At 54.9% G+C, this 70,779-nt stretch overlaps 1 long non-coding RNA gene across 1 annotated transcript; it reads left to right on the forward strand.

Annotated features, from left to right (window-relative positions):
- The first annotated feature begins 39,788 nt into the window (after nt 1-39,788).
- LOC132672942 (uncharacterized) lies at nt 39,789-51,519 on the forward strand. The gene is made up of 4 exons (XR_013557732.2): nt 39,789-40,297; nt 42,633-46,886; nt 47,713-48,067; nt 48,252-51,519. It is a non-coding gene; the product is annotated as an uncharacterized LOC132672942 (long non-coding RNA).
- Nucleotides 51,520-70,779: the final 19,260 nt, after the last annotated feature.

Here is a 70,779-nt window from a genome sequence, read left to right on the forward strand (position 1 = left end):
CGTGATGTGGAAGGGTGATTCGTTCGCGTGATTCGCATGGTTATTAACCTAAACAGAAAGCAGATGACAAACAGCGCATTCTTCCTTTGGCTCTGCACGTGCTCACGTGTGTGCCGGTGCGTCTGTGAGTGCGTGGCATTGGGGAGATTTCACGGTCGCGGCAATTGTCTCCGGGTCGTGGGCACAGCAGGATTTCGTTCTGTGTATCTGTACTTTTACACGCACGTCTTGCCTGTGCCACTGGTAATAGACGGGTATTAATATTGTTGTCATAGACGTATTACCTCCAAGCCCCTTGGAGGCGCCTCATTGGCCAGACCACCAGCAGCCCAGGGGTGAACGCTCCAGAGCCCCACGGCCTGGCTCGAATCCCTGCTCAGCCACTGGCCCGTTGCAGACTGGGGCAAGTCACTTAGCCAATCCGGAACATCACGTCCATACCTGTGACGAGGGGCTGATGACCCCTGCCCGTGTCTGCAGGCTGGGGAGCATTAAACGCTGTAACCTGTAATGCGCTTAGGATGGAGCCAGGCACAGGGTGGGTACGAACGAATGAGTTGATTAAATAAACAACACTATTTCTGAGTATGATACTTCAGCAGCTACGCTTCTATGTCTTGTAGTCTTGCCAAGCCTCTGCTGCAGAAAGAAGTCAGACAGGCAAACGGAAGAGGAGAGAAGCCTGATAAGAATGCTAAGAAAGGGGGCGCCCCGGTGGCTCGGTGGGTTGAGCCTCCAACTCTTGGTTTCCGCTCAGGTCGCCATCTCATGGTTCGTGGGTTGGAGCCCCGCGTCAGGCTCAGCACTGACAGCGCAGAGCCTGCTTCGAATTCTCTCTTTCCCTCTCTCTCTGCCCCTCCCCTGCTCATGTTCTCTGTCTCAAAATGAACTTTAGGAACAAAAAAGGATGCTAAGAAGGGTTCAGCATATACATGGGGAGTAGACACCTGAACTGTGGATGGAGTTCAGGTTCGGTGTGCTCTGGCCATGCTCGTAGAGGACAGATTGGTAAGAGGTCTTGGAGCAGATCATCTTCTGAGGATGTAAGCTATCATGCATGAGTCCTGCGCCATTCGGTGACTCAGAGTCCTGTCCAGAGCAGCCAGGGAAGCGCAGGTGACTGAGGGCTCCTGACAGCCGGGTGGGCAAGCCTGGGGAGCAGGGGAGGGCTTCCAAGCCTAGGAGGGCTGCTGAAGCTTCTGGAGAAGCACGGTGGCCTCTCTGGAGGACCAGGACGTTCCAGCTCAGGGCTGTGGCGTATTGCACACCACAGGCTAGCCACAGCTGCCCAAACAACGGCCCAGGTCACGGTGAAGGGGGTGGGATTCAAGCAGGTCCTTGCTGAGAAGAGCGGCCCTGGCCCCAGCCACCACTGCTCCCCGACTCTCTAGTCCTGATCCCCTTTCCTCTAAGGGCCTCAGTCAGACAGAATGACTTTGGGCTGAAAGTCAGCGAAAATCGCGCTGAGCCGTGGATTAAACAGAATAGAGATTTCTTTCTTTCTCCCACAATATAAAATTACTGTCTGATTTAGGCTAGAAGAAGGGAGAAGGACAAAGAGCGAAAGGTATTGTCACCTGAGTCGGCCCCCTTTGAAGAACTGTAGTTGGTGAATCAAGGCCCCCAGTTATGGCCCCTAAGGTGTCAGGTCCTCACTCCTGGAACCCGTAAATGTTACCTCATGTGGACATAGGACCTTCGCAGATGTTAGGGATCCTGGGATGGCTGATTGACTGGCCTGTCAGGTGGGTCCTGAGTCCACCACAAGTGTTTGCATGAGAGCAGGGGAGGGGGGACTCGACTCATACAGAGGGGAAGGGGCTGTGACCACAGAGGCAGAGATGAGAGCATCACAGCCCCCCGCCCAGGGATGCAGGTGACCACCAGCCGCAGGGAGAGGCAGGGAGCCGATTCCTCCCTGGAGCCTTGAGTGGATCGTGACTGGGAGGGAGAGCGCCAGGCTGCCGATTCCTGGTCGGGTCGTCATTCCCCCAGCAGGGAGGGGAAGCGAGACGAGGGTCCAGGTGAGGATCTTTGAGCTGTGTGGACCTATCGTGCTAAAATCCCACTGGCCTGAGCTTAAGCACGCGGCCACCCTCACCTCCGAGATGGGGCCAGCTCGGGCTGCTAAAACAAAATACCACCGTCCGGGCAGTGTATACAGCAGGCATCTATCTGTCACAGTTCTGGAGGCTGGAGGTCCAAGATCAAGGTGCCGACAGCTTGGGTGTCTGGGGAGGGAACTGCTTCCTTCACGTGGGGCACAGTCAGCGGGTGAATGAGCAGTGGTTTCTTCCTCTTCTTACGAGTGAACGGATCCCACTGCAGATCGCTTGGTGTAGTGTTGAAAGGCGTCTGTGGTCTGTGCACTCAGTACCAGCTCCCGCACGTGGTCTCCACGGGCACGTGCCTCCCGTCTTGGCACACGTTTGCTCCCCCCGCCCCCCACCGGGGACACCCACCATCCCTGCCTCCTGAGGGACTAGGGTAAGGCTTCCACGTGAACTTCTGGGCGGACGCGATGCAGCCCACGTCAGGTTCCTTCTTTGCAGCTCCTGTGACCTCGTGCCCGGCACAGAGCCCCCCCTCGTGGGCACGCGCCGACCCACTGCCGGGGAAGTGAGTGAGTGTTTAGAACAAAAAGGGATGACCTCACAATCTGCCAGCTCTGGTGCTAACTTATTGCACAGTCTTGGGAGCTCAGCGTGGGAGCGCCCTTCCTGGACAGAAGCGCTTCGGAGGTGGGGGCAGACAGCCGGGATCGGGGGGCAGGCCCAGCTCTGGAGGCACTGCGGACTCCACGTCTGACCACACTCGTGTTCACAGGGAATGACTGGAACCAGCCTGGTCCACCCGAGAGCTGCGGAGAACCCCCCCAGGGTGGGCTTTTCCAGAAGCAGCCACCGGTAGGTGGGTGCCCGGCCGACGATGTGAGTCTCTCCCCAGGAAAGTCACACCAGGCACCCAGTCTGGACGACGCAGGGACACAGATTGCCCGAATTCAATTCCTCGGCATCCTCAGGACACTGGAAGGGACAGCACAGCCCTTCTCGCTGCTGCCTTTGCTGGGAAGCAGGGAGAGGCCTCGCAGTACATGTGAGAGCATCACTCACCATGGCTCCCTTCTTCCTCTCTTGGTGATGAGCCAGGAGCGGGCACATGCCGGCAGCCCGGGCTTCTGCCTGAAATATTTAAACCCCGAACTCCACTGGCCCAAAATGTAATCCCGTGTTAAATTATGGAAGGTCTCTGGGTTTGGCTCAGCCGCTGTAGAAAACGAATGGGCTGCCGTAATTCATGAAGCAGGCTCATCACTAACTGCCCATCCAGAGAGCGATTTTGCATAACAGGTGAATGGCTTCACCGTCAGAGGGGGGACCAAAACTCCGTCTAGGCACTCGGGGAGAAGTCAAGCCTCCAGAGCCAGGCCTTGTCCGTCAGTCAGTCCAGGACGGTGATCTTAGCTGGAGGCACAGCCGTGAGCACCGAGGGGTTGGTGTCCATGATGACCAGAACTGGGCCGGTCGGTGTGGACGGACCACGCACACCTCTCGCCTTGGTCAGTGGGGTGGGGTCGACACCAGCGCTGTGGTGAGCCCTCTTGTCTGGGGCCTACCTACTTCCAATGATGTCGAGGGGTGCCTGGGTGGCTCAGTGGGTTGAGCGTCTGACCTTGGCTCAGGTCACCATCTCACGGTTTGTGGGTTTCAGCCCCACGTCGGGCTCTGTGTTGACAACTCAGAGCCTGGAGCCTGTTTCCGATTTTGTGTCTCCCCCCCTCTCTGCCCCTCCCCTGCTCACGCGCGCTCTCTCTCTCTCTGTCTCTCAAAAATGAGTAAACATTAAAAAAGTTTAAAAAAATGATGTCGACATTGGACACAACCCCTGCCTTACACATTGCTAACTCCTTATTTTAGTCGGCTCAGCCTCCTAACAAAACACTGAGGATGCTTAAACCACAGACGCTAATTTCTCCCAGTTCTGGGGGCTGGACCTCCAAGACCAAGGTGCTGGCTGGGTGCATCTTCCTGGTGAAAACCGTCTTCCTGGCGTATAGATGATGCCTCTTGCTGTGTCCTTGCGTGGTGGGAAGGGAGTGGTGGTCTCTGTTCCTCATCTTACAAGGGCACCGATGCCATCAGGGGCCCCACCCATGACCTCATCCAACACTAACCACCTCCCCAAGGCCCCACCTCCCGACACCATCACACTGGGGGTCAGGTTTCTGCCTATGGGTTTCGAGGGGGCGCAAACATGTAGACACAGGCCTCCTTCTTCCTGGGCATCCCCTGTGAGAGGTCATTCCTCTGAGCCTGCTGGCGGGCACTCATCCTGTAACGCCCCACCCCTCCCCACCTCAGCTGGGAACCAGATGCAGGTGACGGGAAGGTGGGACTAAACATGTCTCCTACTAAGGAAGCTGGGGGCCCAGGGGATGGTCTGTTCCCTGGTTCCTTCCAGAGGCTGTCTGCACCACTACCAGCCCCGCCGACCCCTCTTTTCCCTTAAGCGCCCCTGTGATGACATGTGATGGCATGGGCCCCCCGGACCATCCAAGACGCTCAAAATCCCTGATGTAACCATGTCTGCAGTGGCCATTTTGCCAGGGAACATCGCACGTCCATAGGCCCCTTGATACGGACGTGCACGTCTCTGGGGCCCTCATTCTGCCCCTGGGGCAGGTCCTGTCCTGAGACTGGGGTGCACAGTCGTGGATGGGCGCACACAACTCCGGCCCCCGTGGGCTCACATTTCTCTCCACACCATGTTCTCTGCAGCGGTGGGTGTGGAGGGACGGAGCCCAGAGCAGCGCTTTCCCGTGAGAACTTCCGTGAGGGTAGAAACGTTCTCTACCCACGTCCTGCACAGTGAGCAGCGGAACCTGGAATGTGGCCGGGGAGACAGAGGACTGGAGGCAAGGTGTCCTTTGTCTTAATGAATGAGAAGGGCCGTGGCCGCAGCAGGCCGGTGGCCCCCGCACTGGGGGGCATCCCTGCAGTCGTCCTCCCCCGGGGAGGCCCGGGAGTGCCTCCGGTCACATCCGCCCGCTGCCTGGTGCGGTCTGCGTCCCCTTGGACACGCACGCGGCAGGCTGTGCTCGCTGGCTCGCGGCCCCTCTCCTTTTATTTTCCTTTTGTTTGCTGAACCAGGCGTTCGTGTTCTGACATTTTCCTCTGGATTCTTTCCTGTGGTTAGGAATATGAAATCAATAAGTCCTAAGTCTGCCAAAACCGCTGTTTAAACAAATCTTTTCCTCATTACCTTCCTGATTCAGAAAATCCCACTCTGGTGTCTGATCCTGCCAGAAAAATCTTCCCAGACCTGGCCTCTGTACACGGCCACCTTGCTCACCCCCCTCCCCCAGATACAAGACTGTTTAGTAGCCCTTTTGCATCACGGCACTGACTGTGTGCCAGGCACTTCCTGCACGCTTTGAAGATTCTAGTTCTTAGTTATTTGTTCTAAAACACACTTACTTATTTATTTATTTAGAGAGAGAAAGAGAGAGGGCAGAGAGAGAAGGAGACAGAGAATCCCAGGCAGGCTGTCAGCACACAGCCCTGTGCGGGGCTCGAACTCACGAGCTGTGAGGTCATGACCTGAGCCAAAACCAAGAGTCGGATGCCTAACTGACTGAGCCACGCAGGCGCCCCACTAATTAATTCTTTATCAGTGTTGCAACGTAGGTCACTCGCCCCGTTTTTGCGGGTGAAGAAACTGAGTTACAGGGCGGTTGAGGGACGTCCTGAGGCCCACGGCACTGGGGACAGAGCCAGGACTCAACCCGAGGCCGTGACAGAGGTGTGCTTGGGCCCGCCCTGCCACACTGCTTGCATTGCTGGCTTCTCCACGAGTCCTGACCCCCTAAATTTCTCTGTCAGCACCTATGGCGAGGACGCCCCTGGAAGTTTATGTCCCCGTTTCTGCCTGTGAGCTGTCCAGCGTTCCTGTCCTGTTTCCTGCGGCTGTCATTGCCCTCAAAAGAGGAGACACCTGTGACTCTGGCCTTACCCTTCATCTGCTCCTTCCGGGGACCCCCATCCCGCACCCTCTGGCTTAGAAGCTGAGACATTGTACCCCCCTCCCCCGCCTTAGGAGCCGTTCACCTGGAAACAGCTTCTTTCCTCTTCTGTGCTGGTCTAACCTGCTGGAAGTTTCTCTTTCCTCGCTCCTGTGCAAACAGCGAGCCCAGGAAGCCCCCGCTCCCCCTTTGCATCTGCCCAGCACGGTTCCTAAGGTCTCTGTCTTCCTCCGGAGGAGATCTCGCTGTTTGGACACTGAATCTGCGTGTCTGACCTCTTTTAGTCTCCCTGCCGCACGGCTGTGTTTTGAGAGACACGGGAGGTCTGTTCTCCAGCTCCCTGCCTCCCCTGAGCCAGTCTGGTTCCCAGAGGCACAAAGGGCCAGGTCTGAGCTTTAGCTCCCCGTCTTCTCAGCCTCGGGTCTGCAGCGACCTGCACCCCATGCTCGTACAGGAAGGGGGCCCTCTGCTTCCCAGCCGCCCTCAGCACCTTCTGCTTCTGCAGAACAGAATGTAAGTGACCGACAACAAAGGTCCACTTGAGACCATCTGTGACAGTTACTTGAAGGACCCAGGGTTCCAGGTTACTGTCTTTACAGCCCCTTCTCTTTCTAATTGCCTTGAAATTAGAAAACCAAGAAAGGAAGGGAAAAGCGCCTCTCTCTGCGTGCTGGGGGGGGGGGGGGGGGCTGGCGGTCAGAACCTGGCACCCTGGCCTGGCTCTGTGCAGGCTGATCGCAGCTGCCCGTGTGGTGTTCGGTCCCGCCTCCCTGGCCCGCCAGCCCGGTGGAGAAGCAGTTCAAAACAGCAAAGATAAATGGTCCTATCCCCTGATGCCTTAAAGTCTATGTACCCAAAGACTATCATCAAAGCCGTGCTCTCCCCGTGCTGCTAAAATGCACGGGCTACAGAGTAGCCACTGGCCTGTGGTTAAAGCCTCCATAAGCCACAGTGACCTGCCAAGGTCAAGTTCTGGTAGAGTTCCAGTGTAATCCGGCCCGAGCCCCAGCGTGGCCCACCCAGGCTGCACGGTGAACACGGGCCGTACCCCCGTCCTGGCCGCACCGACCTTGCCATGTCCACAACGTCAGAAACCCATGGGGGCTGCCGGGCAGGTGCCAAAGCCTTGCTTCACCTGCTCAGGTCCGTCCCCATCATCTCTGTGCTCCTGGATTCTGTTCTCAGTCTGGTTCATCCACACCTGGAAATGCAACAGGGATGGAACTTGAGTGAGTTGTCGCAGAGCACGGCCTGCGAGTAGAGCGGGATGCAGGGACCAAGGTAAAGAGTTAAAGGAAATCATGTTCATTTCTGGCAAGGCTGTCGGAGAAGGGGTGACCAAGGTTCCATTGGTGGGCTTGCTCATATCCCTGGACAGCTGGCCGTGCACAGGTCGGAGCCCCCGATGGAGCTTATGACACGGTGCAGGAGAGGGGACCAGGGTCTGTCCGCTCCGCAGGCAGTGCTGGGGCAATCGTGCCCACTCCTTCCCTGGTGCTCGGCTAACTAACGTCCGCCCCCGTCGATGCCCACGTCCTGACCCTGAAATCTGTGAATACGTGACCTCATAAGGCAAAGGAGACTTTGCAGTTGGGATGAAGTCGTGGGCTTGGATGGGGAGACTTCCCCGTGAGCCCTGGGTCATCGACAGGGTCCTCACAGAGGAGGGGCGGGACAGTCAGTGTTTGCAGAAGGTGCTGCTTTGAAGGCGGATGCCAGGGTCAGAATGATGAGGCCGTGGGCCGAGGGGTGTGGGCACTACCAGGAGCCGGAGAAAGCAGGGAAATTCTCACCCCGGAGCTTGCAGCCCCGCCCACCCACCTGGGGACTTCTGCCCTCCAGAACTGTAAGTTAAAAAATCTGTGTTGTTTCAAGCCACAACATTGGTAGGAATTTGTTACAGCGGCAATGAGAAGCTAGAAGAAAAACCGAAAGTCACTGACGAGCCAGTCTCCCTTGTCTGGGGATGAGGGGATGTGTGGGAGGCAGAGCAAGGCTGGGGACATCCGTCCACGTGCAGAGAGCGCCTCCCGTCCTCCCCATCCTGGAGGATGGTCGTAGCTGTCTAAACAGAGGGAAGCCCGGGCCCTGGAGCGTGTGCTTCCTGACTCCCGGCCCCGTCAGGACACAGCGAACAGAGGAGGACCCGTGTCTGCCCCTCGTCGTGGTCACGCACACGGCATCGCCTCGCGGCCGGCCGGCCTCTCAGGGAAGCGGGCTCAGGGCTTGGGGAAGAGAGACAGGGTGATCCTTGCCACAAGGTCGCACAGATGCGACAGCGCGCTCTGAGCCTTGCACACAGGGATTGGCTGCTCGTTACTCATCCCGACCGATTTATGCCTCTCGGTGGCTCGACTCAATTCACACCACAACTTCTGCTTCCAAGTACACGCGCATCTCATTTCCCCATTTGGCAAGGAGAGCAGGACACGGAAGCCGAGTGGAACCCGCTGGCCCCGTGTGACCCTGCTGGGCACCCTCCCCCCTGTCTTCCCCCCGGACACTTGAGGCAGCACCTGGTCTGCCCGTAGATGCGGCTCCTGCTTGGCTCGGGGGGTGACATCACCCCCGGCCAAGTGCTATTTTAATCTGCTTATTTATTCACAGATATTTGACGAGAACCTGCTAGGTGGTGAGGACAGAGAGGTCACCCAGACCTGGCCCTGCCCTCACAGAGCTGGTGGTCACAGTCAAGTGCGTGTGTTCTGTTCCTCGGCTGCGGTGTGGGTGGGGGGGTACGGTTTTGGGAACCCCAAGACCCTGGCTCAAGTTTCCCTCCAGCCCTTAGGAGCTGCTGACTTTGAGTGTGTGATGATGACCCTCTTCGGCAGCAGTGGCCGTTCTAGCACCTTCCCCCGGGTGCATGACAGTGGCCCCTGGCCTGGGAGCCCGGCAGGAATGCCAGTGGGGACTGGGGGAGTCCCGCTCCCTGCCTCCCCTCCAGGACCTGCCTCCACCGACCCCTCCTGGTCCCCCCACTGCCCATCCAGACACCTGACCACCCACTGTCTTCAGCAGCCCTTTCTGGGGTGTGGGCCTGGGAGGACCGGGTTCGCCCTTTGGTTATTAGAGAAGATTAAACGTAAAGAGTAGTTCACAGAGCATCAAAGACCCTCTACGTGTGGTCGTTTCCCCTCCTGCTTCCCTCCCAAGAGCAGGGCTTTTCAAACTGTGCCGTGCTTGGGGGTCACTTCGGAGGTTGTTAAAATGCGGATTGTGACTCAGTAGGTCTGGGGCAGGGTGTGGGAATCTGCACGGTTTAACAGACGCTGGGCTGGTGCCTGTGCTGGGCCAGGGACTCCACTCTGAGTAGCAAAGTCTTAGGGAATTGGGGGCTGGAATTGTGCTGGTCGGTGACCCTGGGACCTGAAATGGAGCCCGTGCATAGTCGGGACTCAGTTTCTGTAGGCAGGTGGCTGTTTGACATTTGGGGGCTGGCAGCTTGAGTATTTCCAAAGATGGAGTGGACTCTGCCTCGGTATATGAGGACAGAGGGGACCCCAGCCCTGTAGGGTGGAAATGCTGCCCCCGCCCCCCCTAGAGAATTCAGAGGCTTGCCAGTGTTGGTCATCTTGACCCTTGTCTCCAACTGTTTCACCTGTTCCTCTGTTACCTGAAGGTGAGTGTGGCCCAGGTGTCTGTCCTGATCCTGCTCTCCCCTGGTGAGTAGGTCTGGAAAAATTACTTGACTCTTCTAAGCCAGTTTCTTGACCCTTAAAATGATAGAGCTCGTCATCTCTAAGAGGTGCCCTGGGAATCACAGGGGCAGTGTGCTAAGCAAGGGGCTGGGGGTCTTTATGGATAGGCAACTGACCTGGAATGTCCTGCCCACCACCCACCCTCACCCAGGCAATTCCAGATTCAGGGATCACCTGGGAGTCACCTCTACCTGGAAGACTGCCCTGATTTCCCCGGGATAGATCCGGTGTCCTTCCTCCACGCTCAGTGGCGCATTTGTTACCACCCCTGCCCACGACTGGGCTCCCACAGGTGCCTCGTGAGGGTCTGCATCCTTAACGCCTGGCTCAGCCCCTGGCACTTAGGGAATGCTCCTTAGTGAAGAGTGAGTGGAGAAATGAATTTCCCTGTTGAACTGAGTCTAGGGGAGTAGAGAAGCAGGGAAGAAACTGAGGTGACAGGCAGAACTGGGGCCCCTGATACTTTTGGGGTTCATTAAGCAGCCCCAGAAGAGAAGAGGCAGATACCGTCTCTGTTTCATCTCTAGGTTTAAGGGAGAGGCATTAAAGAGATAGTGTGTCTTTCTAGTTTGACCTACTTGCTTCCCTAGGGCCAGGCCACACCAGGACTTATCTGGAAATAGGGACCGAATTTTATCCACAGTATCTTCTGTGCTGGCTGAGGGGAATCCAAACTTTTCAGGCATCAGAAAACGAACGTGGCATCCTTTAATCCTTCCCGACACTATGAGGAAGGACACTTTCCCTGGCAACCTCCTGTTCATCCTTCAAGACCCAACTCAAATTGCCCCTTCCCTCCACCCTATATATAAGACCCTTGGCATTTCCCAGTCCACTCAGGCTAAGTACAGGCCCACGATCCCCACTATATTGGAAGCCCCTGGAGAACAGACACTACTGGATCATTTGTCTTGAATCTCTAGGTCTTTCCTAGGGCTTGGCATACAATAATTGCTCAAGAAAAAAATGTCGGAATACATGGATGTTACTTTGTGCCTTTCACATTGTACCTGACGGGCACCAAACAAATCCCCTTCTGTTTATGTGGCTTCTGCTGATTAGATTGTCAAAAGCCCCCAGCCCGTCCCCACACTTTCGGCTCCTGGGGGTGCAGGGCTGGGCCCTTCCAGAACCAGCCCCTGGCGTCGCTCCGATGTGCTCAGGCAGAGAGAGGTTTGGAACTCGTAGTTGGGATTGATTTTCGTCTTTATGATTTAGGCTGCGATTGATTTTCTCAGGTAGAGGCTTTGCACTTAATGAAGTATGTGCCACCCAGCTCCATCCAGACAGGATTACGTGCATGGACAATTACCCTTCTGGTGACAGCTCCTCTCTTTTTAAAATGTATATAACACAATGAAAATAACTCAGCCGATGAGGCGCGGTGTGATATGAAGCAGGGGGGGGGGGGTGACATTAGAGTGGCCCGCGTGCCATTTTCCCACCGCCGGGGGAAGACATTGTTAGGAGGATTGTATTACTACAGTGTGTGGGTTTTGTAAACTTGGGAGAAGCGCACGGTGTTGATTTAGAATAAAGCGATGAACTATTTAGGTTAGCAGGAGGATGTTTTAGATTTGCTTTCCTTTGGCAGAGACGGAGATCCCTCCACAGGGTCTGAGCGAGGCTCCTCGGAAAGTAACTACGAATTCTAAAGGACTCGGCTTCTGCAGGGCTGTGTGCTTCAGAGACAAGAGAGCCAGGGAGTCGGCAGAGGCTCGTCCAAAGCTGTGGTCTGAGCAGCAGCAGGTGCCCTGAGGAGCTCCCGCCAGGTGTGATCACAGGAGCTGCTGAATCCAGGTCCCGGGGCCCCTGCACGGCTGTCATCCGCGTCCTCCGGAGACGGGAGGCCGTCCCCAGGGCTGCGATGACTGACCCTGGGCCGTGTGCGACCAGCTGTCTCCCCACCCCCACTGTCTTTGTTGTCCTGAAGCGTTAAGCAGACCTACCTGCATGCTAAGTGAGCGGCTTCAAAGATGATCCCAAGTCACAGCGCGAACCCCGCACCAGGAAGCGAGCGGGGGAGGTGACCCTTCTGTCCAGTTCTTCCCAGTGTTACACAAGCAGCCCTGGTGTGCCGGGGACCCCGGACATGCAGGGGTCGTTCCTGCCCTGAGCCTCCGTGTGGGAGGAGAGTGGGGGGGGGAGGGTGCTGGGAAGGAGGGGCCAGGCGCCCCGTGTTAGGCGCTGGGGGTGGGGGAGAGCAGATAGGAGCATCCTGGGCGAGGAACCCCGGGGGTTTCGGGGGTCAGCTAGCAGACCAGTTTGGAGGAAGGTGAGTTGGAGGGGTGGGTGGGAGAAAGCCCAGCCTCGTTGCCTTACATGGTGTGATGTGCACCCCGATACTTACAGGGTAGATACGGAAATCAGGGTGACCTGCGGCTGGAGAATTCCCAGAAAGTGAACACGGTATCGGGGCCAAAGCCATGGTTTCAGGCAAGTGGGGCCAAGCTGGTTCACTCCTTGTGTTCATCCTGATCGTTCTTCAGAAAAAGAAACAGATGGTCAGAGAAGTCCTCAGGCACCTGACATCCAAACTTGTGTTCCTTCCAGTGTCTCTCCGTGAAGGCACCGTGCAGTGGTTATGGGGACACAGACGGGGTTCCCAGGCGGGGTGTGGGCAAGGCCCTGGGCGTGTTGCTGACTGTGCAGGGTGGTCACCGGCCCCGGTGGGTTTGCCATTCTCCACCACCCCTCCTGGCTCCATTTCACAGAAGACATTGGGCGGGGGCGAACATTCACCTTCTGTGTTTGAGATGTTGGCTCTGGCTGTCACCAACTTTCTTAGAATGAGAGTCCCGAGGGTAGGACGGCCGGTGGTATGGTTGAGGGCTTTTAAGGAGATTGCACCACTTGGAGCCCTAATTAATGTTTGTTTTATGACGTTCCGGGGAATGATCGCTCGATAAGATAATGCAAATGGAATTTAAAAACAGCGTATGTTCAATTTAAACAGTGGGTATAAACAGACGCATTGCAAAGTAGCCTGTTGGAAGATGTTGTTATAAGAAGGGACATTGCTCTTTCTGCAATCTGTGCTTGGTAATCATTTCATTAACTGTCAACAGACGCGACTGGGTGCCCGGTCCCCTGCCCACCGCAAGAACAGGGGTCAGAGAGGAGAAAGCCCTTCAGGCACCGATGCTCTGCCGAGCTGACTTCCTGGCATCGGGCAGCCGGAGCGCGGGGTGCGGCGGGGAGGGAGGCTCTGGGCTCGGTTCTGGGAAGTCAGGGTCTCTGGCTTGGCGGGGATCAGGGCATCCCAGGGGGAGCAGCCCAGGGACCCCCTATTGTGGAGACAGACGTGTTCAAGTCTCCACAGCTGCAGTCACCAATGCCACAGAGCCAGTTCTCAGATTAACACACGCTGAGTTGCTGCCTTACTGTTTCCGAGGTCCGAAGTCCCAAACGGGTCTCACTGGGTGGCAGTCAAGGGGCGGGGCGGGGCTGCGTCCCTTCTCAAAGCTCTAGGGGAGAACTATTTCCTTGCCTTCCCAGCTTCTGGAGGCCGCCCACATCCTTGGCTCTGGGACCTTCCCCCCGACTGAAAGACAGCAGTGGTTGGTGGGAACCCTCTCAAGCTGCCATCTCTCTGTTCGGACCCCTCAGCACCCGTCTTCTCAGTGAAGGGCCCTCGTGATGACACTGGGCCCTCCCAGGTCTCCCCATCTCACGGTGATCTGACTAGCATCTGCCTCAGCTCCCCCTTTGCTGACTGGCATCTTCACAGGTTCTGGGGGACAGGATGTGGACTGATCCATCGCTGTGCCTCCCGTGGGCGGCAGACACATTTTGCTTCAGGTCACATCGAGCGTGCTTTCATTTATTTAGTTTTTTCTTATTAGGAAAAGAGGCACGGAGGGTTCTGGAACGGGGGCCGTGAGGTTCTGTCTCAGCGATGTCACTAACTCGGTGTTCAGCCCTGGGCTGCAGGTGTCTGTCCTTCTGAGGAGCATGAAGCTACGTGTCCTAACCGTGTCCCCCGGGGACACACAGAAAAGGAGGTGGACTCAGAAATGCTCCAGAAAAGGTATAAATGCTATAAAATGAACCGTGATTGTACCGCCAGTGTTTCTGGCATTTTCTCCAAAGCCCAGGCTCCAACTGGTCCTCCACAGGAACACCCCCATGGGTCTCCAGAATATTCTATCTACCAGGTCCAGTCCCACCCCAGGGCGGACACAGGAGAGCTTAGAATGATGACCCTTTTAGGGAGAGCTCACCCCTGCTTGTGCCTTGGGGTGGATGGTGAGACTTTCATTCATGTTCTCAGCCCTTTGGCCATGGGCTGCTGCCTGAGTGTGGCACCAAAATGTTTATTTATTATTTGTGAGAGAGAGAGAGAGACAGAGTGCAAGCAGGGAAGGGGCAGAGAGAGAGGGGAGCAGAAGATCTGAAGCAGACTCTGTGCTGAGAGCAGAGAGCCAGATTTGGGGCTCGAACCCATGGAGTGTGAGATCATGACCTGAGCCCAAGTCCAGTCTTAACAGACTGAGCTCCCCAGGTGCCCTCCGAGCGGGGCGGCTTCTAGGAGCAAGGCCACCGCAGTCTCTGTCCCGTCGGCCTGGTGGCTATGGGAGTCCCCATTTGAGTTTTGTCAAACACACAACATGTGTCACTCTAACCCTACCAAGATACAGAACCACACAACGTCCCTCCCGCCTCTGCCTCGTCTGTCCAATGGGCCCCGGCGGCCAGAACTTTTAAGGTCACGCGTGAGGTTCGCTTGTTCCGGAACATCACCGGACTGGAACCGGCCAGTCTGTGTTCCCGTGCCGGGCGCGGTTGACCAGCGTGACGTGTGGTCTCGTGGATCAGCACGTCCTTCCTGTTTGCGGCCAACTAGCATCCCATTGGGATTAGGTCACTGTTTCCACCCGCTCTCCCCCTGATGGGCCCCTCGCCTGTTGCCAGTCTTTTAATTATTTTATTTATTTTTTTGAGAGAGAGAGAGAGAGAGAGTGCCAGCAAGCCCGCACAGGGGAGGGTCAGAGAGAGAGGGAGAGAGAGAGGATCCCAAGCAGGCTCTACTGCTTCAGCACAGAGCCCGACGCAGGGCTCAAACTCACAAGCTGTCAGATCACGACCTGAGCCGAGACCAAGAGTCGGACGCTTAACCGACTGAGCCACCCAGGCGCCCCAAGTCTTCCGTCCTTCCGAGTACACCCGCCAGGCGCCCGCTGGTGGAAAACAGAGCCATGAGCTTGCCACGTTCCCCGTGTTTCAGCCACGTGCTCCCTGGCTTGTGAACTGAGCCCCAGCAGGACCCGTCAGAGTGACAGAGCCTCACGGCCACAGGGTCTGAAGGGAGGTGGCTGGTGCTGGGATGGGAAGGGGGTACAAGGCCTCATCCACGGGGCCCACGGGTGAGTCCTCTGACTGTCATGTTCCCACACGGGGACTGTGACCACCTGTGCCCCTCCTGTCCTGCCTCCTTCGCTCAGCTCCTGGGCCTCGCTCTGTGTTTGCCCCAATATTTATGAGCCCTGGGATTGTGTCTTCCGGCACACTATTTACTTAACAATATAACAGTAATTGTAGGATAATTGGGCTGCAGTGAAGGAACAGCCAGGGTCCGAACAGTAAGTGGGTGATAAAAACCAGGGTTTATGGGTTCCATTCCGGGGAAGATTTATGGCCTTGGTATTACATTATATAACCAATCGTTTCCAGTTCGGCCGGGGCTGGGATTGCAGTGAGACCCTCGGCCAGCCGAGGGGTAATCAGGGGGCAGGAAAAAGCAAAAGCCACGTGGCCTTTCCCTTCGCGGCTAAGGTCCGTGGACTCACATCTCCTTCATCGAGGCCAGGATGAGGCAGGACCTCGCTGCACCGTCCCTGCCTTCTGGCCTCTGCCGCTCCCGACAGCAGGGCATCGAGGGCCCTTTCTGGTGACAGCGTGCAGGGGCCCTGGCTCTCCCGGCCCCCACACCACGCCCTGGGCATCTGTGAGGAGGCCAGGCTGCTAAGGCTGAGGAGCTGACTCCACCTCCGGCTGGTTTCCAGGTGCAAAGTGTCAGAGCCGGAACGCCTGGGAGGCCACCGAGCGCCCCCCGCCCGCCCCCAGCCACGTTAAGCCAGCACTCAGCTCCAGAGGTGGACGGGGCTGCCGCTCCTTTTCCAGGAGCCTCCCGAGGGGCCACACGGGGCCCGCTGAGGGCATCCGTCCTCTCTGCTCCCAACCCACCTGGAGGGGAAGGCCAGAGACAGAGGGCGGGCACGGGGGCTGGAGCGCCCTCACCAAGAAAGGACATTGCGGGTGGTGCATGGATGAAGGCCCAGGGGAAGACAAGCCTGCCGGTTCTGAAGGAGAAAGTGCTCCTTTGGCTCCTGGTCAGTGACTCGGGCGCGTGCTCTTTTCGAGCATTATGAGCGCGCACGTCTATTTGAACACGTTCTTAACGGCACATTAGACCGCATTAGCATAGTTTCGAGGCCGGCCACACTTTTTTGTTACGTGACCACACTGAGTCCTGGTAAAAGTCGGGGTGACGGGCAATCCTGACTGACGCACTCCTAGCGGGAGCGTAAGTTGGCAATTGAAGGTGATTTCTGAAAGTTCGTAATTTTTGAGCAATTCACGTTACTTCTGGGGGGTCCGCCCTGAGGAGATAGTAAACTCTCAGGCAAAATGTGTGTGCTGGGATGTCCGTCGTGGCGATTTCGAATGAAGTTTTTCAAAGCCTCAACGATGTGTTCTGCATCTTGGAAGGGGGTGCTGCACGGCCACTTGCATTTGCCCAAACGCGTGAATTGGCACAGGTGAGATCTGTGTGACTCATGCTTGTTACAGTGGTGCGGGTTAGCAGCTGTACGAGTATTCTCTCCTTATCCTAATCGTGAGCAAATGAGTAAGCGTCTCAGGGAGAATGAGAGCTCCGGCTCTCGCTGGTGGGAAAGGGAGTCACAAATGCAGACAGGAGGAGGATTAAAAAGTGCCTTGTGGATTGGGATTGGAGAAACCAGTGGGCGTCCACTTCTGTGGGTATGTGTGTGCGCGTGTGTTAATAGAAACAAACATATATACATATAATATATGTACATATGTATATACGCACATGCATAAACATACATGTATCTCTACGTACTAATATCATATAGTTTTTATGAGTATATTTACATTCATTCCATTATCTATCTATCTATCTATCTATCTATCATCATCATCTGTCTGTAATCTTTCAGCTCTGTCCCTCACGGGGGCTTTGAGGTAATGACACCCCAATTTCAGTGATCACACCATCCCCAGCACCCAGATCTCGTTTCTAGTACTATTCTCCATCTAAAGGAACCAGGACTCTTTAGAGAAAAGCCTGATCTGAGCCTGGTCTGAGGCAGAGAAAGCACAAGGTGAATCGTTGCTCAGAGAGGGGGTGAGCTGTGGAAAGGACCCCGGGGCTGGCTCGTGGGGGCTGCCACTGGACCGATCTGGGGCAACGTGCACATCAGAATAATGATAGGGATGGATTATAGTCCACTGAATGAAGCAAAACCAAAGAGTCCTTATTGATACAGTAAAAAAAAACCCAGGGAGAAGGGAAAGCTCTCTGACATCAGAATCCTCCTTGGGAAAGAATTCAGAAAGCCAGTGGTTGGTGTTGAAACTGGGGTTTGAAAATCTGGCAGCAAACAGGGTAGTTATGGAACCAAAGTATCTCCACACAAATTACTTATTAATTGTGGAAAGTAAAGGTAATTTGACAGTGGAGAGACCGGCTGGACACGTCTCACCTGGGAGGTCAAGGATTCATCCCAACGTGGGACGTCACCAGCCTCCGGCCTCAGGGCGCCTGTGCATCGCTGACGTAAAGGGACTTGATCGTGAGAAGGCACCGACGCAGAGAAGCTTCCAGAAGTAACCAGCCTTCCCTCTCCAGAAACGTCAAGGTCAAGGAGAAGGAAGTGGAAGGAGCCGTGGAGTCTGAAGAAGGCTGAGAGGCTTGGTTCCAGGAAAGGCGGAGGGGGAGGGGAGGTGGCAAAGCAAATCGGGCAAAATGTAGGCATTGGTGAATCCGGTGAAAGTTCCTGACACCCTCTTTGTGACTTTTCCGCAGGGTTGAAATCACAACCACATCAAAGCCTTGGACGGACGAAGCTGGCTGAGTGCACTTCTCCATGTGTCAACCTCGGCACCAGACGAGTGTGCCCGGGGACCACTGGTATCAGAAGGACAGAAGCATGTGGGGTGCAGCCAAACCAAATGCAGGGGGGATGTGGCTGCGGTGAGCCGAAGAAACCTGTCCAGATGCTCCCGGGTCCCTGCGGGCTGACGGCAGGTGTGGGTCCTGCCTCTGGCACATCAGAGCCATGGAGAAGGCTTTGTGGAGCAGGTGACCTTGTGAACTGTCAAAGAACAGGATGCCAGGAGGGGCTGGCCGAGTACCAAGGGGCCGGCAGGCTCCTCGAGGGACTGAGCTGTCCTCCCGAGCCCACATTGTCCCTCCTACGTGGAAAAGGAAGCAGGAGAACTGCAGGTCTGTGGGCGCCCCTGGGAAGGCGGCAGCCGGCTGTGCTCTGTGCCATTTCCCTAGTTGTGTTAATGCACATTTGTGGGACGTGTGTTAATGCACATTTGTGGGACATCCCCCTCCCCACGGGCCAAGGGGGCAACTGCAAATGCTCCTCCTTTTCTTGTTGTTTTTTTTTTCCTTCCTTTTAAGGACACCCTAGGTTACTGTCCTGGCAGAGATTCGAGAGGCTCCTGGGAGGACGGGAAAGAAAATTTCTGGAAGGGAGGTGGCAGATGGGCATAGGCGTGTGAGCAGTGGTGCTGTCCAGCCTGGATGCCATCACGGGTCAGTCGGGGCAGGGAAATACTGGGACAAAACTTAGATGACCTCGTTCAGCAGAGAGAGAGCCCGCAAGGCTGAAGGGGGACATTGATGTGAGCCCATGTGGGGGGCGTTCGGCATCCCACCCTGCTCAGGCATCCAGAGCACGGCACCACTCGCTGGTGCTGTGACTGAGTCCTGAAAGTTCCCAAGCTTGTGGCTGCCACACATGACGTCACAGGGGCCCATGTCCCGTGGTCGTGTGGGGTCCCAGAGCCCCTCAGAGACCGCCCTCTTGCTGCAAAGTCTTTTCTTCTGCATCAGTTACTCCCGAAAAGTCTTGGAAGGCCTGGGTCTTGCTGGCCCACCATGCAACCCTGGGGACAGAAGGCTCACCTGTCTCCTGGGTAGAGGGGGTCCCCTTGGATAGGACGCTCAGGCCGGGACCTGCAGAGTTGAGGGGCCTCCTGCTCATAACACTCCCGGCTGCAGCAAGCAAGTGCCCCGTGGGGGCAGAGAAATTCGGGACAGTTTGGTGAGCTGATCACTGGGGGGCTTGAACCCAGGCCGTGCTCCTCTCCTCCAGGCCACTTCTAGCCCCGTCCACCAGAAAAAGCTCCCTCCCTATCCCCAGGGAATAGGAAAGCTAACAGTGGCGCCAGCTTCCAAGCCTCTGGACTAAAGGAATTACCACAGGGAGGATAAAGCGTTCTCCCGGAGGGACCCCGCAGAGCTAGGGTGTGTGGCTGGCCTCGCAGTGGGGCAGCCTTGCCAAGCAGGTGGGTCTCTGACCTCCCAGTGAATCAGCTGGGGGATGTGGGTCTGCAGGGTGGCCTGCCTGTCTCGAACCCCTCTCTGCCTGATGCCCCAGACGGCCCTGTCCCCTCACGCAAAGTGCTGCCAATTCATGGAGGCAAACCTGCCCGGAGAGGCAGGTGTCGGGATCCAGCTGGGGGCACCTCATCACCGGCACGTTAGCAGAACTGGGAGCAGAGACAGGACATCAGCAGACCCGCTGTTCCCCAGGGGACACCGCTGCCACAGCATAAAGAGCAGCCATCGGTGTGTGTGAGTGTTCTGGGGCCACCCTAACACACGACCGCAGATTGGAGGCTTAAAGTACAGAAATTTGTTCTTTCACAGTCTCGGGGCCAGAAGTCCAGAATCACGGTGTCAGGACCACACTCCCTCTGGAGGCTCTAGGGGAGAACTTCCCGCCTCTTCCAGCTTCTGGGGGCCCCTGGCGTCCCTTGGCTTGAAGACACATCATTCCAACCTCTGCTCTGTCTTCATACGAACTCTCCCTTGTGTCTCTGTCTCCTCTGTCTCTTATACGGCACTTTCCAGTGAATTTAGAAATTGGAATTCAGAATTTAGAAAATTGAGGGTGATCGCACATGAAGATACTTAATCACATTTGCAAAGACTCTTTTTCCAAATAAGGTCACGGTAACAGGTTCTGGGGATTAGGACAGGAACATATCTTGGGAACCACTGTTTAATGCATTAGAAAGTAGATGTGGTCCTTCAAGGGTGGAACTGGGGTGGTTGATGAAACTGAGGGAGCACTAGGAAAGCAGGTGGGAGCACTCAGGGAGCAGGGAGGGAGCACTCCGGGAGCAGGGAGGGAGCACTCCAAGAGCAGGTGGGAAACTAGGAGAGCAGGTGGGAGCACTAGAAGAGCAGGTGGGAACACTCAGAGAGCAGGGAGGGAGCACTAGGAGAGCAGGGCTACCTGCATATGCTTAACAATGGCCACAGAGCTGAGACACCTGAACATCTTACCTGGTGTCCACTCGCCCAAGGTGGGTGTCCTGCCTGTGTCCAGGCCAGGAAGGAAGGACTTTTTCATGCCCTTGGGATCTGCAAACAGGAAGGTTCTGGGAGTTTGATGGAGGGAGGAGATCTGGGCTGACCGGTCGGGCTCTTGCTGCTGGGATGGGCGCAGATCTTGGGCAGGGGATCCACAGCCATCACACTCCATGGGGGAGACGAGGGAGGGAAGGGGAAAACGGTGAAAACTGCAGGGACCTTGACTGTTACTGGAACGTCTTCCATGTTGCACACATACCAGGTTGCTCTTTCTAAAAGGCAGGGCACAGACGAATGTCTGCTGGCTCTTTATACAAGATTGAGTTGTTTGTGAGGCAAACAGATTCTTGGTGGGATCAGGGATGGAGTTAAAGTCTATAAAAGCATGAGCCGTGGGGAAAAGCTGGCTGACTTCCAGTCGGTTGTGTCTGTATCTGCTCGGTTCCACCCAGGGTCTCATTTTCAGGATTTACTGTTGATTGTGACCGAGGTGCGGCAGAAGGGAGAGGATCATTTTCTTTGCAGCAGGAGGCTGGGGCTCGCAGCAACGACCCTTCGCGGCCTCCTCGCTTGGTGAGAACTGCGGTTGCTGAGTCAGATGCCTCACTGGTTGGATTTCTGTCCTCTGAGACAGGCGCGTGTTTCCTGGGGATTTTGTCGGGTGACTGTCCCAAAACGGGGACCACGAGATAGTTTGCAGGCATCCAGTATCCACAGGCTGCACCCCTGTGCAGCCTGGTCCTTCCCCTCCTCCTTCTCCCCTGCCACCTCTCCCCCACTCCCCCCACGGGATGTGCTCCTGGGGGTGTCTCTTCATCACCTTCTCCGAGGGCTGACACACACCGGAGATCTTCCTTCAGGACGTCCATCCGGCGGCCGGCTCTTTTGGGGTCATGTGGGGCGGGGGAGGATTCAGTAATTGATGCCAAGGGAGGAAGAACACAGGGGTGACCATCACTCTGAGCTGAGGAACAGCATGTTGGCAGCCTCTCTGGGGCTCTGCCTTCTTCTCTGTGGACTGGGGCTGTATGAACGATCTCTGGCCCTTTCAGCAGGAAGTGTCTGCATGGCTCTCGCTCAATGGCCACCTTGCCGAGCCCAGAAGAAGCAGCCTTCTGCAGTAGGCTGCATTATCAATTGCTTTTCTTAGATGTCACCGTTAGGCTTCTGTCTACCTGGGATGCCCTGTCACCTGCCCTCCGCCCAGTCCTGCCTACATGCTCTAAGAGGCCACCTCTTACGTGAAGCCTTCCTTGGTTGTCCAGCCTACAACTCTACCCTCAGCCGTCTGCAACGAGGACACCGTCTAGCCTACAGCAGGCACTCTGCGAGTCTGGGCTGAATAAGCAAAGGGGTGGATGGGTGGGAGAACAAAGAGATGAATTCGCTAAAGGGTTTTCACTTGCCCAAGCGTGACTTATTGAGCGCCTGTCATGTGCCACACAAAAACCCTGTCACATCAGGGATTAAAATCCTAAAATCCCTGCCCTCCTGGAACTTACATTTGGGGACAGAAGACATTCGACCAATAATCTAAGCAAGAAGGCGATGAAGGATGGGCCAGGGGATAAGCCCTTTTTAGAGTCTCGAGAAAAATAAAGCTGGTCCCCGGGAAGACTTAATACAGGAAACTTGTTTCTGCCTCTAGCGATTTGTTTGGCAGATTTAAAATGCTACTTGTTCGAAAGAGAGATGGTGGTTGTTAGAGGAATTTGGGGGGATTAGGGAATGGTTGGGACAATCTGGGGCGACAGTCTGGAAGAGGTGGGCTTTTAGTCTGGACTAAAGAGAAGGAATGTTGTCCACTCAAGCTGAAAGTCCCTGCACGGACACACGGCTGGACACTGCCCGCTGCTCTGTAGCCCCCGAGCCCTGCGTCCATCTCATTAAGCCCCCCACGTGCCTTGCAAGGGAGGGAACACCCAGCAAATGTGGCAGGACTGTGCCCAGCCCCCCGGGACAGTGGGCGTCCTCGGCGAGCTGCGCTGGGAGAGTGCCAGATTGTTCTGGAAGTTCTCTTCCTGACAGCTGCACGCAACAGACCTGTCGGAAGTCTTCTTAATCTTTTTCTCCAGGTCAGAATGTTCCCAAAGAGTAGTCGATTTTTTAAACCTTCTTTTTTTAATTACCCAGTCACAGACAATGGGGAGCTCTGGAATGTTCTGGCGACACTTACAGTCCCTTGATTAATTGGACGTTTTTAACCACCCCGAGTCTCTGCTGATCGGCAGATAGCGGAGCCTGAGAATTTAAGAGGAGAGGAAAATGTAATAGGACTAATTTCATTCCTGGAGAGCAGGGGAGGCAGAAGTCAGTTTTTATTATAGCAGCTATTAAAGGGCCTGTTTTCTTAAGACCGAAGAGCACTGCACACTTTATATAAAAGTGAACTGAAGTCAGGTACACAGAGTTTATGGGCTGGGAGCCGATGGAGACGGGGTCCAGCGGGGCTTACTGTTCAGCTGTGATGGGTCTCAAAGATGTTACGTTTCTTGGTCTCCACTCGAGTTCGTTGGAGCCCAGGAGTACAGAGCTCTGGGTTCTCGCTCTGGCCAGCCACCTGTCCCCGAGGGGCACTGTCACCTGAGAGGTGGCCCTGCCAGGAGCACTTTCGAGAAGGATTCCTTATACACCTACACAGACATGCTTATTTGTATACACTCATGCACACTCATGCACACACACCAGGCACTTTCCTGGCGCAAAATCAAGCACTGTGGACAAAAGTCCAACTCTCCATCCACATTGGTGCCTGAATGCAGAGGGTAGTCCTCCGAGGTCGCTTTCCCCACCTCGTTATGATGAGTGTTGTTACCGCCCTGCACCCCATGACCCCACCCCACCCCGTGTCCAGCTTTGCCTCTCCACTCTTCACCCCTGATGGGGGCCCGGGGAGCAGAGGAGACTCTCACTGTTGGAAATCACGTGTTCTCTACGCTCCCCGTGGATGCACCACTCCTTTTCCTAGGGTCCCCAGAGCTGACGCCCAGTGCAGGTTCTCCTACAGCCTGCAGACACCTTGGGAAGAGCATGAACTCAGAGTCTTGAAGCCTGGATTCAAGCCTGGGTTCAAGCCTCTTGCTAAACATGTAGGGTTGCATGAACAAATCAGGAGACTATAGATGCTGGAGAGGATGTGGAGAAACAGGAACCCTCTTGCACTGTTGGTGGGAATGCAAACTGGTGCAGCCGCTCTGGAAAACAGTGTGGATGTTCCTCAAAAAATTAAAAATAGATCTACCCTATGACCCAGCAATAGCACTGCTAGGAATTTACCCAACAGATACAGGAGTGCTGATGCAAAGGGGCACTTGTACCTCAATGTTTATAGCAGCGCTTTCAACAATAGCCAAATTCTGGAAAGAGCCTAAATGTCTATCAACTGATGAATGGGTAAAGAAACTGTGGTTTAAATACACAATGGAATACTACGTGGCAATGAGAAAGAATGAAATATGGCCATTTGCAGCAATGTGGTTGGAACTGGAGAGTGTTGTGTTAAGTGAAATAAGTCATACAGAGAAAGACAGATACCATATGTTTTCACTCTTATGTGGATCCTGAGAAACTTAACAGAAGACCATGGGGGAGGGGAAGGAAAAAAAAAGTTAGAGAAGGAGGAAGGCAAACCATAAGAGACTCTTAAATACTGAGAACAAACTGAGGGTTGATGGGGGGTGGGGGGGAGGGGAAAGTGGATGATGAATATCGAGGAGGGCACCTGTTGGGATGAGCACTGGTGTTGTAAGGAAACCAATTTGACAATAAATTTCATATTAAAAAAATAAAAATAAAAATCAATTTTAAAAAGGCATTGACTATGAAAAAATCCTCCCTCAAAAAAAACCCACAAAACATGTAGGGTTGCTAGATAATAGACAGGAAGCCTAGTTAACCGGTAATTTCAGACAAACAACAGGTAATGTGCTAGTGTAAGTATATCCCATGCAGCATTTGGGACATACTTACACTAACAAAAATTATTCATTTGTCTGAAATTCCAATTTAACTGAGCTTCCTGTGTTTTTATCTGTTAAATCTGCCAATCCTATCCCTATGAACCTTCAGCATGTTTCTCTTTTCTTTTTTTTCTTCTTTTCTTTTCTTTTCTTTTCTTTTCTTTTTTCTTTTCTTTTCTTTCCCTTCCCTTCCCTTCCCTTCCCTTCTCTTCCCTTCCCTTCCCTTCCTTTCCTTTCCTTTCCTTTCCTTTCCTGTTATTTTCTGTTATTTTTCTTTTTCATATTAGAGAGAGAGAGTAAGCCAGTGTGAGTGGGGGAGGGACAGAGAGAAGGAGAGAGAGAATCTTAAACAGGCTCCTCACTCAGCGTGGAGACTGACTCAGGGCTCGATCCCATGACAGCCATGAGATCACGACCTGAGCTGAAATCAAGAGCTGGATGCTTAACTGACTGAGCTACCCAGGTGCCCCAGGGAATGTTTCTTAATATTTCTGTTCCCTCATCTTTTCAAGGGGGTTGATAACAGAGCTGACCTCGTGGGGGTTAGTGTGGGGAGTCAACGGTACAATCTTCACACAAAACAAACTCAGTGGGGCACCTTGGTTCAATCAGTTAAGCATCCAACTCTTGATTGATTTTGGCTCAGTTCATGATCTCATGGTCTTGAGTTCAAGCCCTGCATCAGGCTCTGCACTGACAGTGTGGAGCTTGCTTGGGATTCTCTCTCCCTCTCTCTCTGCCCCTTCCCAGCTTATGTGCACTCCCTCTCTCTCAAAATAAATAAACGTTAAAAAAAACTCAGCAAATGTGCAGTCTGGTGGGTCACTCATTCATTCGGTCAACAACCCTGATCCCAGCTGGCGGTAGGGAAGAAACATCCCGAGCATCACAGACAGACTCTGCCTTTTGGCCTTTTGTTGCAACACAGAGTCCAAGAAGGGGCCCCTGCAGATGGTGGCCGTCTGCTCCCCCGCGATGGTTTCTTGTTTGTTGGTGTGAGAGAACTGCATTTGGAGGTGGGTTGTCGTGGGAACACTCAGCATCAGGTCCCTGTAGATTGTATCAGCACCGCGGGGCTGACGAGCCAACCCCTTACAGCACAGGACACCTCATCGGAGTGTTCTGCTGAACCCTGGCTGCTGCTGAGACTGTCTGTCCCCAGGAATGGTGGCAGGACTCATGGCTGCCCCGGCTGAGCCCTCCTGGCTAGGGAAGGAGACAGAGGGAAGGCTCCTCTGGGGAAACAGGGCTCCTTGCCTTCCTTCTAGCAGTGAGCAGCTTGACCAAGCCCTGCGCAGCCCTGCCTGTCCTCCTGCTCATCCCATGAATGGGAGCCAGGTTTTAGCTCGGATCCTGGTGTAGGCGGACTGACAGACACATGGCATTTTGGAGGAGGGACTCTGGTTCCGGAGAAGTGGCAGACCAAGGCTGTCTGGCCCCCATCTGGGCTTACAGTTGTTGACCGAATGAGTGACCCATCAGACCTCACGTGCTGAGGGCTTGCAGTGTGTACTCACAGATCACCCGGGGCGTGTGGGTGCCTGGTCAGCTGCCCGCGGGCCAAGAGGGCGGTTTCTGAGTTCATATACGCAGGGATCCGAGCGAGGGCAGAAGCCAGTGCAGGAGCCAGAGAGAGCTGGGCTGATCTCTGTGGGTTTGGTTCTGCCTCCTGGGGCCCCTGGCTCCCTGGGAACCTGGCGGCTCTGACTTCCCTTCCTTGGAGAAGACCAACATGTAGAGTGCTTCATCCAATATCAGAGTTGCGTGGACCCCCACGCCCACCCAGGGATCATGGGCCGCTTGCCAGTAATTGAGTGGAGGAAGCCACATCCAGGCAACGTGCCCAGAGAGCAGAGGCAGGGTTGAAACGGTGGAGTACACATTGTGCACATTGTGGAGGTAGGGCAGAGGTGGACGGGGTGCGGCTTGCTCTCAGGGGACCAGGACCTCAGGCGGTGCGGGTGGGTTAGGAGACCTCACAAGGGCAAGGTGGACAAGTGGAGACGCCCAGGGAGCTGGTGTGGCCTGGGTGTGGGTGGGGGTGGGCTCCTGCCCAGGGCTGGACCAGGCTGTGGGCTGGGTGACCTGGTTTGGTGACTTCCCAGGCAGATGACTGTGACATCATCATGTAGCTGGGAAGGCTGAGGCGTCCACAGTTCATGCCCGCGCATCAGTTTGCAAAGATGCCCGTGGGTGGGGGGTTGGGGCTAGAGCAGGCCCAGTTTTTCCCGACAGCCACTTTTTGTTCTGTTTTCAAAATATTTTCCCCTCCTCCAGACTCTTTAATGAGCTCCCGGGAAGCACTGGCCATTGTGTGGAATCCCAGCCACTCTGGGAGTCCTCCTCTGCTGCTCCAAAGGGATCACAAAAGGGGCTGCGGCCGGTTTGGATGGGCTCGTATTTGACATGTTGCTGTGTTAATGCCGAGAAGCTCTCCTGGGGAGTCCCCGTGGCGCTCACTCAGGAGCCGCGTTGCTGACGGGGACACTGGGGTGTCAGGATCTGCGTGGAAAACGTAATCTCCGAGTTGCATACTGAATTCAAAATCAGAATGAAAAGTCCCCCTGTAATTGTCTGATGGGAAATGCATTGTGTCAATATCACCTCGGCGATTCTCCTTCCTATTTGTATTACAAATGACAGGCTGACAATAGCCGCGGCCCGCGTGGGCAATGTGGGTCTGGGGGCTGCAGGCGCGTGGGGGGCAGAGGCAAGCGCAGGAGGGCTTCTCAGGTGACCCGAGCCTTGTCTCCCTTGGCACAGAACAGCCAGTGACGGCAGCTTTGCAAAAGGGTCACGGCACTGAATTATCACTGAATTATCACAGCATTATCTTCGCGCCTGCTTTCTTTGTGTTGGGTAAACAATGTTCCAGTGTGAGGACAGTCTGTGACCTTGAGCGTGTCAGCAAGATCTCTGCTCGCTGCTGCCTACGTGAGTCTGCACGGTGCTTTGGAGGACGGGTGGGGGTGGGGTGGGTGGAGGGGCAAGGACTGGTGCCCCAACACCCCGCGATAGCATCTCAACATTGTTGAGAACGCGCCCCAGGCCCGGAAAACCCCCGGTGATGTTTGCTCACGCGGACCCGAAACTCTGCCCAGTATTCCAAACAGCGTTCGCTGGACCCCCCTTGAACTATGACCTCCGACTGGGCACCAAGTTCAGAATGAGGATACCTTTGCTGCTTCAGAGCCATGCTCGGGCAGGAGAGGGGCCCCACTCACGAACCCCTACCCTGAGAGTCGGGGCCTCGCCCCCGGTACCCGCATCCTGTGTGCAGCACAATTGGTTTGCATGCCAGTGGCACTTGGCAGAACCTTCTGGAACTTGGTTCTAAAACCCAGTGCTTCTGTCTTGGGTGCCTCTTGCCTCCTGCCTCTTTCTCTCTCTTGGAGCCCAGCAGCCACGTGAAGAGGCACCACAGGGAGGAGCGAGACCCTGGAGGACAAGAGGTCACCCGGAGCAAAACTGAAGCCCCAACTAGGGCTTCCGACCATGGAGCCTGGCAGGGACCGCAGGAGGGAGCCCCGAACCAGAACTGCCCAGGTAAGTTCCTCCAGGCTTCCTCAGATTTGGGAAAAGCATGAGCTAATGAATGAATGCTTGTTCTGAGCGAAGTTTTGGGGCGAGTTTTGCACAGCAACAGGTTAACTGATACCAGTCAGCATGTACGTGCTGGGAGCTGAAGTCAAGAGATGGAATGTTCTGGAGGTGGAAGGGGAGATTCGTGGGGGAGGGGGCTCTGAGACAGCGGGAGCTGGGGCAGGAGAAGGTGAAACGCGGCTTGTATGAACGGGAAGGAACTGGTGCCATGACGGGAAATGGAAGCTTCCAGAGCAGGCATGGCAGGGGGAGGAGCCCGCACATCTAGAGATTTTGGATCAGAGCTGGTTGCAGGCATGTTGGGACTGGGTTAGCTGGTCCCTTTTCTCCGTCTTGACCTGAGCGGCCGTCTGCCGTCCCAGGGAGGGGTGGAGGCGTGGGCGAGGCCTGGAGCTGGCCCCCTCCTGTCACCAACTCCGGCTCTGACCCAGTGGGCCCACTCCTCACCCCTGCGACAGAAAGGACTCTGAAATGTCAGACAGGCTTCTCACTGGCCTGTCTCATATGCAGCCTCGGCTTTCCACCTCCCCCCAACCACCCCACTGTCCACCCTGTGGACACACCCATGGTGTGCTTTCCTGTCCCAGCTTCCTGTGTGGGGCTCACAGCTGGCCCTCTCTAGAACGTTCTCTACCTCACTGGCACCTCCTCTCCTTCCCCGGCTGGCTCTTCCTCCTTCCTTCCCAGGCTCGTCTCTGTATTTGCATTCAGTTAATTCAGACACCATCAGGTGAAGGGGACCAAGGTGGGATGCTTATTTTGTGGGAACATTTCAGAGGGAGTTCACCTAAAGGCCGAGGAGGTGGACTACAGCAATTTCATTTGGCTCCCGACCAGGAGGTGACAGGAGGCCAGCTCCTGTCTTTACAGCCTGGCGTGACCAGCCACGGGGACTCAGTTCTGCATGAATCCCTGAGCCTACCACGCAGCAGGTGCCCGTTCAGGGAGGTGTCCCCCAGCACCCGCCGAGGTAGTCACCGTCCGGCCTGACGTCAGCTGCTCCCCAGAATCGCACGCGGTTCCCACGTGCCCCTCGTGGCTCCTGCCTTCCTCCTCTCTGGTTCAAGATCGTTTCCCCCTTGCTCAAACTAGCGCCTCAAACCACGGACTGAACGTATCAGTATGAGTCAGGTCTTCCCGTGATCAGAGGCCGTCTTGCTCGGGAAGCTGAACTTGCAGACTTGACCACCTATTTGGCTGCCAGGGTCCCTGCTGCATTCCCAGGGATCTCGCAGCTTCTGGAGGCAGCCCTTTCCTACCCCCGATCCCCTTTCCAGGCCAGCCCACCTGCTCCCTGCCTCCCCACCTCCCTCCACTCCTCCCCTGCCCCGACTCTGTGTCAATGACAGCTTTGCTCTCTCTCTTTTGCTTTCTCTCTTGTCCTCTCTCCCTCTGCCTTTTTTGTCTGTCCGTCTGTCTCTTTTCCTTCCTCTGTCTCTCTGTTTCTCTCTCTCCCTCCCTCCTCCTCCTCCTCCTCCGTCTCAGTTAACAAGAGTGATGGGTCTGGCAGACGGAGGCTGACGCTCCCCACATCGGCCCTCGGGCGCAGAGCAGGGGGGCCGCCCCGTCTCTCCCGGGCCCACCAGGCAGCACACTCCTCCACCCTGTGGACAAGTGCTAAACACGTCTGGTTGTTTTGGAGTCTGTACAGCATTCTATTATGACACACTGGGAACCTGGTTACTTATAAAGCAATTTGCTCCTACAGGCTGGTTTGAGATTAAAATGGTAATTATCTTGCAAATGACTGTAACTGTCTTTCATAAATGTGGCAATGTTTGAGATGTGACTGACTGCGGCCGGCAGCATAATGGGCTTAATAAACGATATCTTCAGTGTATTGTCAGGGAACAGAGCCTATTAGTTTGGGACGGGACAATACTGCAATTTCGAGTGAGAGAGACGCCGTTGTCTCTCCAGCCCCACTGCTTTCAATCACATGTGCCCATCATTTTTTTCTTAATAGGACATTTTTCCTTAGGATAATTTGCAAATTGTTAATCTGTTTTTATTCTCTTCCATTCCCCCCCGCCCCCCGAAAAGTTTTGCTTTTCCTGCTATCTCTGTGAGGAGCCCAGCAGCCCAGCAGGAATGCGGGGAAACAGCCCCGCTTGTCGGGAAGGGGAGGGGGTGTGCGGGGGCTGGGGCTTGTCGGGAAGGGGAGGGGGTGTGCGGGGGCTGGGATGGCCACCCGTTCCAGTGTGCTCCAGTGTGGGCGGGGCCACACCACCAAGCAGTTCTCAGACACCAGCTGGGGCTCCTACAGCTCAACTCAACCCGGGCACCGTGTCCCTGGAGACAGTGGCAGACCCCACACAGGGACCCGTCGCTGGACCAGGCTGTCGCTCGCCTGAGCTTCTGACCCACTGGCCATAAATCAGAAGCCCCACGCCGTCCTCCTTTGCTAGAACAACTCGAAGGACTCAGAAAACCAGTTCACTTGCTAGATTGCTGGTTTATGACAGAGGCTATTACAGGATAGGAACGAACAGACCGACGAAGGGACATTGGGGGCAAAGTCCTGACCAAAGAGGATTGTGTCCGTGTGGACTGTGGGTCCCTGCTTGGTGGCGCATGGGAGTGTTCTGTCTCCCCAACCCGGAGGCTCTCGGAACCCCCTCCTTTCGGGTTTGTATGGAGGCCTCATGACGTCTGCACCATCCATGGAGTTGGGAAGGTGGGCACAGCTGTGGGGGAGGCGGAAGAGACGTGCACAAGGGTGTGGTCTGAAACGTCCACTCAGACTCTCCATCCCGAGGCCGTGGAGGGGGCAGCGCAGAGCACCCAGCTTCCTTCAAAGCGCCCGGCCCTGTTCATTTTGCAAAGCGGAAGCCTACTCTGGTCCAGAAGCTGAGGGCCTCGCCCTTCGCGGGGGGACCCCGGGCAGCTCGGAGGCGTATTTGGGATTCTCCTGGGCCCAGTGTCGTGTGGCCACGACCGTTCCCGGGCGCGTGGATTCGTGCCTGGCGTGCTTCAAGTGCCGAATTCCAGAGGGCGTCTCCACCTTTGGTGGAAGCAGTTAGGTGTGTCGAAGCCTTTGTGTCTCTTGAATCCTTTGTGGCCCCAAATCAAACAGAAGCTTTTTTACATCCACGCTTGAAACATTCTTGTTCCCGTCTCCTTTCACCTGCAGGATTTCTCCCCTGTGTGATGATCACAAATCACTTCTGAATGGCGCTTTGCCATCCAGCCCTCGGGCATTCATTAAAAAGGCAGACACACACATACCCACTCACCTACGGCCGATTTGAAACGCCAGACGTGTGTCCGTGGGTATTTATATATACGTGCGCCGTATTCCCTGCCACGGACTCTGTCTCCCGCTTCCATTAATGAAATTATCCTTACAGAATTATCGTCACTAAACAGTTGCCTCCCCACCACCCTGTGACTCATTGCGATTTTGCCATTTTCCATCACAATGACTGTGCGCAATTACTCAAGCTTCGTAATTCAATGCCCAGCTTCCTGCCTACGGAGAGTGCTGGAATAAAATATATTTTTTTCTAGCCGGGAGAATGTTAATGGATGTCAGTAGGTTGACGCGCACGAGAGAGCCAGGGCCCGGGAGAGGCGGCCGTGTGGATCTCTATCTGTCCCTGCAGCACCAGCAGTAAAAGCCTTCTCAACTTTTCTGTTGCTTGAACAGCAATTAGTAAAGCATTCTTCTTGGGAGAAATGCATTAATTAGATGCTTTCTAGAGATTTCTCAGGTTTACCAACCCGATGTCTGTATACGCCCCTCAGAGGAAGCGTGGAGATGCCGAGGGAGAGCGTGTTTCTGGTGCGGCCAGGACGCCAGCTTCCTCTGGGTCTGCAGCCTGGCCTCAGGGCTTTCCCTGCTCCTGGGCTGCCTGCCGTCCTCCCTTGCGAGGGGCTGTGCAGCCCCCGGGCCCTGAAGCCGAACTGTGGCCAGAGTGACGGCTGCCCGTTACCCCATAATGCACCCAAGGTGCCTCTCTGAACACCCGGGACAGGCCACAGGGAGAAAGATGTGACCCCTCCTCTGAACATTACCCGTGGTGGCAGCTGGCCCTAGCTGGCCCTGCGGCACACGACCTTGGGCAGATGTCCTAACCTTTCTGTCAGCTCTCACGGCCACCTATGGAGGTTAACGGAGCTAACGCACGTACGGTACTTACAAAGACGATGCCCAGCGCCTGGTGAAAGGTCCCTAGGTGCCAGCCGCTGTGACTGTGACTTCCGTTACTGCAACGTCAGCTGCCGTCCACTGCCACATCCCTGGGCTCACGGGGAGCCCTGCGTTAACCAGGCCGGGAGCTGAGATTCGTTGATGAACTGAATATAGTTATTACTGTCATGGTTGGAGTCATCATGCTGTTGCCCGGGTCCAATGGTGGAGTTGGAGAAGGGGGGATTGCAGAGCAGATAGAGGTGGGGGGTGGGGCGAGGAGAGTGGACACTGCAGGCGGCCGGGGGGTCCGCACCCGGTGGCACTCAGGCCACCAGCAACGTCAGCGTTGCGGTCAGCCGTGTTAGCAGCGCTCTGTGTCCACTTGGCACAGTTTTAGCGCTGCTCGTGGTTAAACTCATTCGTATTTCCTGATCTTTGGCCCATGTGGGAAGCTGGTTTCACACGGAGGGATTAATGGCCAGGGGCTCGGGACCTCCAGTGACACTCGGTCATCCTGTCCAGACTGTCGTCTCTGAGCAGGACTCTGTCCAACCCTCTTGGAGAGGAGATTCACAGCCTCCGGCCGTGGCTGCCCCACCCAGCCCTCCAGCTGGGGAACCCCTGCTTCATGCTGTGTCCAAGCCTCACGGCGCTGAGGGCCCCCATTTCTTCCCACCCCGACCTCCCCGAGCCCCCACTTAGAAACGTGACACTGTGGTTTGGAACGAGGCTCTGCCCTGGAGAGAAGCCCCAGTGGAGCGAGATGCTCACATCCAGCAAGGATGAAGCCCGCATCCGTGAGGCGGCAGCCTCGTATGCACCAGGGATGCGGCGGGCGGGAGCAGCTGAGGCCGTTTGTGTGGAAGGTGGGCAAGGTCACAAGAGCCAGCAGCTTGTGTCCGAGGCTCGGGAGGCTGCCCGTGTCTGTACAACAGAGATTATGTGGACCAATGGAAATGTCCGGGGCCCTGGCATGAATGCCCAGGCAGGACCCCTGGACAAACGCTGCCTCCCTGCAGTGGCCAAGCCCCTACCCTGGGGCTCACCTTACTTTAGAGCAGTGCACGAGCCGCCTTGCTGGAGCGGCAGCGGGAGGCACCCAGCGGTGAAGACAGTTTCTGGAGGAGGCAGAGGGTGGGGGAGGGGGCTGCATCCTCGACAGCAAGGGACCCTGGCCTCCTCCGGGCCCTGGTGGGACACATGGGCTGGTCCTGTCTGTGGGCCCAGAGCGGAGGGGCCCCTGGCCCTATGGGGGCCACTGTCTGCTCGAGTCTGACTCTTCTGTGTGTTGGGGACCAATGGGATTCCACTAGCCTCCTGGGTCTGCCTTACGAAGTGTCACAGCCTGGGGGCCCGGCCAACAGAAGGTACCACTCACAGTCTGAGATGAGGGTGTCTGCAGTGTTGATTCCTTCTGGGGAAGATTCTGTCCCACACCTGGTGGGTGGCTGGAGATCACCCCATCTCTGCTTTATTTTCACACGGCGTTCTCCCTGCCTCTGCATGTCTGTGCCCAAATTTCCTTTTTTTTTTTTTTTTAAGTTTATTTACTTAGAGAGAGAGAGAGAGAGAGAGAGAGAGAGAATCCCAAGCAGGCTCCGCTCTGTCAGGATACAGCCTGACTCGAACTGTGAGATCATGACCTGAGCTGAAATCAGGAGTCTGATGCTTAACTGACTGAGCCACCTAGGTGCTCCCCCAAATTTCCTCTTTTTATAAAGACACTAGTCACATTGGGTCGGGGCCCACCCTAGTGACCTCATCTTAACGGGGTGGGTCTGCAATGACACTATTTCCAAATAAGGTCACACATTCTGAGGTTCTGGGGCCCAGGCCTCCAACATGTGAGTTTTTGAGGGACGTGATTCAGCCATCACCGTGGTAAAGTCATTCTGTCAACCCTCGGGCCATCAGGCTTACTCCAGGAAGGAAAGCCTGAAACGCTTCTCCATCTCTTATGTTTGGGACCCAACAACGTGGCTTGCGCTGGCTGTTTCCTGAGGGAAAGCACATAGCTTTATTCTTCCTTTTTCATAAATGCTTCCTGGGCAGAGGGTGCTATGTGAGGTCTTGGGAGCCTGGCAGTGAACGGGAGGAACAGAATTCTTGCTCTCGTGGAGCTTACGTCTGGGGTGGACAGAGAAGCAGACAGAGGGAGTTAAAGAGAAAAGGGGAGAATGAGAATCGCCACGGGTCGGCTTTCGCTCCCCCGTCACTGCCGAGCGCCCTTCCCCACTTTCCACGGGGCCTCCTCTGTGAGCAGCTGGGCTCAGCGATGGGGCGACAATCCTCAGTGGGGGCTCGTCTCATCCAGGGGACCCCACACGTCCGCGTCCCAGGGGTGAGAGGAGACGTTGCCCCTGGCAGTAGCTGCTGGCAGAAATGGGGGCAGGCGGCACATGCGAGGTTAGCGGGGCCTTCCCCGTGAGCCCCCACAAGGCACCCGCCTCTCGGACCGTTCCCCCTTGGCTGCTGCATGAGACACCCCAGCCTTGGTCCCCTGTGTCCAGACCTTCCCACCGGGGGCTTCTCTGGAGGCTTCTCGACGTGGCCGAGCCACAGAGCCCACCGCAGGGAACCCCAGGCGACCATTCGAAAGACAGCGGCCAGAGAGGAGGCATCTGCCCGTCACGTGCCTACGGCACCACATGACGCAGCAAACGTTACACAATTCTGCCAACGTTGTGACTTCAGGGAAGCTAAAGCCGAGCCTGAGGCGCGCTGAAATCCATCAAAATGTTAACGGCGGGGTGATAGTTAATATTTGCTTCCATGCTGTGACCTACTTCTCTGTCTTTTGGAAAGTTTGATGCACAATTATTGCTCAAGTAATGGAAAAGACACCCTGGCGAATACAAGAAGGGCATGAATGCCAGCCTCTTCCTCCCCCGCCCCAACCCCCCACCGCCGACGCTCTTATTTTGAGCACGTGCTTCTCACTCCTGTTCCAGCCAGAATTTTCTGCCGGGAAAACAAGCAGGCATCTGCTCCGAGCAGGGGGGGAGCCTGAGACCCGCCCCCCCCCCCCCCACTCCCCCACCAGCCAGGGAAGCAGCAGCCGGCAGAGTCAAGATTGCTGGGCAGGGACGCTGTCTCGAGGTTTTCCATCTGGTGCTTGATATTTCGGGGAAATGTGTGAGGGGAGGGGGTGGCCAGAAAACAGAGAAGGGCACAGGTGACGAGGAAGCCGAGGCCCTGATGAAGGGAGGAAGGAGAAGCAGCGTCGGGGTGAGTGGGCATTTCCTGGACCTGTGTCATGTCTCCCACTTCGGTCAGGGGACCGAGGGCCTTGCTTCTGCAGAGGTCAGTGGTGCAAGTCAGGAAGACCTTCGAAGGGTGGCATGTCCAGCCTTCCATGCTGCGCAGGGGGAGCAGGGGCGGGGGAGGATCCCCGCAAAGTCTGCAAAAGCTGCTCGCTCCTGGGGGATCCCTGTCCGCACGGGTCCTCCGGTGCTGGGCTGTGCCCCTGTCGGGGAGCTCCGTGGGGTGTGTGGTTCGTGGGGTGAGGGTCCCGTGTCCCATCCCTGCCCAGTGTCCCAAGCGGATATGCAGGTAGCTTGCTATGCAGAGACCCCGAGAGCGTGCCTCCCCCGTCCCCACTGCTGAACTGACCCTGGGGTGGAGCCGTCTCCTCCGAAGACACATTCCGCACGGTGACTTGCAGCCTTGCGGTGGCCGTGGGGCTGGTCCTGTCCAGTCGAACCTGCACGGAGGCCTTGCCCTTTCTGGGCTGGTGTACCCCCCCACCCCAGTTCTCCCAGGCTGAGGGCAGCATATCCTTAGAGGTGGAGCCACAAGACAGAAGGAGTCTGGGTGTGCCAGTCACCTTGCAGTCCACTCGGACAGGACAAATACGGAGCTTTCACGTGGGCCAGAAACCAGCCAGAGAGGAAAGGCAACATCAGTCAGAACTTGGGGTCCACTTGGCCACCAGATCAAGGGACTCGGCTCCTGCTGGACACATGTGATGAAGATGTAAATGTTCTCCCTGACGCCCAAACACCCAAGCCCCTCTTCGTAGCCAGTTAGCAACCTGTCGCCCGTGATACGTCCACACTGTGCAGCATCCGGGGCGGCCCCAAGCCTGGGAGGATGCAGGAGGGGCAGACCTGGGCTGGCCACGCACCTCAGCTGATGCTCAGGGGTCAGAAACACATTTTCCAGAGCTCCTGTCAAGCCCGGACGCCCAGAACCCTCCCCGTCTCTCCTGCAAAGCTCTGCCAGATCCGTCTTCATAGCCGGGATCATCCTCAGAGCCTGTGCTGGTGGCTTTGAAGGAAGACAGGGCTAGAGGGTGAGCTCAGAGCCAGGCTGGCATGTAGGGAGAGATTTGTCGGGCGGTTGGCGGTGACGAGAGCTCACTATGCCAGCTAGAAGTGCAGGAGGGAGAGGACAAAAGGGGGACTTGTCCTTTTCCCAGTGAGCCTGTCACCATGGAGAGGGGCAGTGGGTGAGCACCAAGGGGAGAGAGAGGGACTCGGGCCAAGGGAGCGGCCAGAGGTGTGCAGGGACGCAGGCACAGACAGAGCTGGCTCCCGGGCCACGAGAGCGCCTGGCCTCCGTCTGATAAGGTGGGTCACGTGCCTGAGCGACTGGCAGCCGTTTCCTTATCCTGGATGGTTTCACTCTGGTCAGTGAACTAAAACCTGAGTGTCTGCCTCCGAGGATGTGCTGGGCTGCTGGCTGCAGGGTGGGTCCAGGTGCCCATGCACACACACACACACACACACACACACACACACACACGCACCCACGTGCCCTGGCTTGCACACAGAGCTGTTCCAACAATTGTCCACGAGAACGTGATCTTGTTTGGAATGAACTGAAATCAGCATCCGGAGGAGGAATCTGCACCCCTACTACACTCCCTGCAGCGCGCAAGCTGAGACACAGAGGTAGCCTGAGCATCCTCTGACAAATGAATGGACAAAGAGGGAGGGACGTGTACACACAGGGGATGTTATTCAGCCCTCAAATGAAGGAAAGTCTGTCATCTGCGACAAGGCAGAGGAACCCGAAAGACATTGTGCTGAGTCCCAGCGACTCGGGTGGGAAATGAGGGTGACCCTGTCCAACAGGCACAAAGTTTCAGTTCTGCCAGATGAGCCGTTCTGGAATCTGCCGGACAACCTTGTGTTGGCATGTAGCTAACAGAGTGGTTTGTGCACTTCAAAACTGGTCCGAGGGTAGACCCCACGTTACGTGTTCTTATCACACTAATCAATAAGTAGGCTAGTAAGTAAGTAAGTAAATGCTTTGTAGCGAGAGCTGTTTGGAGGACATTATTAAGCGCCTGCTGTGTCCCAGGGGCTCAAGGAGACTCGCATGCTTCAGCCCAGGCCGCAAGCCTATTTCACAGAGGAACAAGGGTGCCTGTGTCACACGGCTGGCGAACCGTGGAGCCTTGATTCCAGACCACGCCCTTGTCTCCTGTACATCCCCCCCTGGCCAAGCCCCCGTCAGAGACAGAGTTCTTTGTGAGTGAAGGTACTTTGCAAACCCATCTGTGCTCAAAGACGGGCCAACATCAACTTCTTGTGATGGTGACAGCCAAGGTAGGCAGTGGTCCTCTACCTCTCGCTGCCGGGATTTTTAACGCCAGCTGGAGAACGTGACCTTGTCGCTGCCCTTAGGACTCTCCCGGCTAAAGGTGTAAGTATCTGTTTTTTCTGTCTGTAATTCGGTGCCGACTCTGGAGCCTATTGGGCAGAGCTGGGACCCAGTGACCCGGAGCACATCTGACTCCACCCTGACCTGAGCCCAGACCCATCTTGTCTGAGCTGGAGCTGTTGGCCAGGCCCCAGGAGAACTCAGTACCTGTTCTCAGGCTTCCCAAAGGCTGGTCTGGGGTCCTGCCTGAGAACCACCTCCCCGGGCAGTGTTTCCAAACTACAGATTCTGGGGTCCCGCCCCTACAGATTTGACTCCTAAGTTTGGGCAGTGTCTGGGAAACTGCATATAGAAACTCTCTGGGTGACTCAGGTATGGAGCCAGACATGGGAACTCTGATGTGACCCCCAAGCTTCTGTGCTGCAGGTGATGGTGGAAAGCTGGGCAAAAAACATTGGGACCCAGGACACATGACGCTGCCTCTCTGATCAGGGCCCATTTATCAAGCATTGTGCATTCGTTGTGCACCTTTCATGAAGCGAGCATCATGCCAGGCACTGACCCTGCAGAGGTGAACTCATGTGGTTTTCCTTGTCAGTGAGCTCTGTCCAGTGGGGAGGCAGAGACAGAAGTCTGTGGGTACACAACAGTGTTACAAGTGCCCCAGATGCTGGGGGCACTGCTCAGTGTCACAGATGCCCAGGAGGCTGGGGGCATCGCTCAGGGTCACTGATTCCCAGGAGGCTGGGGGCATCGCTCAGGGTCACAGAGGCCCAGGAGGCTGGGGGCACCACTCAGAGTCACTGATTCCCAGGAGGCTGGGGGCATCGCTCAGGGTCACAGAGGCCCAGGAGGCTAGGGGCATCGCTCAGGGTCACTGATTCCCAGGAGGCTGGGGGCATCGCTCAGGGTCACAGAGACCCAGGAGGCTGGGGGCATCACTCAGTGTTGCAGACGCCCAGGGTACTGGGGGCTCCGCTCAGGGTCACAGATGCCCAGATGCCTGAGGTTCTGCTCAGCATTAGAGACGTGGGGAAGCTGGAGATAATGCTCAGGGTTGCAGGAAGCAGGATTTTTGGTTGGAGGGACCCCACACCCTCCTGAGACGCCTTCCTCCCCACAATCTCTTGGCCTCCATGGCTTGAGCCTGAACCGGCCCTGGCAGAGATCTGGCTATGCAAAGACAGAAGGCCTCTAGGCTGTGTCCTGATCACCTCATGCCAGGCTGATGAGCCTCCGTTCATGGCTCACCTCCAGCCTGCCAGTCTGAGTGGGGCGGAGCCTGCAGAGGTGAGCCTCCAGCATCAGCAGAATGAAACAAGGTTGGTGCAGGAATGAAGGGTGAGCCCCAGCAGAGCGTGGCCAGGGCACCGAGCCATAGGGCCAGCCGGGGAAACCACGTCCCCGATGTCAGGGGGATGGCAGATCAGCTCTCTCAGCCCAGCAGGGGTGAGGAAGCAGCAGTGGGTCAGAAGACCAGAGACCCAGGTCTAGACAGCCACATACCCTTGGGTGGGTCAGCTTTTTCCTTAAGGCTGCAGTTTCCTCCTCACAGCAAAAGGCAATTGGACAAGGGAAATCCTAAGGCCACTTCTAGCTTTTAGGGTCAGTGCTGAAATCAGTGACCTTGGCATTCTGAGAGGGACAGGTGACATATCGAAAAGGATGACCCCTAGCAGCTCGGCGCCCATGGGGAGAGGTCTTGGGTCTTCTTGGGTCAAGGGGGTGAAGGAAGGAGGGCTGGTTTCAAGCAGACCATCGGGGGGCAGCGATGGTGACCCAGGGGGTCTCGGGGGCGAGGGGACAGTGCAGGTGACAATAACTGTCAGTGAAGCACACAGGCGCTCCCCATGGTGGTCACAGCCCACATGCCTCAGGTCTGGCCTCTCACCGCACCACGGCTCCAAGCTGTGCATTAGCGGTCCGGGGAGGCCCATGGACCCTGATCACGGAAGGCCATTTTTCGGAATGTAGCCCCCATCAGTGGCCTCCCTGCGTGCAGGCACTTTGCAGTGTGACTTTGCACCCCCTCCCCATCGGCAGGTGGGAGTCTGTGAATCTGGGCTGGTCTTGAGACTTGCTCTGATCAATACCAAGTGGCGAAAGATAGGGCTGCGTGCCGCATTTGAGCCCAGGCCTCGGGGGGCTTGCACACTTCCGTTGTCCCTCTCAGATCCCTGTCTTCAACGACGAGGGCCAGCCCGGACTAGCCACCGGAGCATGCGAGGCAAGCAGCCCAGGCACCCCGTCACCCCAGCCGACAGCCAGCCGACCCTGAGCAGCACGGCCACCCAGCCGATCTGCGGAAACATGAGAATCCGGGGAAAAACCAGGAGAGCCGCCCAGCAGAGCCCAGCCTAAGCCGCTCGCTAACCTGTGGACTTGTGAGTTTAAGGAAGGGCTGTTGACCTTAACAACTGAGTTCGCGGCCGTGTGTTGGGCAGTAGGAACTGGTATTGCTGTGACTCAGCAGGCAGACGTGGGGTCCATCATCAGCGGTGTTGACCGTGTCCTGTCTTCCCCTTCGGCCCGGAGACAGGGAACACCACCAACCTGGCCCCTTGCCGCTTCGTGGGGCTGCACAAACAGTCCTAACCAGTCACTTCTGAGACAAGGCAGCACACCCTGACAACTGGAGGCATCGTTAGTCCCAACCTTGTGGCCACTGAGGGCCACCTCAAGATCAAGGTGAGTGTTGGGTCCCAAGGGGGACAGACTGAGGGAAAGCAGGCAAGACAAAGTGCTGGGGTGGACAGTAGGTTCTTGCCCCGGGGAAATCTCAGGGTGTCCAGAGGGCACTACACAACTGAGGGCTCTAGGTATGGATTTGCCCATTTGCCCCCAGGCCTAGGCCTACACTGGTCTACTGTTCTCACACTGCTGTACTAGGAAGTTACACAAACTGGGTGTTTATTCAGCCCTTCACAGGATGAACCAGGGCAGGGTAAGACTGAATAAAGGTTATACTGGGCAGGGCTCATTCAATTATAGACAGCTCAACTCAACTCAACTTAAACGAAAATGGGATCTAGTTGCTATTTAATAATGAAAAACTCAGGTGGAACTCAGGCCTGGCTTGATCCAGGTGTTTATGCTAGTATAACCATTTTCTGGGTCTCTGCCCCTGCTCTGCTCTCCTGCCTGCTGAACTCATTCCCACGTGATGGCCAATAGGCCAGCAGCAATGGACCTTCTACCAGTCTGGCATCCCTGATGAAAGAGATGGCCTCTTTCCCAAACATTTTATCGGCATCCCTGGGCCTGGCCCTTCCTGGTTCCTGTGGGGTCTCCTGCCACCCCCTTTGTTGATCATCGTGCCCAGAGGAATGCTTCCATTGGATGGACTTGTCACGCACTCAGACCTGGAACCAAGGGTCTTTCCCACCCATACTATGTAGACTGAGAATGGTGGGAGGATGGGGGTGGGACTATTTCCCCAAAGGACCATCCAGGTGCAGGCGGATGGTGGGAAAGTTGGGTCAGGAAGGAAAACCGCCTTGTCTGTGGCTACTTGGGCTCTTCTCTTCAACGTGCTCTAACCCTTGCAATGAACATGGGATCACAGATGTCTACTTTGAGATCCTAATTTCAATTCTTTTGGGAACATACCCAGAATTGGGATTGCTGGGTCATATGATGTTTCTGTTTTTAATCTTTGGAGGAGCCTCCATATCGTTTTCCATAGTGGTCACACCAATGTACATTCCCACCGATGGTGCACAAGAGATCCAGCGGGTCCACACCCTCGCCAACGCTTCCCATATTTTGGTGACTTGATCACGGCCATCCTAACAGAGGCAGTAAATCCCTGTAGTTCTGATTTACATTTCTCCGATGATTAGTGACCCTGAGCATCCTTTCATATACCCGTTGGCCATTTGTATGTCTTCTTTGTAGAAATAGCTGTTTAACTCCTTTGCAAAATTTTTAATCAGGTTATTTGTACATTTGTTACTGAGTGGGAGGAGTTATTATATATTTTGGATATTGACTCTCTATCAATATAGGGTTTGCAACATATTTCACATCAGCCAAGATGTGGAAAGAGCCTAATGTTCAACAGTCTAAACGCATAAAGAAGAACCACACACACACACACACACACACACACACACACACACACGATGAAGTATTTATTCAACATTAAAAAAAAAAAAAAGGAATCCATCCATTTGTGACAGCATGGATGGGCCTGGAGGACATTATGTTAAGTGAAATAAGCCAGGTACAGGAGGACAAAGGCTGAAGTCGTCAAACAGCTACAAGCAGAGAGGAGAAGGGTGGTTGCCTGGGACTTGGTGGAAAGGGCAGTGGGGAGATGCTGCTCAATGGGTACAATGTTTCAATTATGCAGGATTCTTGAGTTCCAGGGATTTGCTGTGCAGTACTGGGTCTGCAGTTAGCAACAGTGTTGTGCACTGAAAAATTTAAGAGGCTAGATCTCGAGATAAGTGTTCCTGCTACAAAAAAAAAAAAAAAAAAAGGACAGATCATAAAGTTAATTAATTTTTTAAAAAAGTTATTTCTAGGATTCTGTGATGATAGTATTTGAAAGGTTTTCAAAATTTTATTTCCTGTGATCCCCCTCCCCCCCTTTTTTTTTCATCTTCAATCAATAATCACACAAACTTGCTCTAACTTGTTTCTGGCTTATGCTGCAGTATTAATTCTTACAGTATTCTATACTATTAATACTTGGGTACCTGACCCACTTCTGGCCCTGCCCAGGGCCATCCCCAGTGTCACCAGGACCATAAGTTATGACACTGATTATGTTTTCAAGTTGAGCCTTTGTGTCTAAGCAGCAGGAGTCACTGCGTTCATGAGCAGTAGAGAGTCTGCCCAAGGGCAGGTGACTGGAGAGACAGAGCTCCCAGCTTTGTGGGTTTTGTTCGGTTCCTGGAGCGGATGATGTTCTGCCCTCCCTACGGTGGTCCCTGAAAAAGCAGCGCTGGGCAATTTCTTCACCGGCTAGGTCTGACCTGCTGTATATTTTCTCCCGCATCACGCTGCTTTCTTTCAGACCAAGATGCTCAGCCCTGGATGAGCTCGGCCTCGCTCTCTGGCCCACGTGAAGGTTGACTGAATCCACCTGTGCAAGGGAACACGTGCGGGTCCCTGGGCCGGCGCTGATGTGCTCTACCCCGAAACTGGGTTTCCAGACGATGTCTAGAGCGCTCGTCTTGCTCTGGAAGTGGAATGTGCTGGATAGGATGCCTGTGCCCTGTTGCACTGGGGGGCCGTACGTGAAGCGTGGTGCCCGCGTTACATTCAAAAGGGTTAGAAGCGGAGGCTGGATGCCTTCTAAAGGCTTCTACAGGGAAGGGCAGCCAGTGGGGCAGATTCAGTGGACGCCGGGAACCAGCCAGCGGAGGAGCTGGCCTCCTGCCCACGGGGTCGGACGGCAGTGACTCCAAGAGCAGATATCACTGTCACCACGGCTTGAGAGACCCACACTGCGCCCCAACGTGGGACATTGCACATCCGGCTGACTTGAAATGACCCCTGGGAGCACGGGCGTGGGGAGAGGGGTGTGGAGGGCACCCGGCACGGGGTGGTCAACACCATTCCATCACACTTGCCCCCCTCCGGCCCCTTCCCGACCCCAAATCTCTCCTGGGCTAGGGTAAAAATTCCTTAATGCCCCTCTCGGACCGGGGCTGCTCTCCTGCCTCGTCCCCACACCCCCCTGCTGCCCGCAGTGAACACCTACCCCTTCTCCATCGGACAAACTTCTCTGTGACTAGGAAGGTGTAGGGCACATGTGATATGTCCTTCCCTGAGAGTCACTACCTCAATGGCTTTCAAACAACGATTCTGGAAATCTGTTTGACTTGACAGACTGACTTGATAGCTTGGTTTAGGAGAAGGGCAATATTCATTCATTCATTCATTCATTCGTCGGGTTAATAGTAATTGAGCAGCACCTGCTTTGTGGTGGGTGGTGGGTTACAGGCAGGGTGGGGCGGGGGGGCTCTCAAAGAAACAGGTTGTCGACCATCTCTGAAGCTTGGGGACACCTGGGGACACAGCCCGGTGCAGTGGTAGGGTCTGGGGCTCTCTGTCCCCCGTTTTGGGACAGAGCCAGATGCCAGGGTGAAGGCAGTGGGCACCCAGCTGCTGTCGGTGCGGCACCCCTCCCGAGCCTTTCCCTGCATTTGGTGGTGGCTCGGGGCTCAGGGTGCTCCCAGCCCGCTTTGCTCCTCTCCCCTCCTAGTGGCCGCGTGTCACCGCCTGGCAGAGACCCTTTGTGAGGATCCCAGATGCTGAGCTCCAGAATCCATTTGAATCGCCGTGATGCGTCATCTCTGGTGGGTCCCGTGGATTGGATGCCGATTGGCTATGCCCGTAGGTGAGCTTGTTGGAGCCTTTCTTCTGCCTCGCAGCTACACCAAAGGCAGACTGGCCTGGAGGGCAGGCGAGGAAGCGGTCTGGAGACCCGCAACAGGACACGGTTCCCCAGGTGGCCCAAGGACCCCCAGCCACCCTCCTGCGTGACGAGCTGCCACTTGGGGTTTGCGGGATTCTCTTGCACTGGGTCACAGAGCCCTTGAGGGCAGGGGCCTTAGGCCGTTTACCTCATCACTGTTTGTCAGCACAGGGCACAGGGCACAGCCTGTGCAGGAGTTTGACAAATGAAGGAGTGAGTGATTTCTGGAAACACAAAGCTAACCTCTGCAGGGGAGACATCTGCCAGGTTTCCCAGCTTCCCGTAAAGTGAACGTGCTGCCAGGGCGTTTCTTGGCCTCTGCTCCCGGGGCCTCACTAAGTGCTCACCACCCTCCCTAGAGCCTCCTGATAGAAGCTTCCATCCAAGAGGAGAGCAGGTGCAGTGGCCTGGGGGTCAGAGGCCGGCTGGCCAGTGCTGGCTCTGCTCCCACCAGCCCGTGGGTCCGGCCATGGGGTCCCTGGAGGCAGATGAGCGGCTCCCGTTGGTGGCTCAAGGCACCAAAGCCCCTCAGCTGCGACGCCCGGGCTGGACCTCTTCCCCAGAGCTGGGCAACGCCCAGGGGCTCGGCCCGCATTGTGGTCCGCTGGTCTGCCTTTCCGGGCGGCACCTGCAGAAGGTCCCCGGCATTGAGTTATTGCTCTGGGTTCATCCCTTCCCTTCTCTTCCGTTGTGTGAAGTCCATTATCGGATTCAGGGAAGCCAACCCGCGAGAACCGAGGCTGGTTCCCAGAGCTCAGCTTCCTATGCCAGCCGGCCTGTCCTCACAGAGGAAAGTGAAAGGGGGTGGCCCCCTGGGGTAGTGGGGGCTGCGCAGTGCTTCTCAGCCTGGGGGAACCCCTTCCCCTGGGGACCTCTGGCCTCGTCTGGAGACGTCCTTGGTTGTCACGACTGCTAGGGGGTGGGGAGGGGCGGAGGTACAGGCATCTGCTGAGCGGGGGCCAGGGATGCTGCTAAACTTCGTGCGGTGCACAGGACGGCCCCACTGTGGAGACGATCCAGCCGAGCAGTAGCACCAAGGCTGAGACCCGCTGTGGCTCATCTGGCCACGCGGTGTGCTCCGTGGCGGCTGTCAGACCCTGTGAGGGTGCTTTTATGACAGTCACCTGGACAGAGCACGTTGGACAGGCAGCGGGCGCCCCCGTCCCGGCCTCCGGTGGCTGTGCAGCGGCGGTGGGACCTTGCAGGTGGGCTGGGCTGGGAGTTAGAATGGCATCGTCCACACTCTGCCAGGAGGTCCAGCTCAGACGCCGGAGGTAATGGAAATCTTCGCAGAAGTCCAAAGTGCTTTACAAACACCAAGCAGGTTTTTTTTTTTTTTTCTGGGTGGTTTTTATCAACTCCTGCCCAAGGCCGTGCAAAAGCATGGCATCTAAGGGACCTCCGGCCTGGAACCCAACCCTTCCCCATCAGAGCAGTTCCCAGCAGAGACAATGCCATTTGCGTGAACCCATTTCTGACTGAGGCCGCACGTGTGGCTTGCAAGCTGTAAGCGTCCGGCCGCGATTCATGAGTGGCTTTGATCACTGGGACCCCGAAGTGCTTCCTGCTTGGCTGTGGCGCTGCCCCGCCTTCGTTTTCCCGCGGAAGGTCCGCCGTCTGTACGTCAATCACGACCCCCCTCTGCTCACTTTGAAAAGTTTCCTTTATCTCGCTAGAAGCCTCTGGTTTCCTGGGAGTGGTCTACCTCTGAGATGCTCTGCTGTTTTCGAGATTGTTTGTTGTGTGTGTGTCCCTGGGAAGCTCGGTTCCAGGAGGAGGAGGTCAGAGGATTGGAGGGGATTTGACCGCTTTGCGGATGGCCGTGGGAGCTGTCTGAGGTGCAGCATCCGGGGCCCGGGGGCCTGGCACCAGAGCTCAGTGCTCAGCGGCTGGTGCGGGTTTGGGGAGGGCACACGGGTGGGTGGAAGGAGCCCAGGCTGGCGTTCTGCAGGCAGGATCTGACGGACACACGAGGGAGCTGAGTTTGGCTGGGAGGGAAGTTGAGGGTCCGCTGGACATAGGCTGGTTGAGCCGGGAATGAAGACAGAGACCGACTGGAGGCAAGGGAGGGAGAGGGTCCAGGAGCCCTACAGGGCTGAGGGGTAGCAGGACCTGGAGAGAAGGGCAGGAGAGGAGGGGAGAGCAGAGGGGAGGTTTGTCACCACCAAGAGGATCCAGCCCAGCCCAAGTCTGGATGAGGCCCCTGGACAGGTGACTGGGAGAGGGGGTTACCAGGCTGGGGGTGCTGGGGTTGAGACTGTGATGTTCTCTTCTCTGCTCCCCAGGAGACCAGGGATCAAAGGTGGGTCTGGGAGCTTTAAACACCCGAGAGGGGGGGGGTCTCGGTTTAGGGGAGCTGACAACTAAGTCCCCGGGGAGAGTGTGAGTGTGCAGCTGAGAGGCGGGGTGCACCCTGGCTGGGGGACAGTCTACTCTTTGCACACAGCCGAGGATGCCACCATGGACAGGTCTCGCCGTGGCAAACTGGGGGCACGGTGCCTGTCACAACAGAGGCTCCAGCATGATGCCCAGAGGCGTGACGGGCACCGTGGCGATAGCTGAGCCAGGTGACCCCAGAGGAAGCTGCCAGCCCAGGCCTGGCCAGCTGCGTGCTGTGACGGCCGTGTGCCCCACGTGGAGAGGCGGCCAGAGTGATAGCCTTGCTGCTGACTTACAGGCAATCTGGCTCAGCCCCCTCTCCCCACCTCTGCCCTCCGCTTCCCAGCTCATCGGGACACCCCAGCTCATGCCTTAGGGCGTGAAGGCCACGCTTTGGGCTGCGTGCAGCAGAGTGCGTCCAGACGGTGACGGGAGACAGGCTGGCCCTGGGCGGACGTCGGCCAGAGGGTGAGACAGGACGAGCCTGAATGCTGTTGCCGCAGCTTCTCCACGGGTTTTGTGGCCCAGCAAGGTCATGGCCTCCTCTGCCTGGGGTGGCATCTGTCTCCCCATTTCCCAACCGCCTCCCCGTTGAGGAGGGACGGTGGAGGCAGGGCTTCCGAGGGGAGGTTTGGAGCGAAGAAGCAAGGCTCCGCGTCAGACGGACCGGAGTTTGGAGTCTCCTCCTCCCGGGTGAATTTCTGAGGCTCTCACGCCCCGTGCCTGCCCGCGAGGCTGGCCTGGGAGATGGCTGTTGCCAGGACAGCACGGCCACCTGGACCCGCCTCCTTCATGGGCCGGGGGGGGGGGGGGGCGCGCGCTCGTGTCCTATTTGCAGCCCTGGGGTCTGGCGCGGTTCCTGGTGCAAAGCAGCATCACTCCCCGAACTGCATCCCTCTCCAGGGACCCTTCTTCTTTCCTGCACTGTCAACCCTTCCGGAAAGTTCTATCAGTATCGCTTGAGCCCTGACATCACTTGGCTACCTCTTCTTGGGCCTCTACTTCTTGTATGGGGTGGGGCTGTCTCTTAGACACCGGAAAGGGTCTCTGACCCCTAGAAAATAGATATGTGGGGGACCAGAGAGCCCACGTGAGATACAGGTGGCCCCCTAGGAAGGATGGAGTTGAGTCCCCCCAAATTCATAGGTTGAAGCTCTAACCCCAGCGTGACTTCCTTTGGGGAGGCAATTAAATTGGGAAGAGGTCATAAGGGTGGGGCCCTAACCCAGTGGGATCCATGGATCTGTGTCCTTCTGAGAAGAGGAAGAGACACCAGGACCTGCTCTCTCTCCAGCCACACAAAGGACTGATTGCAGGCTCAGCCAGAAGGCAGCTGTCCACAAGCCAGGGAGAGAGGCTTACAGTGACCAGCCCCGATGGCACCTCGGTCCGCCTTGCAGGCTCCAGAACTCCGAGAGGGCAAATGTCTGTGAATGAGCACCCTGGCCAATGGCAGTCCCAGCTGAGACTGTGAAAGTCCACCCACAGCTTACGTTGTCCTCTGTCCTGCAGCCAAGGGACCTCGGACTGGTTTTGTTTGTTTGGGGCTCTCTTGGCAGCTTCCATAGAAGCAAGGTGCTCCTTTCCTGGGATGCTCCGGCTTGGCAGCTGTCCGAGGCGGCCCCCAGGGTGGGGACGAGCCAGGCAAGGTGGGTGGAGTTCTCTTCTGCTCTCTGATAGCTTTGGAGAGTGGCCCTAAGGGCCGGTGGGGAGACAGCTGCGGGGGCAGGAGAGTGGTGCCCCCGCCTTGCCCCCGGTGCGCTGTGGCCACGGGCAGTGAGTTTGTGTTTCCCTCAGTAATTTATTTTGATTCTGGCTTCTCCGTTGACACAGGTAGCTGTGAGCCCAGAGGCCCTGCGTACGGCCTGCTGAGCAGTTCAGTTCCTCCGGTGTCCCCCTGCGGGAAGATGTTGGTTTTCGCTGCACCTGCCATCTGGACTCTTTGCCGTTCGGAAAACCGTGTGTTGGCAAACGGAAACTGCAAGGACGCACAGTCCCTCGGAGTCCGTGGTGTGCTCCGGGGGAGAGGGGACTTGTTCTCTTCATACAGTTCCACTTAACAAATATTTATGGGTGCCTGTCAGGTGCTCAGGTCTTACTCCAGATGCTGGAGAGAAGCAGGTAAACCAGTCAGAGAACATCTGTGCCCACGTAGCTTCTGTTTTAGTCGGGAGAGGGTGCAGAAAATGAACACCTACAAAAATACCTAATGGGGATACATATTCCAAAGAAGACAAAATGGGGTGTTGTGATGGTAGGGGTGGAAGAGGTCAGGGAGGCCTCTCAGAAGAGGGAGGCAGGAGCTGAGATCAGAACGTCAAGATTGAAGCAGCCAGGTGAGGATCCGGAGAGGGCACGCCAGGCAGAGGGAGAGCAGTGCCAAGGTCCTGGGGTAGGAATGAGCTTGGTGTGTCGGAGGAACCCGAGGCGGGGGAGTGAGGGAAGAGGGGGAACATTAGGTCAAGTGGGAGCCAGGGGTCCCCGTGGGTTGGCTGAGGAGTTTGGAGGCTCAGGACAGCAGGAAGCCACGAGCAGGCTCAGGCGGGACGGGCTGATGACATTTTCAGAGACTCCCTGGGGCTGCTATGAGGGGTGAGCTCAGAGGGCAAAAACGGAAGTCCCAAGCCCGTCCTTCTCCTCAGCCCCTGCTCCCTGTCTGGTCCAGGCTGCAGCATCTCACTGGGCTTCTCTCCCTCTCCCTTTCTGCAGCCTCCTACCTGGTCTCCCTGCTTCCACTCTTGCCTCTCTAGGGACTGGCTCTAACGGGGCAGCCAGGTGCCCCCATTCATTCCTCATCTCGAACCCCCCGGAGGCTTCTGCCTCACCTGCAGAAAAGCCAGAGTCCCCATGGGGGTCTGAGGGACCACATGATCTCTTCTCCCCACTCCCTGCCCCTTCCCCTCCCCAACCATCTCCTGAGGTCACCACCCAGACTTCCTTTAGGCCTCTTCCCCGCACCCAGCTCTTTCCACCCTCCCTTTCCTCCTGGCCCTTGTAGCCATAGCTCCCGTGGCTGGTGTCTCTACTCCCGGATTAGGGCACAGGTCAGGGGCTTCTGTTTGGTGCCCTGCCACCTCCCAATATGTAGACCAGCCCTCAGCCCCCAATGAGGGTTCAGTCAGTACCTATGTGCTGTTGTCAAAGTCCTGACTTGGAAGGCAAAGGGGGGCTTGTTCCAAGGAGGTCCTTGTGTATGGGGAAGGATCCGGATGGACCTGAAGACAGCCCACAGGGCTTGCTGTCCTCTCGGGGGTGAGGGTCGCCAAGGGGCCAACATTCTTGCAGGGTTTTGCTTGAGCCGTTGAGACCATGGTGCATGGAGGCACGGTGTGCACGTAAGGGAGATGGGGAGGGAGCCCATGGGGCAGGCAGGGGTCCAGGGTTCTGCCCGGCCTGGAGAGGTTTGAAACCTCACTATCTGCACCAAGTTGCTGTGGAAGGAGGCAGCTGGTTGGAACTCTGAGACTCAGGAGGGCCATTAAGGCCAGAGGTAACAGCTGCAGGTCAGTGGCCCAGATGTTTTATTTGGATCAGGGCCCAGTGAGATCCCAAGGAAAGATCAGGGATGCCAAGGTCAAGCCAGGGAGGGCAAGTCCACACATGTGCCTGGGGCATGTCAGCATTTCAGGCAAACGAAAAGGTCCTCACCGGTTACGCACGTCTTTGTCCTCTGCTCTGGGGCCTGCCTTTTCAGGCAAGCTACCTGGGTCTGCTCCGCAGCATGTGTCCCGGGAATGACTGTGAGATAAAGTGGGGAACAGTGTGTGAGGGGGGCGCTCCACCCCCCTGGGGACAGGATGAGTGAATGTCATTGCCCACACTGCACTGGGTCAAGGACCCCAGAGACACATGCCCTGGTCATATTGTCCTCTCTCACACCCGGCCAGGGGTGGCCGGACTTCAAAGTCACCTTCCAAAGACTGCATTAACAAACTGGGATGTGTGTCCCGGGGCTTCGAGGCCATTTGTCGCTCCTGGGTCTCTTCAGTGAGATCTCCCTGTTCTGAAACACACCAAAGACTTCCTCTGTCCCACAAGTCCTGCACAGTGCCAGCCGAGGACTCCCCAAAGGTGAGGCCAGGAGGGCTGCAAGCCGGTTTCCTAGGAAACGTTAAATCAGCCCCCTCCTCCCTCCAAATCCCACTCTTTCAATTTTCTTCTGGTGGACTGGTATTTTCACTGTGATTCTGTCCCAGGCCTTCTGACCTAATTCCAATTTACTTGTTGGAGTTTCTTATTTCCTCTCGACACTGACTCTGATACACGAGGCTGTTTTATCACTGGGTGGTTTTAATTTTCATACAGAGACTTGTGGTTTCCCATTTTCTGTGTTTCCTTTGAGTTTCAGCCAACAGGAGCATAACGCCTATGAAAGGCACACGGATTCCATGGGCTGTTTGTTGAATTATTCAAAGTGCTCCTTTATTATTCCCTTTGTGTCAGTCTATGTGGCTTCTTACCAGAGGCATGACTTACATGGTAGGCTACTGTGTGTCCAGTATGGATGATCTTGAGGGGACAAGCAGAGGGAATGCAGCTTTGCCCCAGGAGAAGGTTGCTATCAGCACAGCCAGAGAACATTCACAGGATCCAAGATGGCCGATGCAAACCCCTTGGCCCAGTTGGTCAGTGGGATGCTGTGAAGGACGACTCTCAGCCAGAGCAGAAGTAGAAGCAAGCTCATGGGATGGGAAATTCTTGGTATTGTTGGATTTTGGATTGGTTCATTCATATAGACAATAAATATGTGCTAGACACATACTTGCATCTGTATATTTGCATTTCTGTGCTAAGAATGTAAGAAGGGGGGCATTCATCCACTTAGACACCATCTATCCATTTATCAGTCTTTTCATCCATCCATCCATCCATCCATCCATCTATCCATCCACCATTCATCTACCCATCCAATATCCATCCATCCACCCATTCACTGTCCATCTATCCATCCATCCATCCACAGTCTTTCCACCCATCTACTATGCATCTATCCATCCAACCACTATCCATCTATACTCTATCCACTATCCATCCATCCATCCATCCATCCATCCATCCATCCCTCCCTCCATCCATGAGTACCTATATGCTAAGCATTCTTTGAGGTACCAAGAATTTGGCAGTAGAAAAACAAACAAACCCACAAACCTTCCTTGAGGTTTCATCTTGGTGGTCAAGACAGATGAAGTTAACTTATAAGAGCACAGAGGATAGAGTCCAAAGGACATAAGATCTTCCGCAAATAACTAGTACCTGTTAGATGGTGATAGCTGCTGTAGAAAATTAAACAGACTGATGGCACAGAAGACGGCTGAGGGGACAAGCAGACCGTTCTCCCAATAACAGGGCCACCTAGAGCCTGAGCCGGTAGGAGACTCAGTCCATACTTCTACCCAGGAGTGAATGGTGACTTCAAATGGGTGTGTAGGACAGGATTGGCCACAGCCTACCCTCAAGTAATAACCAGGGCCAGCCTGTTGGGGCCCAGTGGCATTGCCTGTCACATGAAGGGGTGGCCAGCCTGTATTTTCAGTGCATCAGGACACAGACTGAATGAATAACACCGCTGGCCAGCAACCAGCCAGTCTGAGGGATGGGGCTAAGCAAGGCTCCCTTTTCCCTTCTGTGGCTGCACAAATCAATAAAGGATTAGACTCAGCTCTTGTCATTGGCATTGATTGATTTGGGAATTTCAAAGGATGTTAATTTTAAGACGGCAGCATTGGGGATATTTCATTATATCCCATTAGGACATTGAGAGCATCAAGTATTTTAATCTGGGGTCCTGAATTATTTAGGGTCCAGCATTGACATGTCTAATGAAATATGCTTCCTCTTCTTTGGGGGGTTCCATATCTGGCTATGGAAATTATTCATTAACAGAGAGAGAAAGAGAGAGAATGCCCTTATATTAGAGCCATTAAAATGTTCTATTCTGATGATCTATAAAGGGAAAAAACACTGATCAGACTCTACCAGGCACACTGGAACATTTGGAATATCATTAATTTTAATGATCTGTTCCAAAATCACAGAGCTACTAAAATAAAACTTCAAGTGTGGGGGGAGAAAAGGAAATGCATTCTAAATTATTGCTAATGAGTGGGAAATATTTAAATCATGCTAAATTGACCTTAAAGTTTTGCCTAATACTCTCATCAGACACAGATTATTTTATTTCATGTCAAGTGTCCTCAGCTCGTCCAAACCTCTGTCCTGTTTGCCAGTGTTACAAGTCTCCTTGCAGCAAGGCTCTGTTTATCTTTATTCTATCCACAGACCCTTAGCTAGCAGGACCTTGCAACCAGAAAGAGGGTGTCTCAGCTTTTATAAGCATTTAAGGATCAACTCTTTGAATGGGTCGATTCTGACCAGCACAGAGGGTTTAATAAGTGCCTTGTGAGCCATAGCTTGTGCATACGGCTCCGAAAGCTTTGGAGTGCCATCAGCTCAGCGACACAGAGGGCACGTCGTTTCTCCCTTTCCCAGAGGCCTTTGGCTATGTGGTCAGGTTGGACAGGGGGATAGAGAGTGTGTGGGTGTTGAAAACGGTCTTGCTTATGCTGTTGTGGTGACTTCCAAGGAACAGAGGTCAGTATCATTAGACAGTAACCAAATGGGTCAAGCATCATTTCCAGGGTGGAGGGATTGGAAATTGGAAAAGCCTTTATCCCTTTGGTCAATATCACAGCAAGCATCTGCTGGGTGTAGAGTAGCGGTAGAGGGAGTGGGAAATCAGAAACATCAAAGTCTGATGAGAGTCTGGCACCAGCCAGCTGTGTCACCCAGAGCAGGTGGCTTTGCCTCTCTGAATGGTGGTTTGGGCTCCTTCCTCACCCTTCAGGATTGAGACTAAATGCCACCTCCTTAGAGAGGGCTTCTGGGACCACCCACCTGCATAGTGGAGGATGTCTACGTGGTTTTTATCATATCACCCCCCATGCTTCTTTCCTAATACAGGTGGTTCCCCACTTACTACAGTTTGACTTAGGATTTTTCCACACTACCATGGTGTGAAAGTGATACACATTCAGTAGATACTGTACTTTGAATTTTGAACTTTGATCTTGTCCCAGGCTAGTGGATATGCTGTCTGACACTCCGTCCTGACGCTGGGTCGCTGCCGGGAGACCCAGCTCCCCGTCAGCCACGCGATCACAGGGGACTTACAGCAACCGGTGAACTTATAACCATCCTGCACCCGTAACACCTTCCTGTTTTTCACTTTCAGTACGGTATTCAATAAACTACATGAGGCATTCAACACTTTATTATAAAGTAGGCTTTGTTGTAGGATTAGCCCAACCGCAGATGTAACATAAGCATTCAGAGCACATTTAAGGCAGGAGGGGCTAAGCTACGATATTCAGTAGGATAGGTGTATTAAGTGCATTTTCAGTGTAAAGATACTTTTAGCTTATGGTGCGTTTATGGGACATAGCCCTATCGTGAGAGTATGTAGGATAGTTGCTTGCTACTTAGTTTTTGCCTTTTCTGCTTAAATGCAAAGTCCACATGTACAAGGACTCTGTATTTCTTGCGAATGCCAGGATCCCTGGTGTCTGTAACTGTGCTGGGTACCTAGCAGGTGCTTAGTAAAGAGGGTTTGAATGGAGGAAGGTGCATGAATGGCTCTAAATGCACCCTCTGGTTCACCCACTAGAGTAATGTGGAATGCACCTCTACACACGTCCAAGCTTCCTGGACCAAGCGTGTTCCCCGCTGGTTTATAGCACAGACAGGAAGAATGATACTACTACCAATGCCCCATATTGATACAACACGGGGCTCTGTTCACTTATATTTGTATTTCTGCTCTTCTCCGGTCACCATGGCAACCCTGCCAGACGAGCCTGAGAGTTCCCACTTAAAAAGCGTAACTAAGACATAGAAAAGTTAAGGGACTTAGAGCTAAAGCCACCTTGATAGTGCAGCAAGTCCTAAATTTCAGGACTCTTGACATTTAATCCAGTCCTCTTCTCACCCCTGCCCCACAGGCTCCTTCATACTTTGAATTATCTGTGCACTTAGAACAGACTAGCAGTAAATTTAAAAATTCATTGTTTTCACTTACAGCACACAGCGGCTGTAGGTGGGAATTTTTCAGTGTTTGTCTCTAAACGGGTCTGTGCACACCCATGCAGACACAGGTGCACACACACTATAGTTTCTGCCACGTCCTATAAATGGGGTGTTCTGGTTGGGGCCTGAGGCTTTTAGGGGGTGTGTGTCACCTACCAGAGAGCCTGGAGCTTCCGAAGGCAGGTCTGGCCATGGCCAGTGGAGCTCGGGGTGATGGACTCTGTTTGTATGACAGAGCCAGCCCTGTGTGCATCCAGCAGGGATCCCCCATTGGGACTGGCTCTGTGTTCTCTTTCCACAGGGATGGGCACGGGGAGAGCCTGGGGACACCCGAACTACATACACAACAACTGAAAACTGCCCAGTGTGAGATATTGCAAGGTGGGCCAAGGAAATGAAGTCTGCCATCAGGAGAACAAGTCAGGGCTAACCTTCAAGGCCGCTTGGAGGACAGCCATCCCAAGTGGAGCCATTCTGGATCAGCCAGCCTCTAGTTGATCTGTCAGTGACCAGAAGGGCTATGGGTGAGAGCAGGTGAGCTCAGCCGAGTCCTTCCCAGAGCAACAAAACTTCCTAGTTGACCTATGGACTTGCCAGCTTAATGAAAGCCTGTTGTTTTAGGCTGGTGAGCTCTGGGGTGGTTTGTCACACGGCATTAGCTAGCTGATACATGCCCCTGTCTGAATGCATGCTACAGGCACTGTGTGTGCAGTGCAAGCCCTGTGAACACTAAGTGGAGATCCACTTAGCCAACTGGGAGGGATTTGGAGGAAACGGTGAAGCAAGGGTGGGGTCGTCACGTATGTAGGCTCTGAGGGTGCGTGCGTGCCTAGAAGCATTCCTGCCGGAGGAAACCGCGAAGCAGAGGTCGAGGGGCTCAGCCACAGGCACGCAGTGGGTCCAGGGAGAGCAGAGGCTGGGGGCACTTTCCCGGCCAGCTGCCTCGCCTGACTTCAGCCAGGAAGCCCTTCTCGGGTAGGTCGAGGGTATGCAAACCACAACTCTCCCCACTTCCCCCTCCGCAATCTGCTGAACAAGATGTAAAATATTCTTTGGGAAGATCATGGTCATTATTTACGGTGACAAGATGAAACCGTCCACGAGATGTAAAAGGAAGCTGTGGAGGGTGGTTAATTAAAAACTAGTACGCCCCATGTTTGATAACTGACACGAAGAGCTATTTGCGTGAGGAAAATCAGTAATTTTCAATTAGCGCGTAAGAAGAAATTGCTCAGTGTCAATTCGTATTATGTGATTATGATGGTAGAGAACGCACTCCTCGGACTTGGGGGCAGGAGGAGACCGTCTCCGGTGCCGTCGGGGGGTCCTGACAACTTTGATGGCATGAGACGTCAGTCTCCTATGGGGACCTCTCAGCCTGCTCTGGGTAACTATAGAATATCGTAGAACGTGCTTCAGGGCTCAGACGCTCATCTCTCCTTAAAGTTCATCGCTTATCTATTTAGCAGCAAATTTGCTTCATTATTTGCAAGGAACTTTCTCTTAACAGAGGGCCGCTGGCAAACACGAAGAGAGTGAGGACATGGGTGTTGTCTGGGGGGCACTCACATGGGATGAACGGTTGTTAGGGTAGAGTCAGGGCCGAGACCTCCTGCCTTGCTCCCTTCCTCCTTTCCTTTAGTCCCCCTCTCCTCCTCCCTTGTCCCCTCTTCCCATCCCCTCCTTGTCTTCTCTCAACCCAGGGATCAATCAGACTCAAGACACTGATAAGTCATGTACTAAACTCGACCCAAACCACACAAATAAAATGACAGCATTCACGGGAACTAATCTAGGAATCTTTGTGTTGAAAAGCTTGACAAATTCACCGGTGGTCGAAATCCATGGGAATCCAGGTCAGAGTCTGTGTCTGTTGAGCAGATTCACTGGTGGTCGTTGTGTCCCCGGGGGCTTGTCCCCAACAGCAGGATCAAGTCTCCCCGCCTCTGCGCCCAGCACTGGCACAGGTGGGTGCCTCCTGGACGCCAGGCAGGAGGGCCATGCCTTCCTTCTGTCCTCTGAAATGACACTCGAGGGCCTCCTGCCGTGTTCTCCTCCTCCGGATGATGCTGGATGGGAGGCAATTCGGGACCGGCTGGGGCCCCTCAGACGGCCCGGCCTGCCACTCTCAGGTCCTGTGTCCACAGACCACTGGGCTGCCTAGCTCCCTTGTGCCGAGGCTTTGTGGGGGCACCTCACCACAGCCCCCAGTCCCGGAAGGCTCGAGCAGAGGAGAAATCAATGCAGGACTAACATTCCTTTCACAAATGGACCTTCCGCTGTAACCCAGAGTCTCCCCCTTGGGCTCCCCTGAGGAGCTGCTTGGGGCATGATAACAGAGCTGGGATTTATGGGGGACTCACAGCACGTCAGGCTTGCATATTCCGTCTCACAGAACTCGCCGGGCAGACCGGGGATCTACAGTTAGACAACCGGACCCCGTCGGGAGCAAGTGCCCCTGGGAAACAGGGCTCCATTTGAACCTGGATGTGGGGCCCCAGAGTGACAATGTCAAGCCCCGTGATCCTGCAACACGGCGAAGGTTAACCAATCCAACCCTTTGCGTTCCGGGAACGGCTCAGGGCAGACACCCTCCCCACGTGGCTTAGGTGAGGCCCCTCACGCCTCTGCTCACCCGGGACGAGACCAGACACGGAGCCTCCAGACCCCACTCGCCTCATCGGCAATCCCAACCCCTACCTGGCTCTTGCCACCTTCATACTCCTGTCTACAAAAGAAAAACAGTTTTGCCCAACTCCTGAGCCAGTGGCTGGCCTATGGTCAAAGCTATGTCCCCGTGGCTGCAGCCCCTCCCCCACCTTGCAGTGGGATGTGCTCTGAGGCAGGTGCATTTCCCGTGAAGGGGTGACTCTCACCTGCCTCCTGCTCCCAACGATGACCAGTTAGAACCCCCCTCCCCCCCACAGTTCACATCCCCTCACCCCTGCAGACCTCTTCGTCCATCCAGTGTGACACACACAGACCCCAGAAGATGCTCCGTCTGGCCTAACGAAAACAATGAATAAAGCCGGGGACAGCGGTCCACGTGCTGGGGTCCAGGGCTGGGCACCCCTCCCTGAGCGCTGGGTCCTGGCCTCGGATGAAACAAGCATGGAAATCTAGAGGAAGCACCTGGAAACTTGCACAGCGATTTGAAAGACATTTTGCTTCCGTGGCATCCAAGAATAATTTTTAAAAATTGGAGGTTTTCTTTTGTGAGCTTCTTTTTATTTAATTTACCCCTTCCCAGGTTCACGGCATAATCGGCAACAAAAATTGTACTTATTTAAGGTATACGGCGTGATGACTTAATATACATATACATTGTGAAGTGATTGCCTCAATCAGGCATAATCGCCGTTTTGTGTGAGGACGCCTAAAATCTGATTTACTTAAAATAACGCATTTTGCAGGAGTATTGGTCTGCTCCACAGCGGTCCTTCCCCTCGGACGGTTTGTGAATCTGGGCTCCAGAGGGCCCCTTTCTGGGGCTCCAGGGCGGCTCCCAGCCTCTCCGCCGTCTGTGTGGACAGAGGGCTTGGTCCTGGAGGCTGAAGGCAGGAACGGGGAACGGACAGACCAGCACCTGCGGGGAGGTGGGCTTGTCCTGTGTGGCTTCGCAGGGGGACAGTGTGTGGGGCGGGAGACCCGCGTCCGAGGATGCTTCTTGCTTCTGAGGGATAATCGGGGGCGGCTGGTGTTGCCGGAGCACCTACTATGTGCCAGGCACGGATTGAGGTCCCCGGTGGCTCAGGGCCGTCCTTTGAGGTTTGGAGCATGATGGCGGCCACTTCACAGGTGAAGACGTGGCAGCACAGGGAAGAGAACAAACTTGCCAGGGATGCACCAGGACAGACCGGGGGCAAACTCAGAGCCGGAGCTCACAGCCCAAGCAAGCGCTCGAACGCCGTGGGGGGGGGGGGGGGGGGGGCGGCGCGGGTGTGCACGCACAGGTGACATGTGTTTGCATTGTGTCTCTGTGTGCGTGTTCGCACATGTGGGTGTGTGTGGGGACAATGAGACTTGCTGGCCGCGACAGGGTGGGCTCGTGCTCCCTTACCCACGATGCCCCTGGGCTCTGGGCCTTTGGTATCAGCCTTCCGCGATGGCAGGGGCGGCTGCCACGGAGATGGTGCCAGAAGCTCCCTCCCACTCCCGGGGCCCAAGAGGAGCCGGTTCTCTTGGCCCTGCCCCCCTCCCCAGTAGGGGGGCTGAGGATGGGCCTCCCCCACATCCCCAAGGGAGGGAACAGAAGGTGTCTGACCTCCAGGGGGAGGGGTGTCTCTGCAGGAGTTACCATCAGGAGACGCGTGACTTACTAGGGGCTCATTCCCTGCGACCGACAAGGCAGAAATGATGGAGCTGGCGCGTCCACCTGTGTGCTTTGTCCCCACGTCATGGCCCATTGCTAAATAAAGCTCAGAGCGAGGTGTTTCCTCCAAAGAGGCAGGACACTGATTGAAGCCAGATTCAATCAAGGCTGCTCTCCAGAGCCCCGCATGGGCGTGGCCAGGCTGGCGTCCCTGTCCCCTGCTCTCCCAGGAAGGAGGGGTACTTTGGGAACACTCCTCTCCCACCAGAGCCCCGCCCCCCGCTCGTCTGCAGGGCTCTGTCTCTGACCCGGTCCTTCTCCTTCTTCGATGTGAGTCCGTCCAGCCCGGGGGATGCGTCCACAACCAGCTGTCTGTCTGGCTGTCTGCCTTAAGGGAGGAGAATTGCCCTAGGTCCTAGGCCTGGCCGACCCCTTCCCACCCCCGTTCAGGCCAGATCCACAAACTGCTGTATGTTTCATGCACGGAGGCTTCTGGCTACACATGCCGGAGGCCAGCACAACCATCCTGGACAGAAGAGGAAATTAGCTTTCTTCTGCTCAGCAAAAAATCATGTCTCCAGGGCCGCTAACGGGGCAGGCTGTGGTCTGGGCTAAGCTGACTCACCCCCACATGTCTGATTACTGCAAATCCAAGGTTCAAGCAGCCGAGATGTGGAGAGGCTGACGCCCCCGGAGAGACGGCTGCCAGTGGGTGTGTCTGGGCCGGGGGGGGGGGGGGGGACAGGATGCCCACAGCTTGGGGGCTTCGGACCCCAGGTCCTCGGGGGCAGGGCTCTACCCACTTCTTTTCCCACGGGCAGACACTCAGGGATCCACCACTGGGGATCCACGACCCATTTTCCAGAATCACTGATGTACTTGGGCGGCTGAATCAGAGCACTGGTCAGATCATGCTTTTGGGAAATACAGTCCTGGTTTGGCAAAGGTTTGGCCTCTGAAATTTGGGGTTCATTCTTGATTTTAGAAAATTACCCCTCTGCTCTTGCTTAGTAATGACCCAGTGTCCTCCAGGCAGATCGTCAGCTGCCAGCCTCCCTGGACATTTCCTGGTGGTCCCTGTGGAGCGTGATGGCATGGGACTGAGGGGGACGCTGCATTTGCTGGGACAGCAGAGCAGGAGCATCGCCTGGGGACGCAGGGCTGCGGCTGTGGACCATCAGTCTGTTTGGGACAGAATGCCCACCAGCATCTGGGGGTGCAGGAAACAGGGCTCGACCCGCCCCACAGAGGGCACTACAAGGATGTCAGAATGTAGGGTTGCAGCTGGCCTGGACGGTTCCACCTAGCAGAGGTCGGGGATCGTCACCCCAGAAAGTGAGCCCAGGGCAGCTCCCACCTGTGGCAGCTGTGAGCACCTAGCGCAGCTCCCCACGAGGTCCACATTCTCCTCTCAGTGGCAGGAGCCCAGGACCTCAGCAGAGAGAGCCCAGGTCCCACCGAGTAGCTGGGGTTGTCCCCACCGGAGCATCGATCTGCAGGGTGTAGAGGGGAGCCAGCCAGCCCGACTCAGAACTCAGGGGGGCCTGGCTCGGCCATTCCTGGAATGAACTGTGTGCGTCCTCAGCTCCAGCTTTCCAGGCAGATGGCCTGGAACCAGAGCTGCTCACAATAAGAGGCTTTTTTTTTGATAAATAGGGACATTTCCTAAAATAGTGGTCTTTATTCAACTGGCAGTGGGTTCAGGAGCTGCTGTCCACGATTAGCGCCCACTGGGTGGCATTTAGGAATGGAGCTCGTCGTGAACATGTGTATGTGGGGGGTGGGCCGTGCTTTCCACCAGCCTCCTGGTCGCAGACACCGCCCCCCCCCCCCCCCCCGCCTTGCTGCAGGGGACAGCGAGGGGTTCACGCTCATGCTGGCCGGAAATGCCACTGTGTTCTGTCCCTGCAGTGCCGGGGACTCGAGACTACACCCTGCTCTCTGGTCTGCCATTTATTTTAATTTCCTTTTCTTTGAAAACAAGTGCTCTTTGTGCATTTACCCACCTTTTTGGCCACGAGGTATGAGTCATAGGTGAAAGCTGAATTGTGAAAGAGGGGTAAAAAAAAAACCCAAACATTTCCTGTCTTTGGGGCAAAGCAGGAGAGAAGGTAAAAATATCTGAAATAGCACGTAATAAAGAAATAGCTTCTACCGAGAGACTCTCTGCGTCTGAGATGCATCAGTACTGAAAATAACTAGAAAGTTCTGGGGAGAGAGCTGGGAGGCTAGGTATTGGGGAGGGGGTGTTTTTCCATCAAAATTTTACACTGACCTTTTGTTTTTTTTTTTTTTTTAAATATTGACCTTTTAAAATTATTTATTTATTTATTTTTTATTTTAACCTGCCCTAGAAGGTCTGCAGTGTGATATTCACGTGACTGGCCAGCCTCACGCTCCTTTTCACACCCCGTCCTTCCCGTGGCTCAGAGGGGCACTGGGTAGCCCGGCTGACCGTCCGGGGGGTGACCATGGGAGGAGAGCAATGCCCCTCTCATTCCCTGGAAGCGTCTCCCTGAGGAGTCCGTGAGCCCCCGTGAAACCCACCCGGGGAAGATGCGCTGAACAGACGCGCCTCTCTAACAATCCATCTTGCTAGTTAAATGGGAAATTCTGTGGCTGGTGGTTCTTCCCCTGAGCCTCCAGTAAATCTCAGAGACTCAGGGCCGTGTGGAAGGTGCTGGTGCCTCTAATGCTGTAACATGTCTTCCGAAATGGCCTCCGGGGAGCATTCGCAGATGAGGTCACAGGACAGAAATGACAAATTGCCCAGCTGGTTAGGAAGGTGTTCCAGAAACGTCTGTCCTCCTTCAGTGCATTGTGGGCTAGTGTCTGGTCATCCAAGTCTTGGTGTGGGGAGAACCATTTAGCCAGACCAGGGTGGCTGGCTCTGGGTCCGAGCATTTTTCTTAGGGGTTTTCTGGTTTCAGCGGGGAGTTGGATTTGCTGGTGAAAATCCCAGAGGGACTGTGGCTGCGTTGGGATCCAAAGCCCTTTTGTTTCGGAGGCTGGGGTGTCTTCTCAGACAAGAACAAGTTCTCCAACTCTAGCTGGGGGTCCTATAATTCAATCTAATTCTGACCCCCAACAACTTGGAGTTAGTGTCAGATTTCACAGGTTGAAGGGCTCAGTCCCACAAGAACCCCCATGTCAGACACCAGTTGCAAATTCAGCATCACCCATTTTTCTGACAGACTGGCTATAAATCAGGGGTTTCCATGACCCCCCTCTCAGACCCCATACTGTATTAGGATTACTCACAGAACTCAGGAAAGTGCTTCTCTTAGGCTTATCAGGTTACTATAAAGTCTGCAACCCAGGAACAGCCAACAGAGGGACGCAGAGGAACTTCCCTGCCTGACCGGACCCACCGGGCTCCACATTTCCCTGTGGTCACTGGCCTGGGAGCACATCGAATCTCCTGGCTCAAGAGTTTTTCTCTCTGTCCCTCCTCACCTCCCTAGAGGTCGGAGGACAGGGCTGAAATTCCAACCCTCCAATCACCCGGTCTTTCTGGGGACCAGCCCCATCCTGACACTCTGCAGGGACCTCACCTGGAGTCCTCTCTTGAGCATGGACTCAGGATCCGCATGGATGACAAGGCATGCCCCTCTCACTCATTCCAGGGGTTTGGGGAGCTGTGTGTTGGCCCTGGGACAAAGATCACAGAGCCTGTCTGGCAAAGAGAGAGCATGTGGAAGAACCAGGATGAACACTTGTCGACAAGGAGGAGACAGGTGGCCCTCTACACCCCGTGCTCCGACCTCCTCATTCCCTGTCTGCTCCTTGTCCCCAGGCGCCCTCCCACCCTCTGGAGACTTCCTCCTCCTCCTCGTTCCCCAGAGTAGCAGCCGCAAACTTTCTCCTGCCATGACAGCCGTGTCACCGACTCTGAGTGATCCGAAAGGATGCCCACCGTCCTGCACAGCCGGTGCCATGGTCCTCCCGCCGGAGTCAACCAGGGGTGTGGTGGGAAAAAGTGCTGGACCATCAGACACGTTTGCAAGTCTTTGGAGCAAACATACCAAGCATGACTGCAGGACTTCTCCGAGCCTCCGAGAGCCAAATCCAGTAGAAGTCATCTGCCAGACCCATGTCTGTTAAGGTTGAATTGTGTCTCCCGCTGTTTGAGTCGCAGGCCCTGACCCTTGTGAACGTGACCTTATATTGCAGATGGATGTCATCAAGTGAGGATGAGGTCACTAGGGTGGGCCCTGACCCAACATGCCTTGTGTCCTTATGAGGGGAGCGAAGTGTCGACATCAGAAACAGGGAGATACGTTGGGGTGACAAGGCACAGATCAGACGCAGAAGCCCAGGAACGCTGAGGACTCCATGGCACCACCAGAGGCCGGAAGAGGTAAGGACAGACCCCCCGCAGAGCCTCTGGAGGGAGCACGGCCCTACAGACCCCTTGACTTTGGATTTCTGGCCTCTGGAGCTGTGACAGATTAAATTCCGTTGTTTTCAGCTGCTGGTTCGGGCACGTTGTTAGGGCAGCCTTGAGAAATCTTAACGTCTAGGCAGGATTCTGGCTTTACTGCCTACACCCACCTCTCCCCCAGGCTTCCCTCCACCGCTCACCCAGCCCAGAATCTCGGGGGCAACATTTTTCCTCCTTCTCCCTCTTCCTCTGGCATCCAGCTCACCGGCAGGGTCCGGAGGCTCTGTGCCAGGAACCTGGCGGCTGCCCCTCTCCGTCTCCTCTGCAGCCCCCACGAAGCCCCGTCAGCTCCTGCCTGGAGAACCAAGTCCCAGCTGGGCTTCTGCCCTGCCCCTGAGGCCCAGCGGGGACCCTGAACACGGCCCCCAGCCTGACTGTCTCTCAGGCTCCCTCCCCCTCCGTCATCCGTCTCCCACTGACTTAGGACACTCAACTGACTCTGTCTTCTCTGTGTTCCCTGGTGTAAAACATCTTTTAAAGCCTAATGGTTCTACGCAGATGAGAACGGGGCCATCCGGCCGTTGATTCGTCCTCTCACCCTTCCTAATGCTTCCAGAGCCAACCCTTCCGCTGTTTACACCCTTGTTTCTACTCCAGCCTTGGTTATTTGTGAAAAAAAGAAAAGAAAAGAAAAGAAAAGAAAAGAGAAGAAAATGCTTATCTGACTTTTTCTTTTTAATTTCAGTTGCTTCCCCACGGATTCTGCTCTGGGAGGATCAGGATTTCGCTCTAAGCTTTGCTCCCCGAACCCGGCCAAACAACAGAAAACACACACATGGCTCCCCGCCCCCATCCTCCCAATAGCATAATTTGTGGTTCGATCAATATTCAGCATTTACATAATTATGTAATTATTATTCACAGCTGAGCCACAAAGTAGTTCTATGACTGCATTTCCTCTCCTGATCAACTGCATGTTTTCCCTGGAACAAATCACCACCAGTATTTTCATCCGTGGGGTTTGCATGCACCTTTCCAACGTGTCCCCAAACAGTTGGCTGGCGTGATGAAATTATTTGCATTTTGGCCGAAAGTCTCAGGTAGGCTAACAGTTCCGTTTTTAAATCTTAATTTTTTTTTAATGTTTATTTTTGAGAGAGAGACACAGAGCTTGAGCAGGGGAGGGACAGAGAGAGAGAGGGAGACACAGAATCCGAAGCAGGCTCTAGGCTCTGAGCTGTCAGCACAAAGCCCGACACGGGGCTCAAACCCACCAACCACGAGATCATGACCTGAGCCAAAGTCAGACGCTCAACTGACTGAGCCCCCCAGGCGCCCCTAACAATTCCATTTTTATCTTTTGGGGCAGTAACACTCCCTGAGTTTCCTTGCTCTTCCCCACGGGGGATGGGTCGCTCTCTAGATGTGTTGCACGGATTTGGTCTGGGGACTGACTTCTTTTGCTGTCACCCCCTGCACAAACCCTCACCTCCCAGGACTCATGTCTTCACCCTCATGATTCACTCTGGACTCTGATAGAACCAATCTTCCAATGGCTCCATGGAAAAGGGGGCGTGGGAGCCCAATGGTTCAAGACCCCTCGACTCTGAGTGTCTGTATCCCACCCTCACACTCAATCTGCAGTTTAGGTGGGTATAGATGCCTCGGCTGGAGATCCTCCTTCTGATCTTTGCAGGTGTTGAGAGAAATGCAACACCACTTTGGTGCCTGGTGTTCAGGCAGTTGGCTTTTGTCTTCTGGAAGCTTCTACCCCATCTCTTAATGCCCAGTGTTCTGAGATTGTACCACCACGAGCCTTGGGTGGCTCTTTTGCGTTACTGTGCTCAGTAGGTCCCTTTGGCGTAGAAACTGCAATCCTTCCTTCCTGGAAAATGTTTTTCTCTTCTGTTTTGTGTGTGTGTGTGTGTGTGTGTGTGTGTGTGTGTCCCCTTTCTGGAATTTCTGTCAGCGAGACAGTAAGCAGATGGGTCTTCCAATTTTCTCCTCTCATTTCCACCTCTTTGTACTGCTGTCCTTCTTTCCAGGAAATTCTCTCAACTTTATTTCCCCACCCTTCTATTCAAATTTTAATTTCTACCCGCATATTTTTAATTTCTAAAAGCTTTTCCTGTTCTCCGAATGTGTTCCTCTTTAAAGGGAACATTCTGTTCTTTCTCACAGGTTACAATATATTCCCTTATATCTGGTTTGTCATCAATTTTACATCTGTGGAGCCCTCTCTGGCTTCTTGCATTATTTCTGTCTCCTTTGAGTTCCTTACTGTGTTTGCTTCTTTTGGTCTCTTGACTTTTTTGTTGCAAGCTTTCCTAAAATATTTGTGCGGTTATATTTAAGAGTGAGATGCAAAACAAAGATAAGGATAAAAATAAAAAGACCCCGCACCTCCGTGAAAGGTCTGCATGTGTGGTGGGGCTGGTTCAGGCAGGGTCCCCATGTGCTGATGCTGGACCCGGCATCCTTCCCAGGACAGCACCTGATGTCTGGGGTCATGGGGTTCGTCTCCAGCACGCAGGGAGCACGGTGAGGGAGGATGGGGACCCTCCCTGTTCAGCATGAAGGCTTTACCCATTTCTTTGCTCTGTGTTTCATCCTTATGTTCATATATTCAGACATATATGGAAGAAGGACTGTGCCTTGATTGGGGGGGGGGGGTGGAGAGGTTGTCTTAGGGTTGATCTGCTCCTGTGCAAACCTACCCCCCTGCTTTCAGCTCTATTTTCTGTTTTCATACCTCCCTTAGAATCACTGGCACCTGCTTTTCTGAGGGTCTGTGAGAGAATTTGGCTCACTCATTCCCAGCAGGCTTAGATCTCTGCTTTCTTAGTCGGCTGAACCCAGGCCATTTGAACAGCTGGTCTTCTATGTCCAGACTGCTGTCCACTCCTTTCCCTGCCCTATCCTCACCGGATCTCATTGCTATTGTGTGTCCCTGATTCCTTTGCTCCTTTCTTGTTGCCCGGGTGGGCTTCTGGGAGGAAGCAGGGGTAGATATTTGTGGTCAGTCCATCGTGTTTAACCGGAGCCCCCGCACCGGCTTTCTGTGGTTCTTTGTACAAATTCCGTTCTGCTCGGGGTCTCGTGGCAGGTGGTCTCAGCCTGCAGCCCCCAGACCCCCTCTGTGGGCGTGTCTGTCTCTTTGCATCCTTCGGCTCTGTGGTGACATCGGTAAAACCTCCCCTTTTAAAAGGAGGCTGTGAAGAGTTCAGCTTTGAGGACGGCCACATGAGGAGTTCCACGGACCTGCTTTTTGGTGAAACAAGCAAAATCCATGACAACTAAAAACAAACAGCCCCTAAGGTCTCTGGAAATTGCCCCAAGGGCACGACGCAAGTGAAGAAGCATTTGTTCTGGAAAATCTACTAAAACCCGAAAAGAACAGTGAGTCTGTGGCAGAGGCTCAAGAAGATGGGGCCCCCTCGTCCCCCAGTGCCCGGTCAGGGGACCTGCGATGGCATCTCGGCAGGAGGGGCAGGCTGCCCGCGTGTCTCATCCCCTCTAACTCAGCAGGGAGATGCCGATTCCTTGCCTCACTGATAGGCCCGGAGCTTCCTTACCTCCATCAGCCCCACTTGCCGGTGGAGACTCCACAGGCAGAGAGTGTGGGTGCCTCGTTCCTCCTCCCCCAGCTCGCTCACAGGGCAGAGGGTCTACACCCGAGGAGGCAGGCTTAGAAAACCAGAGGCTCCCGCTAGCAGCGAAGGAAACAGACGTGTGGGAACAATCAAAACGGAAAAGTCTTGGGCTCCACGACTGGACGCCATCCAGAAAGCAAAAAACATGACCCACAGGCTAGGAGATATTTCCGCAGATCGCATTTCTCACACCGGGCCTGCGTCTAGAAAACATAAAGGACTCTCACAACTCAACAATAAAGGGGCAGTAGTTACCCATTTAAAGATGGCTGAAGGATCTGAATGGACATTTCTCCAGAGAAGATGCATGCACGGCCCAAGAGCACAGGAGATGCTCGTTAGCCATCGGGGAAATGCAGATCAGAACCACCAGGACGGCCATAAGCGAGAGGATGGTAATAAGTGTTGAACAGGATGCGGAGTGCCCACGGCCCTCGCGTCCTGCTGGTGGAAATGAGACAGTGCCCCTAAAATTGTGCAGAACTCGTGTTTCCTCCGATGCTCACGTGGACTCACCATGCGATCCCGCAATTCCACTCAGAGGGACGCGCTCAGCTGAAATGAAGGCACACGTGCACTCAAGACCTCACACATGGACGTTCGTAGTCTTTGCAACCGTCAAAAAAGTGGAAGAACCCCCTTGCCAATCAGGATCAAGGGCATAGAAAAGGAACCATATATTACATATATATGTATATAATTTTTTAACATGTTTATTCATTTTTGAGAGACAGAGAGAGACAGAGCATGAGCGGGGGAGGGGCAGAGAGAGACGAAGACACAGAGTCCGAAGCAGCTCCAGGCTCCGAGCTGTCAGCACAGAGCCCGACACGTGGCCCGAACTTGTGAACCGTGAGATTATGATCTGAGCCGAAGTTGGATGTTTAACCGACTGAGCCGCCCAGGCGCCCCTCAACTGTGCACTTTAAATGAGTGAATTGTATGATGCATGAATTCTATCTCAGTAAAGCTGCTATAAAGGAGGTGGTCATCCCCTCCGGGCCAGTCTTTCTGTGCCTGAACCTGTGCTTTTCCTGTGATAGCACTTTTCCCTTCATGCCATTTCCTGTGATAGGCAGAGTCTACACTGGCAGGCGCCTAGAGGTAGAGACTCGTCGGTGTTGATGCTGGTCATATCCCTAGTGCTGGGTATCAGCGCCCTTTGGAAAGGACTTCACTACATCAGTGGTTCCTCCCTGGGCATGACTTTGCCCCTCTGCTCAGGGACACTGGGAATTGCCTGGCCATGGTCATTGAGACAGGAGGGAAGGTGCTATTGACACCAGTGGGTGGAGGCCAAGGACGCTGCAGAAAAGGCACAGGCAAAAGGCAAAAGATCCTACAAGGCACAGGACAGACACTCAGCAAAGAATTATCAGGCCCCAAATGTCAGTGGTGCTGCTGTTGAGAACCCCTGCAGTAAAGTATAAAGATTAGAAAGATTTCCAAAGCCGCACGTGATGGCCTGAATTATGCCCCCTGCCCCCAAATTCATGCCTTGAAGTCTTAAACCCCAGGACGTCAGAATGTGTATTCGGAGACTGGGTCTTATTTAAAGAAGTAATTAGAGGGGCGCCTGGGTGGCTCGGTCGGTTGAGCATCCAACTCTTGGTTTGGGCTTAGGTCATGATCTCATGGCTCATGAGATCGAGCCCCACATCAGGCTCTGTGCTGACAGCAAAAACCTGCCTGGCATTCTCTGTCTCCTTCTTTCTCTGCCTCTCCCTTGCTTATGTGCTGTCTCTCTCTTTCTCAAAAATAAACAAAAATTAAAAAAATAAAGAAGCAACTAAGGTGAAATGAAGTCATTAGGTGTCCCCATAAGAAGAAGAGCCCAGGACACATACACACACGGAAGGAAGAGTATTTGGGGACACGGGGTGAGGACAGCGGTTGATACACAAGAGAACAGAGCCTCAGGAGAAAACCCAACCTGCTGACCGCCTGATCTCAGACTTCCTTCCTCCAGAACTGCGAGGAAATAAATTTTTGTTGCTTTTAGCTCCCCCCGCTGTGGTGCTTTGTTATGGCCGCCCTACCTTATCACTACACCATGGAAGTTTCTGCTGTGTTCTGTGTACCAGTGACTTTCCCCTTGGGGCTCATTGATACAACCTGGGGAGTGTTTGGAAACACCAGCGCTCCCTGAGACCAATGAGATCAGTTGAGGACAAAGTAAGCCAACATTAAGAACTACTTCCGCAGACCAAGATTTTATTAATCAGGACTGTGCCTCACGATGAATAGGGACATGGAGACAGGCGTGTTGGACCAGCTGCCCTCGTCCCCTTTCTGGGGTGAGAGGTGGGAAAAGTGTGAGTGGTGATAGCAGCGAACTTCTACCTGTATTCCTGGAAACTTGGAACTCGCCTTTGGGAATCTACTTTGCAAAATGTGTTTACGCCCCCTGCCCTCCTCTCTGGTGCCATGGCTACTGCCCCCCTGGGTCTTTGGCACCTGTCAAGCATTTTCAGCTGAGCCCAGGCAAGAAGTGTGGACAGCCCACTGCGTTCAGGTAGAGGTGGCCACTGGGAAAGCAGGGGCCCTGGCCGTGCCTCTCTCTTCCAGGGCGCCTCCTTCCTCCAGCCTGTGCCAAGCAGGGAGTGCATGTCAATGACTGATGTTGTGACGAGGTGCTCTTTCCAAAAATGTTGAGGAGAACTAATTAACCTGCAGTAATTAGAGAAACGCTCAGATTTCCTCTTTCGTGTGCAGAAACTGCTAATGGCCACTCTGGGGAGATGTTCTGACTCACTCTGGTGGCTCTGGCTCTCTCTGCATTTCCCAACCCCCTCCCTCAGGTCCAAGACATTTCAAGTCACGAGTCGGTGTCAGCAGCTGCCCCCTCCAAGAGGAGATCCCGTGTCGTAGGCCCTTGGGGGCCATCTGTCCGGCAGGTGTCAGGCTTATGCAATGAGTTATGGGCTGAATTGTGTACCCCCACCCCAATTCATATGTGGAAGGTCTAACCCCCACGACCTCAGATTGTGACAGGGAGACGGGGTCTTTACAGAGGTAATTAAGGTAAAATGAGGGCATGTAGATGAGTCCTAATCCAATCTGACTGGTGTCCTTATAAGGAGAGGAGGTAGGGACACAGACACCCACAGCAGAGGAAGACCATGCCAGGACTCGGGGAGGAGACGGCCATCTGCACACCAAGGAGAGAGGTTTCAGAAGGACTCAGCCCTGCCAACATGGTGATCTTCAACTTGCAGCCTCCAGGGCCGGGAGACAACAGATTTCCGCTGTTTAAGCCCCTGTCTCGTTACGGCAGCCAAACGGACTAAGACACTCACTGTCTGACAGCTTGGTGACAGAGGAGGACCCTTTCCTGGACTGGATAAGGAGCCCACAGCCCCCTCCACCAGATACGGTATTTCCTACCCCAATGTCCTAACGTGACTCTTCACGGAGACAGTGGGGCCACTGCCAGGCAGAATGCTCACTGCTGAATCTCGCCTTTTGTTTTTAATCGGAGCCATATTGTTACGAAAACAAAACCCCGGTGACAAATGCTCCAGCAAGATGTCTCCTCTGTGAATTTCCACCTGTTCCCTTTTAGTCCCAGGACACTGATTGGAGATTCTGGAGCAATCTTTTAGGGGGTTCATAATTTCAGCAGCGCTTCTCAGAGTTGCCAATGTCAGAGAGTGTCTGGGATGTGCCCCCCGGGGGCTTCTGGGGTTCGATGAGCCTTTCCTAAATGACGCGTTTTCAGTGACTCATGACCTAGAGCCACAGTGGGTGCTGTGTGCATCCTGGGGATGCCTGCCTCACGCCAAAGGCACAGTTTCTGTCTACGTTCACAATTTGTTCTGCGTGGTGGTGGGTCCCAGCAGAGGTGCCTCCCCGTCACTGCGCAGCCCACAAAGGACAAGGGAGAGACAAGACAGTGGGAAGGTTGCGTGCCCCACGGTGCCCCACGGT

This window comes from Panthera onca, chromosome C1 (genome assembly GCF_046562875.1).
Source record: "Panthera onca isolate mPanOnc1 chromosome C1, mPanOnc1 haplotype 2, whole genome shotgun sequence".
NCBI lineage: Eukaryota > Metazoa > Chordata > Mammalia > Carnivora > Felidae > Panthera > Panthera onca.